This window comes from Oncorhynchus mykiss, chromosome 13 (genome assembly GCF_013265735.2).
Source record: "Oncorhynchus mykiss isolate Arlee chromosome 13, USDA_OmykA_1.1, whole genome shotgun sequence".
NCBI classification, from domain to species: Eukaryota; Metazoa; Chordata; class Actinopteri; order Salmoniformes; family Salmonidae; genus Oncorhynchus; species Oncorhynchus mykiss.
In genome coordinates, this window is record NC_048577.1 from 32,615,759 (window position 1) to 32,676,706 (window position 60,948).

The 60,948-nt window shown below is 38.4% G+C and overlaps 10 protein-coding genes and 1 pseudogene across 15 annotated transcripts in view; all 11 read right to left on the bottom strand.

The window, feature by feature from the left end:
• LOC118938268 (interferon beta-like) overlaps positions 1-1,169 on the bottom strand; it is a 2,105-nt gene extending 936 nt beyond the window's left edge. The window contains exons 1-4 of the mRNA XM_036940784.1: positions 731-1,169; positions 548-634; positions 267-416; positions 1-19 (exon numbers count right to left, since the gene is read on the bottom strand). The exon at positions 1-19 is cut by the window's left edge and continues 71 nt beyond it. Of these exons, the coding sequence (XP_036796679.1) occupies positions 1-19; positions 267-416; positions 548-634; positions 731-856 (382 nt within the window). The 5' untranslated portion in view covers positions 857-1,169. The remainder of the gene's footprint in view (positions 20-266; positions 417-547; positions 635-730) is intronic.
• Positions 1,170-6,726: 5,557 nt separating this feature from the next.
• LOC118936363 (interferon beta-like) lies at positions 6,727-8,450 on the bottom strand. Of its 2 annotated transcripts, XR_005035517.1 has the most exons (6): positions 8,145-8,450; positions 7,962-8,048; positions 7,681-7,830; positions 7,344-7,433; positions 7,002-7,250; positions 6,727-6,950 (listed from the first exon to the last, which is right to left on the bottom strand). XR_005035517.1 is itself a non-coding variant. In XM_036940785.1 (5 exons), exons 1-5 carry the CDS (start codon positions 8,268-8,270, stop codon positions 7,143-7,145), a joined length of 561 nt encoding a protein of 186 aa, XP_036796680.1. In that variant the 5' UTR covers positions 8,271-8,450; the 3' UTR covers positions 6,986-7,142. The 2 variants fall into 2 exon arrangements, 1 of the variants encoding a protein (XP_036796680.1); XM_036940785.1 differs by lacking the exon at positions 6,727-6,950 and having other exon boundaries at positions 6,986-7,250.
• Positions 8,451-11,497: 3,047 nt separating this feature from the next.
• LOC110485147 lies at positions 11,498-19,367 on the bottom strand (annotated as a pseudogene).
• LOC118938269 (interferon beta-like) lies at positions 14,080-16,102 on the bottom strand. Of its 2 annotated transcripts, XR_005035518.1 has the most exons (6): positions 15,772-16,102; positions 15,589-15,675; positions 15,308-15,457; positions 14,971-15,060; positions 14,628-14,876; positions 14,080-14,576 (listed from the first exon to the last, which is right to left on the bottom strand). XR_005035518.1 is itself a non-coding variant. In XM_036940786.1 (5 exons), exons 1-5 carry the CDS (start codon positions 15,895-15,897, stop codon positions 14,769-14,771), a joined length of 561 nt encoding a protein of 186 aa, XP_036796681.1. In that variant the 5' UTR covers positions 15,898-16,102; the 3' UTR covers positions 14,612-14,768. The 2 variants fall into 2 exon arrangements, 1 of the variants encoding a protein (XP_036796681.1); XM_036940786.1 differs by lacking the exon at positions 14,080-14,576 and having other exon boundaries at positions 14,612-14,876.
• A 2,087-nt stretch (positions 19,368-21,454) lies between the features above and the next one.
• Positions 21,455-23,477, bottom strand: LOC118938270 (interferon beta-like). Of its 2 annotated transcripts, XR_005035519.1 has the most exons (6): positions 23,172-23,477; positions 22,989-23,075; positions 22,708-22,857; positions 22,371-22,460; positions 22,028-22,276; positions 21,455-21,976 (listed from the first exon to the last, which is right to left on the bottom strand). XR_005035519.1 is itself a non-coding variant. In XM_036940787.1 (5 exons), the coding sequence occupies exons 1-5, from the start codon at positions 23,295-23,297 to the stop codon at positions 22,169-22,171; spliced, it is 561 nt and encodes a 186-aa protein (XP_036796682.1). In that variant the 5' UTR covers positions 23,298-23,477; the 3' UTR covers positions 22,012-22,168. The 2 variants fall into 2 exon arrangements, 1 of the variants encoding a protein (XP_036796682.1); XM_036940787.1 differs by lacking the exon at positions 21,455-21,976 and having other exon boundaries at positions 22,012-22,276.
• Positions 23,478-26,643: 3,166 nt separating this feature from the next.
• Positions 26,644-34,144, bottom strand: LOC118938067 (interferon alpha-1-like). Its single transcript, XM_036939740.1, is given in 5 exon segments — positions 26,644-26,792; positions 32,573-32,680; positions 32,843-32,989; positions 33,138-33,183; positions 34,050-34,144. Coding segments are annotated over 5 exon segments (492 nt in total). The 3' UTR covers positions 26,644-26,696.
• LOC118938271 (interferon beta-like) lies at positions 29,434-30,962 on the bottom strand. The gene is made up of 5 exons (XM_036940788.1): positions 30,537-30,962; positions 30,354-30,440; positions 30,073-30,222; positions 29,736-29,825; positions 29,434-29,641 (listed from the first exon to the last, which is right to left on the bottom strand). Exons 1-5 carry the CDS (start codon positions 30,660-30,662, stop codon positions 29,534-29,536), a joined length of 561 nt encoding a protein of 186 aa, XP_036796683.1. The 5' UTR covers positions 30,663-30,962; the 3' UTR covers positions 29,434-29,533.
• A 2,089-nt stretch (positions 34,145-36,233) lies between the features above and the next one.
• Positions 36,234-38,428, bottom strand: LOC118938272 (interferon beta-like). The gene is made up of 5 exons (XM_036940789.1): positions 37,900-38,428; positions 37,717-37,803; positions 37,436-37,585; positions 37,099-37,188; positions 36,234-37,004 (listed from the first exon to the last, which is right to left on the bottom strand). Exons 1-5 carry the CDS (start codon positions 38,023-38,025, stop codon positions 36,897-36,899), a joined length of 561 nt encoding a protein of 186 aa, XP_036796684.1. The 5' UTR covers positions 38,026-38,428; the 3' UTR covers positions 36,234-36,896.
• Positions 38,429-43,898: 5,470 nt separating this feature from the next.
• Positions 43,899-45,742, bottom strand: LOC118936417 (interferon beta-like). Of its 2 annotated transcripts, XR_005035762.1 has the most exons (6): positions 45,317-45,742; positions 45,134-45,220; positions 44,853-45,002; positions 44,516-44,605; positions 44,173-44,421; positions 43,899-44,121 (listed from the first exon to the last, which is right to left on the bottom strand). XR_005035762.1 is itself a non-coding variant. In XM_036942618.1 (5 exons), exons 1-5 carry the CDS (start codon positions 45,440-45,442, stop codon positions 44,314-44,316), a joined length of 561 nt encoding a protein of 186 aa, XP_036798513.1. In that variant the 5' UTR covers positions 45,443-45,742; the 3' UTR covers positions 44,157-44,313. The 2 variants fall into 2 exon arrangements, 1 of the variants encoding a protein (XP_036798513.1); XM_036942618.1 differs by lacking the exon at positions 43,899-44,121 and having other exon boundaries at positions 44,157-44,421.
• Positions 45,743-51,384: 5,642 nt separating this feature from the next.
• Positions 51,385-52,865, bottom strand: LOC118938273 (interferon beta-like). The gene is made up of 5 exons (XM_036940791.1): positions 52,657-52,865; positions 52,474-52,560; positions 52,193-52,342; positions 51,856-51,945; positions 51,385-51,761 (listed from the first exon to the last, which is right to left on the bottom strand). The coding sequence occupies exons 1-5, from the start codon at positions 52,780-52,782 to the stop codon at positions 51,654-51,656; spliced, it is 561 nt and encodes a 186-aa protein (XP_036796686.1). The 5' UTR covers positions 52,783-52,865; the 3' UTR covers positions 51,385-51,653.
• A 5,876-nt stretch (positions 52,866-58,741) lies between these two features.
• LOC118938274 (interferon beta-like) lies at positions 58,742-60,495 on the bottom strand. 2 transcript variants are annotated; one of them, XR_005035520.1, is made up of 6 exons: positions 60,070-60,495; positions 59,887-59,973; positions 59,606-59,755; positions 59,269-59,358; positions 58,925-59,173; positions 58,742-58,869 (listed from the first exon to the last, which is right to left on the bottom strand). XR_005035520.1 is itself a non-coding variant. In XM_036940793.1 (5 exons), the coding sequence occupies exons 1-5, from the start codon at positions 60,193-60,195 to the stop codon at positions 59,066-59,068; spliced, it is 561 nt and encodes a 186-aa protein (XP_036796688.1). In that variant the 5' UTR covers positions 60,196-60,495; the 3' UTR covers positions 58,908-59,065. The 2 variants fall into 2 exon arrangements, 1 of the variants encoding a protein (XP_036796688.1); XM_036940793.1 differs by lacking the exon at positions 58,742-58,869 and having other exon boundaries at positions 58,908-59,173.
• Between the last annotated feature and the right edge of the window lie 453 nt (positions 60,496-60,948).

Below are 60,948 nucleotides of genomic sequence, written 5' to 3' on the forward strand. Positions count from 1 at the left end.
TTGTATCCACACTGCTCATCTGCCAGAAAGGAGGAAAGAGGCAGGCGATGAATAATAATTAAAATGCATCCATTATAGTGCATTTGCTTGTACCCTACTTTTTATTTTATGACTGCCGCGATGTTCCTAAAGTAGGTATTCAGCATCTTTGCCCTGACTAGATAACCACACTCCCCATCATCTGACACAAGAATAAAATAATTCAAATGTCACCATACCACACTTAAACAGTTAAGCTATCTGTATTGGCCTAGGTAGGTACTCACACACTCGCTCTCTTCAATCTGACGGTAGATAATGTTCTGAAAATACTCCAACTTCTGTTGGTCCCACATTGTCGGCAGTTCGTCAGTTCCGAACAATGTGTCGATGTTCTTCAATGTCTCATAAATAGCCTTAGCAGCACTGCTGCTCAACTGAAACGGACAACAACAATAATTTCAATTAACATAAATGGCCGTGTAAAGTGTTCTACTTTCTAATCCTAACGGTTGCAAATACTCTTTCATGCTGTAAAGAACTCTTGAATATGCTCGCTTGCCCTTACCTGTGGCGCCCCGGAGGTTGCAAATGAGGTGGCTGGGAATGCCATGAAGACATTCTCCTGCAGGCACTCCAGAGGAAAATGACCGCCCTGAAAGAAGGAGAAAACACATTTTTCATGTTGAGCTATTCAGTTAAACATAGTTGGATAATACATCTCAAGTCAAAAGTAATTTATAAAATCTACCATGTCTCTCAGTAGGTTGTGGGTTGTTCGCACCAGCTGTCCTTGTAGCTGGCAAGGCATGGGCATCGAGAAAACCTGCGCGAGGCAGAGGAAGGCGCTCATCCAAGTGATAGTCTGAATTGCCATTCTTATGGTAGTTAGATGATCTGCAACAGATGGTCATTGTTAGTTGAATATAATCCTGAAAATAATTAATTAATTGAAGCCCGAAGCAATGATCAAATGATAGCATGTTGTTGACTTACCTGTTGCCAGTATATTGCAAATTTCCTCCAGTCAGAATTTGGTTTGTGTTCTGATCCCATATCTGCGGATTATCTTAAATAGTGAGGATTGAATGGATGTACAAAAAGTGAAAGGGTGTCTCGCTAAATTAAGAGTTGAAATGAATGAATTTGGGAAAGTTTTGCCAAGTGAACCGCAAGACCGGATTTCTCTTTTCGTGTGCTCCACTTCCCTCTCATCATGTTTCGAGTTTTCCTTCATAGGAGGAACATTTTCCTAAGTAGGTTAAAAAAAGAACTCATAGAGAGAGAGAGAGAGAGAGCGAGAGAGAGAGAGAATAGAGAGAGAGAGAGAGAGAGATAATCGATCCCTTAATTTTACAATGCGTGCAGTAGACCTCTTTATGTCTTTATAAACACCAATATTTATCTAATAGCACTTTTATGAACTAAGGGAAGACCTACTACAATGTTTGTTTTTTAATCACAAACCTGCTATTAGCATGTTTGTGTGTTTCTCACTCTATGTGACACGCGTTCGTGCGTGTGAATGTGACAGAGGGAGTGAGAGATGATGATTTAAAATGGATCTCGTTCTGTTTGCATCTTCTGTCGTTAATCCCATTCATGTCGATACATTCGAATGAAACTGTTGATAATAACTGATGATTAAATAGAAATCATCCAGCATTTGATGACGTCTGTATCTGAATAATCAGGCTAACATTACCATTTGACTATTTATTACTTACGAGAGACTAAATAAACCAATGTGCTAATTAATGTGTTTTGATAACATTGTCGTGGGTTTAGTAGAAAAATACCTAATTCCTAATAACACTATTTTTCATCGTCTTGGATATGCTTAGTTAAAGGGGCAATTTCTGCGAATGCTACATTTAATGTAGGACTTTTAACTGAATGATACACAGGCTACCCATTGACTCTTGGATAATATATAACTTTTAAAGGCACAATGAGCTCAGTTCACGTGTCTTATCCTCAACAGAACCCAAAATGTACTTTTTTATTACATTGTTTGAGACAATATACATCTAAACAAACACTGTATAGCTTAAAAATGTATTTGAAACTATAATGTTGATCTTTTGGATGGTCATTACTTGAATCAATAGCTCTCTGACAGCGGTTACTTTTCTCGACCCACATCCCTCATTTCCCAGAATAGTGGTTGAGTGACCACTATGGTGTTTAATTTAACTGTAGATTGCCTATAAACAAATGAATGCATGAGACTGAATGGATGAATAAATGGATGACTGAATATATAAATGAATGGAAAAAAACTATATGATAATAGATGCATGTATTATGTCATTTAATAGTGTTATAATACATAAATACAAAGCCTTCACATATAAACATATCAGTCAGTCAGTAAAAATATCATCCATCTATCTATTAGCCAGCCTCAAGGACATGTCACATGTCTCCAATGATGATTATGAGGTTGTCTAACAGACCGCTTCTTCCTCACCGCTTGACTCTGCAGTCGACTTCGTCACAGTTTGACCATGGTGTCAAGGAATTTTTAAAACTGCACCAGTTTGTAGCGAAGCTCCTCTCCCACGATCTCACCTGCTCATGCGCTTTTTTACTGGAGCGCATACAAGACATGCATTTTTTTCAGTCAACTCAACCACAGCAGGTGCTGCGCCAACGCATCCGACGACACACAAAAAAACGGCGCTTGGAAGTTCCAAGTTTCAGCGAAATTCCTCCGATTTGTGGTGATCTAGAACTTTTCCTCTGATTAATTTAGCCTATTTTCGAGTGCATTTGATATTGGAAACCTTCTGTATCAAGATTGTGTTCAGCTTGTTGAAATACGTTTTCAGAGACCCTTTGCCTGAAGTCACTGACACTCCATCTCCAGAGGATGCTCCAACACCAAACCCGACCTGAAGACAATAGAAAATGGTTGTGAGTGAATTAGTTCCCTCTTAAGAAAAGTACATAAAAAAATATATCGCTTAGATTAAATCACAAAATAAAGACCTGTGCTAATTATTGTCTGCCCCCCAAATATAACTTAGGCTACAAGATGCGGGATCATACTTACGCATCCCTCCAATTTCTTAACTTAACTAGGTCATCTGTTTTTGAACAGGTTCAGTGTTTCTTTGTTCCATGTGACAAGAGTCAGGCTGTTAAATAATTGGGCCATATACTCCAAAGCCTCTAATGCATTCACAGAGACGTCCTCGCCCTGTATGAAAGAAAACAACGTTTTAGGCATTAGGATGTCTCATAAATTCCATGGTTAAACTTCCAATTTATCATTTTGAAATGGAAAAACATCAAACTCTCTAGTTGATTCTATCCAAATCTTGCTACATGATACACTTCAGTATCTTACCTGTGTGTTCTTGTAAACATGCTCTGGAAACAAGCGCTCGACTTTTCTTTACGGAAACAGAACTGGAAATTGTCCACCCTGAAATAAAGTCATATCAATATAAAAAACTGAACTGTATTGGAATAGTATCCATAAATGAAACATTGTGGTACAGAGAGTGAAGGCATTGGTTATATAAAACGTCCTATAATAAAATAAAATAAATTGAGGTCTAATAATGAGATATATTGAGTATCAAATTTTGCACATCAAATAGTGGACAGGTGCAAAAATAACGCACTAGTGCATGAATTGCGTCCACATGCACAGTTCAGATGCTGCCGTGTATAAGCAGAACAGAACAGAGTCAGGTAGATACTCAACCATTTAAAGGCTAGCATGAATATTTGAATTTTTCGTCGTTCGGGGAGACTAGCAGACCTGCAAGAATAAACCACTTTACCAATGTGTTGTGATAACATTATCGTAGGTAAAACACGTAGGTAAAACAAGGTACAGCTTCCAAATGTAGTTCAAACTAGCCCATAACTTTAATCTCGTAGATGGACATTCCTTTCATCCTTAGTTCTTTGACAATGATTACTTTTCTCCAATCCACAGCTATTGAGAAAAATAGTGGTTCATTGACCGTTTTGGTATTGTTTGAACAGCAGACTGCTCCTTTAAAAATTCAGTCTATAAACAAATGAATGCATGAAACAATGAAAGGATGAATGACTGAATATATAAACGAATAAATAAAAATGATGAGAGAATAATTATTTGATTTCATTATAAAGGAACAACTTCATAGCCTTCACATGTTTATAAATAAATAATTCAGTCAGTAAATATATCAGCTGTCAATCTATTAGCCGGGATCAGAAACATGTCACATGTCTCCAATGATGATTATGTGGTTTTCCAACAGACCTCTTCTTCCTCATGGCTTGACTCTGCTGTCGAGGAATTTCTTGAACTGCACCAGGTTGTCGCGAACCTCCACTCGCGTGATCTCCCATGCGCATGCGCTATGTTCCTGGAGAGCACACAATATATATATATATTTTATGTCTTCACTCAACTCAACCACAGCAGGTGCGCTGCCAAGGCGTCCTATGACACCACAAAGGCGCTTGGAAGTTCCCAGTTTCATATGTGATTTGTGGCAGCAAAATGCATCCTATTTGTGGTGATTTAGAATTAGCTCAGCTTCATTTAGCCTCTATTCCAGAGCATTTGATATTGGACCCACCCAGTGGCGACCGGTTTTCCAACCGTACCCCACCTGTTTTGAGCCCCATATGTTTAACTACAACAAAAAAAGTTTAGCCACAACAGCAGAAAAATTACATTTGTTTAACTTTTTTTTGTTGTTGCCTGTTTTACTTGCTATTTTGGCATCAATAAGTTTCACATATCAGTTTGTAAACAATGTAGAAAAACAACAACAATCATTGAGTTAATAAAGCTGCATACAAAAATGGTCTCTTTTTTGCTTTCTTGAGTAATCAAATATTTTTAGATCGTTCATTGTCTGCTTATATGCCCCGTTTTTTAATCCTTCGGTTCTGACTTGGTGTACAGGGAAAACACTGTGAAGAAGGTTGAATGATTCCCTTGATAAGCCCCAATTTTCAACGGGTGACTCTTAATTATGCTATTGTGAAATGAATCATGAAAAACGTAAAGACAGTGAACAGTTTTCGTACATGTCTATGCAAAGAATTACATTGGAGCAATGCATTTCATGATAACAGAATACACTGTGCACTTTTGCATTCTATTCGGCGAATATTACTCCTAATACGTTATTGATTGTGGAACACAATTTCATAGATGGGTTGGAAGCGTAGAATTAGCAATTCTAATAATGTAATAGTATCTCCATGGTTGGAACGGAAGTTGTATAGGTGCTCAAAGTACACTGTTCAAAACAGGCCAGCCCTGTCCAAACCAGGCCAGCCCTGTCCAGTGATAAAACACACTTAATTGAAAAAAAGCATTTGAATATATCTACATTTTGAGAAGATACATTTGACTTGTTTTAATGGCTTTCCTTTATGGATTAGTAGGCTGGCTATAGGACTAATTGTACTGCCATCCGTGCATATGTCCTGAGCATGTTTAATACAAATCTTAATGTCCGCTATGGGGGTGCCACAAGGTTAAATTCTTGGGCTGACTCTTTTCTATGAATATATCAATGATGTAGCTCTTGCTGCTGATGATTCTCTGATCCACCTCTACGCAGACGACACCATTCTGTAGACATCTAGTCCTTGTTTGGACACTGTGCTAACAAACCTCCAAACGAGCTTCAACGCCATACAACACTCATTCCGTGGCCTCCAACTGCTTTTAATTGCTAGTAAAACTAAGTGCATGCTCTTCCATCGATTGCTGCCGCACCCTCTTGCATTAATAGCAACACGACTCTGGACGGTTTTGACTTAGAATATGTGAAACAACTACAAATACCTAGGTGTCTGGTTAGCCTGTAAACTCTCCTTCCAGACTCACCTTAAGCATCTCCAACCCCAAATTAAATCTAGAATCGGCGTCCTACTTCACAACAAAGCCTCCATCACCCATGCTACCAAACATACCCTCGTAAAACTGACAATCCTACCAATCCTTGACTTCGGCGATGTCATTTACTAAATATCCTCCTACACTCTACTTAGCAAACTGGATGTAGTCTATCATCGCGCCATCCGTTTTGTCACCAAAGCCCCATATACTACCCACCGCTGCGACCTGTATGCTCTCTCTGGCTGGCCCTCACTACATATTCGTTGCCAAACCCACTGGCTCCAGGTTATCTATACGTTTTTGCTAGGTAAAGTCCCGCCTTATTCCAAATCAGTGGTCACCATAGCAACACCTACCCTTAGCACGCCCTCCAGCAGGTATATGCAGGTATATTTCACTGGCCATCCGCAAAGCCAACACTTGCTTTAGCCGCCATTCCTTCCAGTTCTCTGCTGCCAATGACTGGAATTAATTGCACAAATCACTGAAGCTGGAGACACATGTCTCCCTCTCTAACTTTAAGCATCAGCTGTCAGAGCAGCTTACCGATCACTGCAGCTGTACACAGCCAATCTGTAAGTAGCAAACCAAACTACCTCATCCCCATATTATTATTTACCCTCTTGCTCTTTTGCACCCCAGTATGTCCACTTGCACATCATCATCTGCATGTCTATCACTCCATTGTTAATGCTAAATTGTAATAATTTTGCCTCTATGGCCTGTTTATTGTCTTATCTCCCATACTCTTCTACATTTGCACACACTGCACATAGATTTTTCTATTGTGTTATTGACTGTACGTTTGTTTATGTGTAACTCTGTGTTGTTGCTTTTGTCGCACTGCTTTGCTTTATCTTGGCAGTGTCGCAGTTGTAAATGATCATTTGTTCTGAACTGGCCTACCTGGTTAAATAAAGGTGAAATAGAAAATAACTACATAAAATCACACCTTGGACTTGGATACAGAATGAGCACTGAGATTACCAATATTTAAAAGTATTTTTTATTTTATTAACTTAACATTTGATGAAGAGCAACAAAAGGCACGATTTTCAAATAGATAAATAGATTCATAAATAGGCCTACATCAATAAATAACCTTGACAAATAAATAAATAAATATAGAAGTAGGCCTACATCAATAAATAACCTTGATAAATAAATACATAAATAAATACATGTATGATATTGCTGTTTGACATTGCACATTGCATGATTGTAGAATAGAAGGCTTTAAAAATCAAGCACAATTGTAAAACACATTAGTAAAAAAAGATCTGCAAGTTCAAATTCATGTTCTGTTGGACCACAGAAGGCTGTCAGAGTTGTGTTTCAGAATGAATTCTAGGGTGTACAGGAGTTCTTTTCGAACCACTTCCCAGGCGCAGTAACTGAAATTCTGTGAAAATAAAAATAAATTGTTAGGGCAATATTATCCTATGTAGAGATATTATCAAAACAAAGTGTCTATTTTTTTCAACCTATATCCTACCTTTTCTTTTAAAACTGCTGCAATGTTCCCAAAGTATGTCTTCAGGCCCTCTGCCCTGATGGGATAATCACTTGTATCCACACTGCTCATCTGCCAGAAAGGAGGAAAGAGGCAGGCGATGAATAATAATTAAAATGCATCCATTATAGTGCATTTGCTTGTACCCTACTTTTTATTTTATGACTGCCGCGATGTTCCTAAAGTAGGTATTCAGCATCTTTGCCCTGACTAGATAACCACACTCCCCATCATCTGACACAAGAATAAAATAATTCAAATGTCACCATACCACACTTAAACAGTTAAGCTATCTGTATTGGCCTAGGTAGGTACTCACACACTCGCTCTCTTCAATCTGACGGTAGATAATGTTCTGAAAATACTCCAACTTCTGTTGGTCCCACATTGTCGGCAGTTCGTCAGTTCCGAACAATGTGTCGATGTTCTTCAATGTCTCATAAATAGCCTTAGCAGCACTGCTGCTCAACTGAAACGGACAACAACAATAATTTCAATTAACATAAATGGCCGTGTAAAGTGTTCTACTTTCTAATCCTAACGGTTGCAAATACTCTTTCATGCTGTAAAGAACTCTTGAATATGCTCGCTTGCCCTTACCTGTGGCGCCCCGGAGGTTGCAAATGAGGTGGCTGGGAATGCCATGAAGACATTCTCCTGCAGGCACTCCAGAGGAAAATGACCGCCCTGAAAGAAGGAGAAAACACATTTTTCATGTTGAGCTATTCAGTTAAACATAGTTGGATAATACATCTCAAGTCAAAAGTAATTTATAAAATCTACCATGTCTCTCAGTAGGTTGTGGGTTGTTCGCACCAGCTGTCCTTGTAGCTGGCAAGGCATGGGCATCGAGAAAACCTGCGCGAGGCAGAGGAAGGCGCTCATCCAAGTGATAGTCTGAATTGCCATTCTTATGGTAGTTAGATGATCTGCAACAGATGGTCATTGTTAGTTGAATATAATCCTGAAAATAATTAATTAATTGAAGCCCGAAGCAATGATCAAATGATAGCATGTTGTTGACTTACCTGTTGCCAGTATATTGCAAATTTCCTCCAGTCAGAATTTGGTTTGTGTTCTGATCCCATATCTGCGGATTATCTTAAATAGTGAGGATTGAATGGATGTACAAAAAGTGAAAGGGTGTCTCGCTAAATGAAGAGTTGAAATGAATGAATTTGGGAAAGTTTTGCCAAGTGAACCGCAAGACCGGATTTCTCTTTTCGTGTTCCCTCTCATCATGTTTCGAGTTTTCCTTCATAGGAGGAACATTTTCCTAAGTAGGTTAAAAAAAGAACTCATAGAGAGAGAGAGAGAGAATAGAGAGAGAGAGAAGAGAGAGAGAGAGAGAGAGATAATCGACCCCTTAATTTTACAATGCGTGCAGTAGACCTCTTTATGTCTTTATAAACACCAATATTTATCTAATAGCACTTTTATGAACTAAGGGAAGACCTACTACAATGTTTGTTTTTTAATCACAATGTGTGTTTCTCACTCTAGGTGACACGCGTTCGTGCGTGTGAATGTGACAGAGGGAATGAGAGATGATGATTTAAAATGGATCTCGTTCTGTTTGCATCTTCTGTCGTTAATCCCATTCATGTCGATACATTCGAATGAAACTGTTGATAATAACTGATGATTAAATAGAAATCATCCAGCATTTGATGACGTCTGTATCTGAATAATCAGGCTAACATTACCATTTGACTATTTATTACTTACTAGAGACTAAATAAACCAATGTGCTAATGTGTTTTGATAACATTGTCGTGGGTTTAGTAGAAAAATACCTAATTCCTAATAACACTATTTTTCATCGTCTTGGATATGCTTAGTTAAAGGGGCAATTTCTGCGAATGCTACATTTAATTTAGGACTTTTAACTGAATGATACACAGGCTACCTATTGACTCTTGGATAATATATAACTTTTAAAGGCACAATGAGCTCAGTTCACGTGTCTTATCCTCAACAGAACCCAAAAAGTACTTTTGTATTACATTGTTTGAAACAATATACATCTAAACAAACACTGTATAGCTTAAAAATGTATTTGAAACTATAAAGTTGATCTTTTGGATGGTCATTACTTGAATCAATAGCTCTCTGACAGCGGTTACTTTTCTCGACCCACATCCCTCATTTACCAGAATAGTGGTTGAGTGACCACTATGGTGTTTAATTTAACTGTAGATTGCCTATAAACAAATGAATGCATGAGACTGAATGGATGAATAAATGGGTGACTGAATATATAAATGAATGGAAAAACACTATATGATAATAGATGCATGTATTATGTCATTTAATAGTGTTATAATACATAAATACAAAGCCTTCACATATAAACATATCAGTCAGTCAGTAAAAATATCATCCATCTATCTATTAGCCAGCCTCAAGGACATGTCACATGTCTCCAATGATGATTATGAGGTTGTCTAACAGACCGCTTCTTCCTCACCGCTTGACTCTGCAGTCGACTTCGTCACAGTTTGACCATGGTGTCAAGGAATTTTTAAAACTGCACCAGTTTGTAGCGAAGCTCCTCTCCCACGATCTCACATGCTCATGCGCTGTGTTCCTGGAGCGCATACAAGACATGCATTTTTTTCAGTCAACTCAACCACAGCAGGTACTGCGCCAACGCATCCGACGACACACAAAAAAACGGCGCTTGGAAGTTCCAAGTTTCAGCGAAATTCCTCCGATTTGTGGTGATCTAGAACTTTTCCTCTGATTAATTTAGCCTATTTTCGAGTGCATTTGATATTGGAAACCTTCTGTATCAAGATTGTGTTCAGCTTGTTGAAATACGTTTTCAGAGACCCTTTGCCTGAAGTCACTGACCCTCCATCTCCAGAGGATGCTCCAACTCCAAACCCGACCTGAAGACAATAGAAAATGGTTGTGAGTGAATTAGTTCCCTCTTAAGAAAAGTACATAAAAAAATATATCGCTTAGATTAAATCACAAAATAAAGACCTGTGCCAATTATTGTCTGCCCCCCAAATATAACTTAGGCTACAAGATGCGGGATCATACTTACGCATCCCTCCAATTTCTTAACTTAACTAGGTCATCTGTTTTTGAACAGGTTCAGTGTTTCTTTGTTCCATGTGACAAGAGTCAGGCTGTTAAATAATTGGGCCATATACTCCAAAGCCTCTAATGCATTCACAGAGACGTCCTCGCCCTGTATGAAAGAAAACAACGTTTTAGGCATTAGGATGTCTCATAAATTCCATGGTTAAACTTCCAATTTATCATTTTGAAATGGAAAAACATCAAACTCTCTAGTTGATTCTATCCAAATCTTGCTACATGATACACTTCAGTATCTTACCTGTGTGTTCTTGTAAACATGCTCTGGAAACATGCGCTCGACTTTTCTTTACGGAAACAGAACTGGAAATTGTCCACCCTGAAATAAAGTCATATCAATATCAAAAACTGAACTGTATTGGAATAGTATCCATAAATGAAACATTGTGGTACAGAGAGTGAAGGCATTGGTTATATAAAACGTCCTATAATAAAATAAAATAAATTGAGGTCTAATAATGAGATATACTGAGTATCAAATTTTGCACATCAAATAGTGGACAGGTGCAAAAATAACGCACTAGTGCATGAATTGCGTCCACATGCACAGTTCAGATGCTGCCGTGTATAAGCAGAACAGAACAGAGTCAGGTAGATACTCAACCATTTAAAGGCTAGCATGAATATTTGAATTTTTCGTCGTTCGGGGAGACTAGCAGACCTGCAAGAATAAACCACTTTACCAATGTGTTGTGATAACATTATCGTAGGTAAAACACGTAGGTAAAACAAGGTACAGCTTCCAAATGTAGTTCAAACTAGCCCATAACTTTAATCTCGTAGATGGACATTCCTTTCATCCTTAGTTCTTTGACAATGATTACTTTTCTCCAATCCACAGCTATTGAGAAAAATAGTGGTTCATTGACCGTTTTGGTATTGTTTAAAGAGCAGACTGCTCCTTTAAAAAGTCAGTCTATAAACAAATGAATGCATGAAACAATGAAAGGATGAATGACTGAATATATAAACGAATAAATAAAAATGATGAGAGAATAATTATTTGATTTTATTATAAAGGAACAACTTCATAGCCTTCACATGTTTATAAATAAATCATTCAGTCAGTAAATATATCAGCTGTCAATCTATTAGCCGGGATCAGAAACATGTCACATGTCTCCAATGATGATTATGTGGTTTTCCAACAGACCTCTTCTTCCTCATGGCTTGACTCTGCTGTCGAGGAATTTCTTGAACTGCACCAGGTTGTCGCGAACCTCCACTCGCGTGATCTCCCATGCGCATGCGCTATGTTCCTGGAGAGCACACAATATATATATATATTTTATGTCTTCACTCAACTCAACCACAGCAGGTGCGCTGCCAAGGCGTCCTATGACACCACAAAGGCGCTTGGAAGTTCCCAGTTTCATATGTGATTTGTGGCAGCAAAATGCATCCTATTTGTGGTGATTTCAAGTGGTTAGAGCGTTGGACTAGTAACCGGAAGGTTGTGAGTTCAAACCCCCGAGCTGACAAGGTACAAATCTGTCGTTCTGCCCCTGAACAGGCAGTTAACCCACTGTTCCCAGGCCGTCATTGAAAATAAGAATTTGTTCTTAACTGACTTGCCTGGTTAAATAAAGGTAAAAAAAAATAAATAAATAAAAAAAATAAATAAATAAAAAAAAAAAAAAAAAAAAAAAAAAATTTTTTTTACAATTTGCTCAGATTCATTTAGCCTCTATTCGAGAGCATTTGATATTGGACCCACCCAGTGGCGACCGGTTTTCCAACCGTACCCCACCTGTTTTGAGCCCCATATGTTTAACTACAACAAAAAAAGTTTAGCCACAACAGCAGAAAAATTACATTTGTTTAACTTTTTTTTGTTGTTGCCTGTTTTACTTGCTATTTTGGCATCAATAAGTTTCACATATCAGTTTGTAAACAATGTAGAAAAACAACAACAATCATTGAGTTAATAAAGCTGCATACAAAAATGGTCTCTTTTTTGCTTTCTTGAGTAATCGAATATTTTTAGATCGTTCATTGTCTGCTTATATGCCCCGTGTTTTAATCCTTCGGTTCTGACTTGGTGTACAGGGAAAACACTGTGAAGAAGGTTGAATGATTCCCTTGATAAGCCCCAATTTTCAACGGGTGACTCTTAATTATGCTATTGTGAAATGAATCATGAAAAACGTAAAGACAGTGAACAGTTTTCGTACATGTCTATGCAAAGAATTACATTGGAGCAATGCATTTCATGATAACAGAATACACTGTGCACTTTTGCATTCTATTCGGCAAATATTACTCCTAATACGTTATTGATCGTGGAACACAATTTCATAGATGGGTTGGAAGCGTAGAATTAGCAATTCTAATAATGTAATAGTATCTCCATGGTTGGAACGGAAGTTGTATAGGTGCTCAAAGTACACTGTTCAAAACAGGCCAGCCCTGTCCAAACCAGGCCAGCCCTGTCCAGTGATAAAACACACTTAATTGAAAAAAAGCATTTGAATATATCTACATTTTGAGAAGATACATTTGACTTGTTTTAATGGCTTTCCTTTATGGATTAGTAGGCTGGCTATAGGACTAATTGTACTGCCATCCGTGCATATGTCCTGAGCATGTTTAATACAAATCTTAATGTCCACTATTGGGGTGCCACAAGGTTAAATTCTCAAGCTGACTCTTTTCTATGAATATATCAATGATGTAGCTCTTGCTGCTGATGATTCTCTGATCCACCTCTACGCAGACGACACCATTCTGTAGACATCTAGTCCTTGTTTGGACACTGTGCTAACAAACCTCCAAACGAGCTTCAACGCCATACAACACTCATTCCGTGGCCTCCAACTGCTTTTAATTGCTAGTAAAACTAAGTGCATGCTCTTCCATTGATTGCTGCCGCACCCTCTTGCATTAATAGCAACACGACTCTGGACGGTTTTGACTTAGAATTATGTGAAACAACTACAAATACCTAGGTGTCTGGTTAGCCTGTAAACTCTCCTTCCAGACTCACATTAAGCATCTCCAACCCAAAACTAAATCTAGAATCGGCGTCCTACTTCACAACAAAGCCTCCATCACCCATGCCACCAAACATACCCTCGTAAAACTGACTATCCTACCAATCCTTGACTTCGGCGATGTCATTTACTAAATATCCTCTTACACTCTACTTAGCAAACTGAATATAGTCTATCACAGCGCCATCCGTTTTGTCACCAAAGCCCCATATACTACCCACCGCTGCGACCTGTATGCTCTCGCTGGCTGGCCCTCACTACATATTCGTTGCCAAACCCACTGGCTCCAGGTTTTCTATACGTTTTTGCTAGGTAAAGTCCCGCCTTATCCCAGATCACTGGTCACCATAGCAACACCCACCCTTAGCACGCCCTCCAGCAGGTATATGCAGGTATATTTGGTCATCTGGTCATCCCCAAAGCCAACACTTGCTTTAGCCGCCATTCCTTCCAGTTCTCTGCTGCCAATGACTGGAATTAATTGCAAAAATCACTGAAGCTGGAGACACATGTCTCCCTCTCTAACTTTAAGCATCAGCTGTCAGAGCAGCTTACCGATCACTGCAGCTGAACACAGCCAATCTGTAAATAGCAAACCAAACTACCTCATCCCCATATTATTACTTACCCTCTTGCTCTTTTGCACCCCAGTATGTCCACTTGCACATCATCATCTGCACGTCTATCACTCCATTGTTAATGCTAAATTGTAATAATTTTGCCTCTATGGCCTGTTTATTGTCTTATCTCCCATACTCTTCTACATTTTCACACACTGCACATAGATTTTTCTATTGTGTTATTGACTGTACGTTTGTTTATGTGTAACTCTGTGTTGTTGCTTTTGTCGCACTGCTTTGCTTTATCTTGGCAGTGTCGCAGTTGTAAATGATAATTTGTTCTGAACTGGCCTACCTGGTTAAATAAAGGTGAAATAGAAAATAACTACATAAAATCACACCTTGGACTTGGATACAGAATGAGCACTGAGATTACCAATATTTAAAAGTATTTTTTATTTTATTAACTTAACATTTGATGAAGAGCAACAAAAGGCACGATTTTCAAATAGATAAATAGATTCATAAATAGGCCTACATCAATAAATAACCTTGACAAATAAATAAATAAATATAGAAGTAGGCCTACATCAATAAATAACCTTGATAAATAAATACATAAATAAATACATGTATGATATTGCTGTTTGACATTGCACATTGCATGATTGTAGAATAGAAGGCTTTAAAAATCAAGCACAATTGTAAAACACATTAGTAAAAAAAGATCTGCAAGTTCAAATTCATGTTCTGTTGGACCACAGAAGGCTGTCAGAGTTGTGTTTCAGAATGAATTCTAGGGTGTACAGGAGTTCTTTTCGAACCACTTCCCAGGCGCAGTAACTGAAATTCTGTGAAAATAAAAATAAATTGTTAGGGCAATATTATCCTATGTAGAGATATTATCAAAACAAAGTGTCTATTTGTTTTCAACCTATATCCTACCTTTTCTTTTAAAACTGCTGCAATGTTCCCAAAGTATGTCTTCAGGCCCTCTGCCCTGATGGGATAATCACTTGTATCCACACTGCTCATCTGCCAGAAAGGAGGAAAGAGGCAGGCGATGAATAATAATTAAAATGCATCCATTATAGTGCATTTGCTTGTACCCTACTTTTTATTTTATGACTGCCGCGATGTTCCTAAAGTAGGTATTCAGCATCTTTGCCCTGACTAGATAACCACACTCCCCATCATCTGACACAAGAATAAAATAATTCAAATGTCACCATACCACACTTAAACAGTTAAGCTATCTGTATTGGCCTAGGTAGGTACTCACACACTCGCTCTCTTCAATCTGACGGTAGATAATGTTCTGAAAATACTCCAACTTCTGTTGGTCCCACATTGTCGGCAGTTCGTCAGTTCCGAACAATGTGTCGATGTTCTTCAATGTCTCATAAATAGCCTTAGCAGCACTGCTGCTCAACTGAAACGGACAACAACAATAATTCCAATTAACATAAATGGCCGTGTAAAGTGTTCTACTTTCTAATCCTAACGGTTGCAAATACTCTTTCATGCTGTAAAGAACTCTTGAATATGCTCGCTTGCCCTTACCTGTGGCGCCCCGGAGGTTGCAAATGAGGTGGCTGGGAATGCCATGAAGACATTCTCCTGCAGGCACTCCAGAGGAAAATGACCGCCCTGAAAGAAGGAGAAAACACATTTTTCATGTTGAGCTATTCAGTTAAACATAGTTGGATAATACATCTCAAGTCAAAAGTAATTTATAAAATCTACCATGTCTCTCAGTAGGTTGTGGGTTGTTCGCACCAGCTGTCCTTGTAGCTGGCAAGGCATGGGCATCGAGAAAACCTGCGCGAGGCAGAGGAAGGCGCTCATCCAAGTGATAGTCTGAATTGCCATTCTTATGGTAGTTAGATGATCTGCAACAGATGGTCATTGTTAGTTGAATATAATCCTGAAAATAATTAATTAATTGAAGCCCGAAGCAATGATCAAATGATAGCATGTTGTTGACTTACCTGTTGCCAGTATATTGCAAATTTCCTCCAGTCAGAATTTGGTTTGTGTTCTGATCCCATATCTGCGGATTATCTTAAATAGTGAGGATTGAATGGATGTACAAAAAGTGAAAGGGTGTCTCGCTAAATTAAGAGTTGAAATGAATGAATTTGGGAAAGTTTTGCCAAGTGAACCGCAAGATCGGATTTCTCTTTTCGTGTGCTCCACTTCCCTCTCATCATGTTTCGAGTTTTCCTTCATAGGAGGAACATTTTCCTAAGTAGGTTAAAAAAAGAACTCATAGAGAGAGAGAGAGAGAGAGAGAGAGAGAGAGAGAATAGAGAGAGAGAGAGAGAGAGAGAGAGATAATCGACCCCTTAATTTTACAATGCGTGCAGTAGACCTCTTTATGTCTTTATAAACACCAATATTTATCTAATAGCACTTTTATGAACTAAGGGAAGACCTACTACAATGTTTGTTTTTTAATCACAATGTGTGTTTCTCACTCTAGGTGACACGCGTTCGTGCGTGTGAATGTGACAGAGGGAATGAGAGATGATGATTTAAAATGGATCTCGTTCTGTTTGCATCTTCTGTCGTTAATCCCATTCATGTCGATACATTCGAATGAAACTGTTGATAATAACTGATGATTAAATAGAAATCATCCAGCATTTGATGACGTCTGTATCTGAATAATCAGGCTAACATTACCATTTGACTATTTATTACTTACTAGAGACTAAATAAACCAATGTGCTAATGTGTTTTGATAACATTGTCGTGGGTTTAGTAGAAAAATACCTAATTCCTAATAACACTATTTTTCATCGTCTTGGATATGCTTAGTTAAAGGGGCAATTTCTGCGAATGCTACATTTAATTTAGGACTTTTAACTGAATGATACACAGGCTACCCATTGACTCTTGGATAATATATAACTTTTAAAGGCACAATGAGCTCAGTTCACGTGTCTTATCCTCAACAGAACCCAAAATGTACTTTTTTATTACATTGTTTGAAACAATATACATCTAAACAAACACTGTATAGCTTAAAAATGTATTTGAAACTATAAAGTTGATCTTTTGGATGGTCATTACTTGAATCAATAGCTCTCTGACAGCGGTTACTTTTCTCGACCCACATCCCTCATTTACCAGAATAGTGGTTGAGTGACCACTATGGTGTTTAATTTAACTGTAGATTGCCTATAAACAAATGAATGCATGAGACTGAATGGATGAATAAATGGGTGACTGAATATATAAATGAATGGAAAAACACTATATGATAATAGATGCATGTATTATGTCATTTAATAGTGTTATAATACATAAACACAAAGCCTTCACATATAAACATATCAGTCAGTCAGTAAAAATATCATCCATCTATCTATTAGCCAGCCTCAAGGACATGTCACATGTCTCCAATGATGATTATGAGGTTGTCTAACAGACCGCTTCTTCCTCACCGCTTGACTCTGCAGTCGACTTCGTCACAGTTTGACCATGGTGTCAAGGAATTTTTAAAACTGCACCAGTTTGTAGCGAAGCTCCTCTCCCACGATCTCACATGCTCATGCGCTGTGTTCCTGGAGCGCATACAAGACATGCATTTTTTTCAGTCAACTCAACCGCAGCAGGTGCTGCGCCAACGCATCCGACGACACACAAAAAAACGGCGCTTGGAAGTTCCAAGTTTCAGCGAAATTCCTCCGATTTGTGGTGATCTAGAACTTTTCCTCTGATTAATTTAGCCTATTTTCGAGTGCATTTGATATTGGAAACCTTCTGTATCAAGATTGTGTTCAGCTTGTTGAAATACGTTTTCAGAGACCCTTTGCCTGAAGTCACTGACCCTCCATCTCCAGAGGATGCTCCAACTCCAAACCCGACCTGAAGACAATAGAAAATGGTTGTGAGTGAATTAGTTCCCTCTTAAGAAAAGTACATAAAAAAAATATATCGCTTAGATTAAATCACAAAATAAAGACCTGTGCCAATTATTGTCTGCCCCCCAAATATAACTTAGGCTACAAGATGCGGGATCATACTTACGCATCCCTCCAATTTCTTAACTTAACTAGGTCATCTGTTTTTGAACAGGTTCAGTGTTTCTTTGTTCCATGTGACAAGAGTCAGGCTGTTAAATAATTGGGCCATATACTCCAAAGCCTCTAATGCATTCGCAGAGACGTCCTCGCCCTGTATGAAAGAAAACAACGTTTTAGGCATTAGGATGACTCATAAATTCCATGGTTAAACTTCCAATTTATCATTTTGAAATGGAAAAACATCAAACTCTCTAGTTGATTCTATCCAAATCTTGCTACATGACACACTTCAGTATCTTACCTGTGTGTTCTTGTAAACATGCTCTGGAAACATGCGCTCGACTTTTCTTTACGGAAACAGAACTGGAAATTGTCCACCCTGAAATAAAGTCATATCAATATCAAACACTGAACTGTATTGGAATAGTATCCATAAATGAAACATTGTGGTACAGAGAGTGAAGGCATTGGTTATATAAAACGTCCTATAATAAAATAAAATAAATTGAGGTCTAATAATGAGATATATTGAGTATCAAATTTTGCACATCAAATAGTGGACAGGTGCAAAAATAACGCACTAGTGCATGAATTGCGTCCACATGCACAGTTCAGATGCTGCCGTGTATAAGCAGAACAGAACAGAGTCAGGTAGATACTCAACCATTTAAAGGCTAGCATGAATATTTGAATTTTTCGTCGTTCGGGGAGACTAGCAGACCTGCAAGAATAAACCACTTTACCAATGTGTTGTGATAACATTATCGTAGGTAAAACACGTAGGTAAAACAAGGTACAGCTTCCAAATGTAGTTCAAACTAGCCCATAACTTTAATCTCGTAGATGGACATTCCTTTCATCCTTAGTTCTTTGACAATGATTACTTTTCTCCAATCCACAGCTATTGAGAAAAATAGTGGTTCATTGACCGTTTTGGTATTGTTTAAAGAGCAGACTGCTCCTTTAAAAAGTCAGTCTATAAACAAATGAATGCATGAAACAATGAAAGGATGAATGACTGAATATATAAACGAATTAATAAAAATGATGAGAGAATAATTATTTGATTTTATTATAAAGGAACAACTTCATAGCCTTCACATGTTTATAAATAAATAATTCAGTCAGTAAATATATCAGCTGTCAATCTATTAGCCGGGATCAGAAACATGTCACATGTCTCCAATGATGATTATGTGGTTTTCCAACAGACCTCTTCTTCCTCATGGCTTGACTCTGCTGTCGAGGAATTTCTTGAACTGCACCAGGTTGTCGCGAACCTCCACTCGCGTGATCTCCCATGCGCATGCGCTATGTTCCTGGAGAGCACACAATATATATATATATTTTATGTCTTCACTCAACTCAACCACAGCAGGTGCGCTGCCAAGGCGTCCTATGACACCACAAAGGCGCTTGGACGTTCCCAGTTTCATATGTGATTTGTGGCAGCAAAATGCATCCTATTTGTGGTGATTTAGAATTTGCTCAGATTCATTTAGCCTCTATTCGAGAGCATTTGATATTGGACCCACCCAGTGGCGACCGGTTTTCCAACCGTACCCCACCTGTTTTGAGCCCCATATGTTTAACTACAACAAAAAAAGTTTAGCCACAACAGCAGAAAAATTACATTTGTTTAACTTTTTTTTGTTGTTGCCTGTTTTACTTGCTATTTTGGCATCAATAAGTTTCACATATCAGTTTGTAAACAATGTAGAAAAACAACAACAATCATTGAGTTAATAAAGCTGCATACAAAAATGGTCTCTTTTTTGCTTTCTTGAGTAATCGAATATTTTTAGATCGTTCATTGTCTGCTTATATGCCCCGTTTTTTAATCCTTCGGTTCTGACTTGGTGTACAGGGAAAACACTGTGAAGAAGGTTGAATGATTCCCTTGATAAGCCCCAATTTTCAACGGGTGACTCTTAATTATGCTATTGTGAAATGAATCATGAAAAACGTAAAGACAGTGAACAGTTTTCGTACATGTCTATGCAAATAATTACATTGGAGCAATGCATTTCATGATAACAGAATACACTGTGCACTTTTGCATTCTATTCGTCGAATATTACTCCTAATACGTTATTGATTGTGGAACACAATTTCATAGATGGGTTGGAAGCGTAGAATTAGCAATTCTAATAATGTAATAGTATCTCCATGGTTGGAACGGAAGTTGTATAGGTGCTCAAAGTACACTGTTCAAAACAGGCCAGCCCTGTCCAAACCAGGCCAGCCCTGTCCAGTGATAAAACACACTTAATTGAAAAAAAGCATTTGAATATATCTACATTTTGAGAAGATACATTTGACTTGTTTTAATGGCTTTCCTTTATGGATTAGTAGGCTGGCTATAGGACTAATTGTACTGCCATCCGTGCATATGTCCTGAGCATGTTTAATACAAATCTTAATGTCCGCTATGGGGGTGCCACAAGGTTAAATTCTTGGGCTGACTGTTTTCTATGAATATATCAATGATGTAGCTCTTGCTGCTGATGATTCTCTGATCCACCTCTACGCAGACGACACCATTCTGTAGACATCTAGTCCTTGTTTGGATACTGTGCTAACAAACCTCCAAACGAGCTTCAACGCCATACAACACTCATTCCGTGGCCTCCAACTGCTTTTAATTGCTAGTAAAACTAAGTGCATGCTCTTCCATCGATTGCTGCCGCACCCTCTTGCATTAATAGCAACACGACTCTGGACGGTTTTGACTTAGAATATGTGAAACAACTACAAATACCTAGGTGTCTGGTTAGCCTGTAAACTCTCCTTCCAGACTCACATTAAGCATCTCCAACCCCAAATTAAATCTAGAATCGGCGTCCTACTTCACAACAAAGCCTCCATCACCCATGCTACCAAACATACCCTCGTAAAACTGACAATCCTACCAATCCTTGACTTCGGCGATGTCATTTACTAAATATCCTCCTACACTCTACTTAGCAAACTGGATGTAGTCTATCATCGCGCCATCCGTTTTGTCACCAAAGCCCCATATACTACCCACCGCTGCGACCTGTATGCTCTCTCTGGCTGGCCCTCACTACATATTCGTTGCCAAACCCACTGGCTCCAGGTTATCTATACGTTTTTGCTAGGTAAAGTCCCGCCTTATTCCAAATCAGTGGTCACCATAGCAACACCCACCCTTAGCACGCCCTCCAGCAGGTATATGCAGGTATATTTCACTGGTCATCCGCAAAGCCAACACTTGCTTTAGCCGCCATTCCTTCCAGTTCTCTGCTGCCAATGACTGGAATTAATTGCACAAATCACTGAAGCTGGAGACACATGTCTCCCTCTCTAACTTTAAGCATCAGCTGTCAGAGCAGCTTACCGATCACTGCAGCTGTACACAGCCAATCTGTAAATTGCAAACCAAACTACCTCATCCCCATATTATTACTTACCCTCTTGCTCTTTTGCACCCCAGTATGTCCACTTGCACATCATCATCTGCACGTCTATCACTCCATTGTTAATGCTAAATTGTAATAATTTTGCCTCTATGGCCTGTTTATTGTCTTATCTCCCATACTCTTCTACATTTGCACACACTGCACATAGATTTTTCTATTGTGTTATTGACTGTACGTTTGTTTATGTGTAACTCTGTGTTGTTGCTTTTGTCGCACTGCTTTGCTTTATCTTGGCAGTGTCGCAGTTGTAAATGATAATTTGTTCTGAACTGGCCTACCTGGTTAAATAAAGGTGAAATAGAAAATAACTACATAAAATCACACCTTGGACTTGGATACAGAATGAGCACTGAGATTACCAATATTTAAAAGTATTTTTTATTTTATTAACTTAACATTTGATGAAGAGCAACAAAAGGCACGATTTTCAAATAGATAAATAGATTCATAAATAGGCCTACATCAATAAATAACCTTGACAAATAAATAAATAAATATAGAAGTAGGCCTACATCAATAAATAACCTTGATAAATAAATACATAAATAAATACATGTATGATATTGCTGTTTGACATTGCACATTGCATGATTGTAGAATAGAAGGCTTTAAAAATCAAGCACAATTGTAAAACACATTAGTAAAAAAAGATCTGCAAGTTCAAATTCATGTTCTGTTGGACCACAGAAGGCTGTCAGAGTTGTGTTTCAGAATGAATTCTAGGGTGTACAGGAGTTCTTTTCGAACCACTTCCCAGGCGCAGTAACTGAAATTCTGTGAAAATAAAAATAAATTGTTAGGGCAATATTATCCTATGTAGAGATATTATCAAAACAAAGTGTCTATTTGTTTTCAACCTATATCCTACCTTTTCTTTTAAAACTGCTGCAATGTTCCCAAAGTATGTCTTCAGGCCCTCTGCCCTGATGGGATAATCACTTGTATCCACACTGCTCATCTGCCAGAAAGGAGGAAAGAGGCAGGCGATGAATAATAATTAAAATGCATCCATTATAGTGCATTTGCTTGTACCCTACTTTTTATTTTATGACTGCCGCGATGTTCCTAAAGTAGGTATTCAGCATCTTTGCCCTGACTAGATAACCACACTCCCCATCATCTGACACAAGAATAAAATAATTCAAATGTCACCATACCACACTTAAACAGTTAAGCTATCTGTATTGGCCTAGGTAGGTACTCACACACTCGCTCTCTTCAATCTGACGGTAGATAATGTTCTGAAAATACTCCAACTTCTGTTGGTCCCACATTGTCGGCAGTTCGTCAGTTCCGAACAATGTGTCGATGTTCTTCAATGTCTCATAAATAGCCTTAGCAGCACTGCTGCTCAACTGAAACGGACAACAACAATAATTCCAATTAACATAAATGGCCGTGTAAAGTGTTCTACTTTCTAATCCTAACGGTTGCAAATACTCTTTCATGCTGTAAAGAACTCTTGAATATGCTCGCTTGCCCTTACCTGTGGCGCCCCGGAGGTTGCAAATGAGGTGGCTGGGAATGCCATGAAGACATTCTCCTGCAGGCACTCCAGAGGAAAATGACCGCCCTGAAAGAAGGAGAAAACACATTTTTCATGTTGAGCTATTCAGTTAAACATAGTTGGATAATACATCTCAAGTCAAAAGTAATTTATAAAATCTACCATGTCTCTCAGTAGGTTGTGGGTTGTTCGCACCAGCTGTCCTTGTAGCTGGCAAGGCATGGGCATCGAGAAAACCTGCGCGAGGCAGAGGAAGGCGCTCATCCAAGTGATAGTCTGAATTGCCATTCTTATGGTAGTTAGATGATCTGCAACAGATGGTCATTGTTAGTTGAATATAATCCTGAAAATAATTAATTAATTGAAGCCCGAAGCAATGATCAAATGATAGCATGTTGTTGACTTACCTGTTGCCAGTATATTGCAAATTTCCTCCAGTCAGAATTTGGTTTGTGTTCTGATCCCATATCTGCGGATTATCTTAAATAGTGAGGATTGAATGGATGTACAAAAAGTGAAAGGGTGTCTCGCTAAATGAAGAGTTGAAATGAATGAATTTGGGAAAGTTTTGCCAAGTGAACCGCAAGACCGGATTTCTCTTTTCGTGTGCTCCACTTCCCTCTCATCATGTTTCGAGTTTTCCTTCATAGGAGGAACATTTTCCTAAGTAGGTTAAAAAAAGAACTCATAGAGAGAGAGAGAGAGAGAGCGAGAGAGAGAGAGAATAGAGAGAGAGAGAGAGAGAGAGATAATCGACCCCTTAACTTTACAATGCGTGCAGTAGACCTCTTTATGTCTTTATAAACACCAATATTTATCTAATAGCACTTTTATGAACTAAGGGAAGACCTACTACAATGTTTGTTTTTTAATCACAAACCTGCTATTAGCATGTTTGTGTGTTTCTCACTCTATGTGACACGCGTTCGTGCGTGTGAATGTGACAGAGGGAGTGAGAGATGATGATTTAAAATGGATCTCGTTCTGTTTGCATCTTCTGTCGTTAATCCCATTCATGTCGATACATTCGAATGAAACTGTTGATAATAACTGATGATTAAATAGAAATCATCCAGCATTTGATGACGTCTGTATCTGAATAATCAGGCTAACATTACCATTTGACTATTTATTACTTACGAGAGACTAAATAAACCAATGTGCTAATTAATGTGTTTTGATAACATTGTCGTGGGTTTAGTAGAAAAATACCTAATTCCTAATAACACTATTTTTCATCGTCTTGGATATGCTTAGTTAAAGGGGCAATTTCTGCGAATGCTACATTTAATTTAGGACTTTTAACTGAATGATACACAGGCTACCCATTGACTCTTGGATAATATATAACTTTTAAAGGCACAATGAGCTCAGTTCACGTGTCTTATCCTCAACAGAACCCAAAATGTACTTTTTTATTACATTGTTTGAGACAATATACATCTAAACAAACACTGTATAGCTTAAAAATGTATTTGAAACTATAATGTTGATCTTTTGGATGGTCATTACTTGAATCAATAGCTCTCTGACAGCGGTTACTTTTCTCGACCCACATCCCTCATTTCCCAGAATAGTGGTTGAGTGACCACTATGGTGTTTAATTTAACTGTAGATTGCCTATAAACAAATGAATGCATGAGACTGAATGGATGAATAAATGGATGACTGAATATATAAATGAATGGAAAAAAACTATATGATAATAGATGCATGTATTATGTCATTTAATAGTGTTATAATACATAAATACAAAGCCTTCACATATAAACATATCAGTCAGTCAGTAAAAATATCATCCATCTATCTATTAGCCAGCCTCAAGGACATGTCACATGTCTCCAATGATGATTATGAGGTTGTCTAACAGACCGCTTCTTCCTCACCGCTTGACTCTGCAGTCGACTTCGTCACAGTTTGACCATGGTGTCAAGGAATTTTTAAAACTGCACCAGTTTGTAGCGAAGCTCCTCTCCCACGATCTCACATGCTCATGCGCTTTTTTACTGGAGCGCATACAAGACATGCATTTTTTTCAGTCAACTCAACCACAGCAGGTGCTGCGCCAACGCATCCGACGACACACAAAAAAACGGCGCTTGGAAGTTCCAAGTTTCAGCGAAATTCCTCCGATTTGTGGTGATCTAGAACTTTTCCTCTGATTAATTTAGCCTATTTTCGAGTGCATTTGATATTGGAAACCTTCTGTATCAAGATTGTGTTCAGCTTGTTGAAATACGTTTTCAGAGACCCTTTGCCTGAAGTCACTGACACTCCATCTCCAGAGGATGCTCCAACACCAAACCCGACCTGAAGACAATAGAAAATGGTTGTGAGTGAATTAGTTCCGTCTTAAGAAAAGTACATAAAAAAATATATCGCTTAGATTAAATCACAAAATAAAGACCTGTGCCAATTATTGTCTGCCCCCCAAATATAACTTAGGCTACAAGATGCGGGATCATACTTACGCATCCCTCCAATTTCTTAACTTAACTAGGTCATCTGTTTTTGAACAGGTTCAGTGTTTCTTTGTTCCATGTGACAAGAGTCAGGCTGTTAAATAATTGGGCCATATACTCCAAAGCCTCTAATGCATTCACAGAGACGTCCTCGCCCTGTATGAAAGAAAACGTTTTAGGCATTAGGATGTCTCATAAATTCCATGGTTAAACTTCCAATTTATCATTTTGAAATGGAAAAACATCAAACTCTCTAGTTGATTCTATCCAAATCTTGCTACATGATACACTTCAGTATCTTACCTGTGTGTTCTTGTAAACATGCTCTGGAAACATGCGCTCGACTTTTTTTTACGGAAACAGAACTGGAAATTGTCCACCCTGAAATAAAGTCATATCAATATCAAAAACTGAACTGTATTGGAATAGTATCCATAAATGAAACATTGTGGTACAGAGAGTGAAGGCATTGGTTATATAAAACGTCCTATAATAAAATAAAATAAATTGAGGTCTAATAATGAGATATATTGAGTATCAAATTTTGCACATCAAATAGTGGACAGGTGCAAAAATAACGCACTAGTGCATGAATTGCGTCCACATGCACAGTTCAGATGCTGCCGTGTATAAGCAGAACAGAACAGAGTCAGGTAGATACTCAACCATTTAAAGGCTAGCATGAATATTTGAATTTTTCGTCGTTCGGGGAGACTAGCAGACCTGCAAGAATAAACCACTTTACCAATGTGTTGTGATAACATTATCGTAGGTAAAACACGTAGGTAAAACAAGGTACAGCTTCCAAATGTAGTTCAAACTAGCCCATAACTTTAATCTCGTAGATGGACATTCCTTTCATCCTTAGTTCTTTGACAATGATTACTTTTCTCCAATCCACAGCTATTGAGAAAAATAGTGGTTCATTGACCGTTTTGGTATTGTTTGAACAGCAGACTGCTCCTTTAAAAATTCAGTCTATAAACAAATGAATGCATGAAACAATGAAAGGATGAATGACTGAATATATAAACGAATAAATAAAAATGATGAGAGAATAATTATTTGATTTCATTATAAAGGAACAACTTCATAGCCTTCACATGCTTATAAATAAATAATTCAGTCAGTAAATATATCAGCTGTCAATCTACTAGCCGGGATCAGAAACATGTCACATGTCTCCAATGATGATTATGTGGTTTTCCAACAGACCTCTTCTTCCTCATGGCTTGACTCTGCTGTCGAGGAATTTCTTGAACTGCACCAGGTTGTCGCGAACCTCCACTCGCGTGATCTCCCATGCGCATGCGCTATGTTCCTGGAGAGCACACAATATATATATATATATATTTTATGTCTTCACTCAACTCAACCACAGCAGGTGCGCTGCCAAGGCGTCCTATGACACCACAAAGGCGCTTGGAAGTTCCCAGTTTCATATGTGATTTGTGGCAGCAAAATGCATCCTATTTGTGGTGATTTAGAATTTGCTCAGATTCATTTAGCCTCTATTTGAGAGCATTTGATATTGGACCCACCCAGTGGCGACCGGTTTTCCAACCGTACCCCACCTGTTTTGAGCCCCATATGTTTAACTACAACAAAAAAAGTTTAGCCACAACAGCAGAAAAATGACATTTGTTTAACTTTTTTTTGTTGTTGCCTGTTTTACTTGCTATTTTGGCATCAATAAGTTTCACATATCAGTTTGTAAACAATGTAGAAAAACAACAACAATCATTGAGTTAATAAAGCTGCATACAAAAATGGTCTCTTTTTTGCTTTCTTGAGTAATCGAATATTTTTAGATCGTTCATTGTCTGCTTATATGCCCCGTTTTTTAATCCTTCGGTTCTGACTTGGTGTACAGGGAAAACACTGTGAAGAAGGTTGAATGATTCCCTTGATAAGCCCCAATTTTCAACGGGTGACTCTTAATTATGCTATTGTGAAATGAATCATGAAAAACGTAAAGACAGTGAACAGTTTTCGTACATGTCTATGCAAAGAATTACATTGGAGCAATGCATTTCATGATAACAGAATACACTGTGCACTTTTGCATTCTATTCGGCGAATATTACTCCTAATACGTTATTGATTGTGGAACACAATTTCATAGATGGGTTGGAAGCGTAGAATTAGCAATTCTAATAATGTAATAGTATCTCCATGGTTGGAACGGAAGTTGTATAGGTGCTCAAAGTACACTGTTCAAAACAGGCCAGCCCTGTCCAAACCAGGCCAGCCCTGTCCAGTGATAAAACACACTTAATTGAAAAAAAGCATTTGAATATATCTACATTTTGAGAAGATACATTTGACTTGTTTTAATGGCTTTCCTTTATGGATTAGTAGGCTGGCTATAGGACTAATTGTACTGCCATCCGTGCATATGTCCTGAGCATGTTTAATACAAATCTTAATGTCCGCTATGGGGGTGCCACAAGGTTAAATTCTTGGGCTGACTGTTTTCTATGAATATATCAATGATGTAGCTCTTGCTGCTGATGATTCTCTGATCCACCTCTACGCAGACGACACCATTCTGTAGACATCTAGTCCTTGTTTGGATACTGTGCTAACAAACCTCCAAACGAGCTTCAACGCCATACAACACTCATTCCGTGGCCTCCAACTGCTTTTAATTGCTAGTAAAACTAAGTGCATGCTCTTCCATCGATTGCTGCCGCACCCTCTTGCATTAATAGCAACACGACTCTGGACGGTTTTGACTTAGAATATGTGAAACAACTACAAATACCTAGGTGTCTGGTTAGCCTGTAAACTCTCCTTCCAGACTCCTTCCAGCATCTCCAACCCCAAATTAAATCTAGAATCGGCGTCCTACTTCACAACAAAGCCTCCATCACCCATGCTACCAAACATACCCTCGTAAAACTGACAATCCTACCAATCCTTGACTTCGGCGATGTCATTTACTAAATATCCTCCTACACTCTACTTAGCAAACTGGATGTAGTCTATCATCGCGCCATCCGTTTTGTCACCAAAGCCCCATATACTACCCACCGCTGCGACCTGTATGCTCTCTCTGGCTGGCCCTCACTACATATTCGTTGCCAAACCCACTGGCTCCAGGTTATCTATACGTTTTTGCTAGGTAAAGTCCCGCCTTATTCCAAATCAGTGGTCACCATAGCAACACCCACCCTTAGCACGCCCTCCAGCAGGTATATGCAGGTATATTTCACTGGTCATCCGCAAAGCCAACACTTGCTTTAGCCGCCATTCCTTCCAGTTCTCTGCTGCCAATGACTGGAATTAATTGCACAAATCACTGAAGCTGGAGACACATGTCTCCCTCTCTAACTTTAAGCATCAGCTGTCAGAGCAGCTTTACATCACTGCAGCTGTACACAGCCAATCTGTAAATTGCAAACCAAACTACCTCATCCCCATATTATTACTTACCCTCTTGCTCTTTTGCACCCCAGTATGTCCACTTGCACATCATCATCTGCACATCTATCACTCCATTGTTAATGCTAAATTGTAATAATTTTGCCTCTATGGCCTGTTTATTGTCTTATCTCCCATACTCTTCTACATTTGCACACACTGCACATAGATTTTTCTATTGTGTTATTGACTGTACGTTTGTTTATGTGTAACTCTGTGTTGTTGCTTTTGTCGCACTGCTTTGCTTTATCTTGGCAGTGTCGCAGTTGTAAATGATAATTTGTTCTGAACTGGCCTACCTGGTTAAATAAAGGTGAAATAGAAAATAACTACATAAAATCACACCTTGGACTTGGATACAGAATGAGCACTGAGATTACCAATATTTAAAAGTATTTTTTATTTTATTAACTTAACATTTGATGAAGAGCAACAAAAGGCACGATTTTCAAATAGATAAATAGATTCATAAATAGGCCTACATCAATAAATAACCTTGATAAATAAATACATAAATAAATACATGTATCATATTGCTGTTTGACATTGCACATTGCATGATTGTAGAATAGAAGGCTTTAAAAATCAAGCACAATTGTAAAACACATTAGTAAAAAAAGATCTGCAAGTTCAAATTCATGTTCTGTTGGACCACAGAAGGCTGTCAGAGTTGTGTTTCAGAATGAATTCTAGGGTGTACAGGAGTTCTTTTCGAACCACTTCCCAGGCGCAGTAACTGAAATTCTGTGAAAATAAAAATAAATTGTTAGGGCAATATTATCCTATGTAGAGATATTATCAAAACAAAGTGTCTATTTGTTTTCAACCTATATCCTACCTTTTCTTTTAAAACTGCTGCAATGTTCCCAAAGTATGTCTTCAGGCCCTCTGCCCTGATGGGATAATCACTTGTATCCACACTGCTCATCTGCCAGAAAGGAGGAAAGAGGCAGGCGATGAATAATAATTAAAATGCATCCATTATAGTGCATTTGCTTGTACCCTACTTTTTATTTTATGACTGCCGCGATGTTCCTAAAGTAGGTATTCAGCATCTTTGCCCTGACTAGATAACCACACTCCCCATCATCTGACACAAGAATAAAATAATTCAAATGTCACCATACCACACTTAAACAGTTAAGCTATCTGTATTGGCCTAGGTAGGTACTCACACACTCGCTCTCTTCAATCTGACGGTAGATAATGTTCTGAAAATACTCCAACTTCTGTTGGTCCCACATTGTCGGCAGTTCGTCAGTTCCGAACAATGTGTCGATGTTCTTCAATGTCTCATAAATAGCCTTAGCAGCACTGCTGCTCAACTGAAACGGACAACAACAATAATTTCAATTAACATAAATGGCCGTGTAAAGTGTTCTACTTTCTAATCCTAACGGTTGCAAATACTCTTTCATGCTGTAAAGAACTCTTGAATATGCTCGCTTGCCCTTACCTGTGGCGCCCCGGAGGTTGCAAATGAGGTGGCTGGGAATGCCATGAAGACATTCTCCTGCAGGCACTCCAGAGGAAAATGACCGCCCTGAAAGAAGGAGAAAACACATTTTTCATGTTGAGCTATTCAGTTAAACATAGTTGGATAATACATCTCAAGTCAAAAGTAATTTATAAAATCTACCATGTCTCTCAGTAGGTTGTGGGTTGTTCGCACCAGCTGTCCTTGTAGCTGGCAAGGCATGGGCATCGAGAAAACCTGCGCGAGGCAGAGGAAGGCGCTCATCCAAGTGATAGTCTGAATTGCCATTCTTATGGTAGTTAGATGATCTGCAACAGATGGTCATTGTTAGTTGAATATAATCCTGAAAATAATTAATTAATTGAAGCCCGAAGCAATGATCAAATGATAGCATGTTGTTGACTTACCTGTTGCCAGTATATTGCAAATTTCCTCCAGTCAGAATTTGGTTTGTGTTCTGATCCCATATCTGCGGATTATCTTAAATAGTGAGGATTGAATGGATGTACAAAAAGTGAAAGGGTGTCTCGCTAAATTAAGAGTTGAAATGAATGAATTTGGGAAAGTTTTGCCAAGTGAACCGCAAGACCGGATTTCTCTTTTCGTGTGCTCCACTTCCCTCTCATCATGTTTCGAGTTTTCCTTCATAGGAGGAACATTTTCCTAAGTAGGTTAAAAAAAGAACTCATAGAGAGAGAGAGAGAGAGCGAGAGAGAGAGAGAATAGAGAGAGAGAGAGAGAGAGATAATCGACCCCTTAACTTTACAATGCGTGCAGTAGACCTCTTTATGTCTTTATAAACACCAATATTTATCTAATAGCACTTTTATGAACTAAGGGAAGACCTACTACAATGTTTGTTTTTTAATCACAAACCTGCTATTAGCATGTTTGTGTGTTTCTCACTCTATGTGACACGCGTTCGTGCGTGTGAATGTGACAGAGGGAGTGAGAGATGATGATTTAAAATGGATCTCGTTCTGTTTGCATCTTCTGTCGTTAATCCCATTCATGTCGATACATTCGAATGAAACTGTTGATAATAACTGATGATTAAATAGAAATCATCCAGCATTTGATGACGTCTGTATCTGAATAATCAGGCTAACATTACCATTTGACTATTTATTACTTACTAGAGACTAAATAAACCAATGTGCTAATTAATGTGTTTTGATAACATTGTCGTGGGTTTAGTAGAAAAATACCTAATTCCTAATAACACTATTTTTCATCGTCTTGGATATGCTTAGTTAAAGGGGCAATTTCTGCGAATGCTACATTTAATTTAGGACTTTTAACTGAATGATACACAGGCTACCCATTGACTCTTGGATAATATATAACTTTTAAAGGCACAATGAGCTCAGTTCACGTGTCTTATCCTCAACAGAACCCAAAATGTACTTTTTTATTACATTGTTTGAGACAATATACATCTAAACAAACACTGTATAGCTTAAAAATGTATTTGAAACTATAATGTTGATCTTTTGGATGGTCATTACTTGAATCAATAGCTCTCTGACAGCGGTTACTTTTCTCGACCCACATCCCTCATTTCCCAGAATAGTGGTTGAGTGACCACTATGGTGTTTAATTTAACTGTAGATTGCCTATAAACAAATGAATGCATGAGACTGAATGGATGAATAAATGGATGACTGAATATATAAATGAATGGAAAAAAACTATATGATAATAGATGCATGTATTATGTCATTTAATAGTGTTATAATACATAAATACAAAGCCTTCACATATAAACATATCAGTCAGTCAGTAAAAATATCATCCATCTATCTATTAGCCAGCCTCAAGGACATGTCACATGTCTCCAATGATGATTATGAGGTTGTCTAACAGACCGCTTCTTCCTCACCGCTTGACTCTGCAGTCGACTTCGTCACAGTTTGACCATGGTGTCAAGGAATTTTTAAAACTGCACCAGTTTGTAGCGAAGCTCCTCTCCCACGATCTCACATGCTCATGCGCTTTTTTACTGGAGCGCATACAAGACATGCATTTTTTTCAGTCAACTCAACCACAGCAGGTGCTGCGCCAACGCATCCGACGACACACAAAAAAACGGCGCTTGGAAGTTCCAAGTTTCAGCGAAATTCCTCCGATTTGTGGTGATCTAGAACTTTTCCTCTGATTAATTTAGCCTATTTTCGAGTGCATTTGATATTGGAAACCTTCTGTATCAAGATTGTGTTCAGCTTGTTGAAATACGTTTTCAGAGACCCTTTGCCTGAAGTCACTGACACTCCATCTCCAGAGGATGCTCCAGCACCAAACCCGACCTGAAGACAATAGAAAATGGTTGTGAGTGAATTAGTTCCGTCTTAAGAAAAGTACATAAAAAAAATATATCGCTTAGATTAAATCACAAAATAAAGACCTGTGCTAATTATTGTCTGCCCCCCAAATATAACTTAGGCTACAAGATGCGGGATCATACTTACGCATCCCTCCAATTTCTTAACTTAACTAGGTCATCTGTTTTTGAACAGGTTCAGTGTTTCTTTGTTCCATGTGACAAGAGTCAGGCTGTTAAATAATTGGGCCATATACTCCAAAGCCTCTAATGCATTCACAGAGACGTCCTCGCCCTGTATGAAAGAAAAACGTTTTAGGCATTAGGATGTCTCATAAATTCCATGGTTAAACTTCCAATTTATCATTTTGAAATGGAAAAACATCAAACTCTCTAGTTGATTCTATCCAAATCTTGCTACATGATACACTTCAGTATCTTACCTGTGTGTTCTTGTAAACATGCTCTGGAAACATGCGCTCGACTTTTCTTTACGGAAACAGAACTGGAAATTGTCCACCCTGAAATAAAGTCATATCAATATCAAAAACTGAACTGTATTGGAATAGTATCCATAAATGAAACATTGTGGTACAGAGAGTGAAGGCATTGGTTATATAAAACGTCCTATAATAAAATAAAATAAATTGAGGTCTAATAATGAGATATATTGAGTATCAAATTTTGCACATCAAATAGTGGACAGGTGCAAAAATAACGCACTAGTGCATGAATTGCGTCCACATGCACAGTTCAGATGCTGCCGTGTATAAGCAGAACAGAACAGAGTCAGGTAGATACTCAACCATTTAAAGGCTAACATGAATATTTGAATTTTTCGTCATTCGGGGAGACTAGCAGACCTGCAAGAATAAACCACTTTACCAATGTGTTGTGATAACATTATCGTAGGTAAAACACGTAGGTAAAACAAGGTACAGCTTCCAAATGTAGTTCAAACTAGCCCATAACTTTAATCTCGTAGATGGACATTCCTTTCATCCTTAGTTCTTTGACAATGATTACTTTTCTCCAATCCACAGCTATTGAGAAAAATAGTGGTTCATTGACCGTTTTGGTATTGTTTGAACAGCAGACTGCTCCTTTAAAAATTCAGTCTATAAACAAATGAATGCATGAAACAATGAAAGGATGAATGACTGAATATATAAACGAATAAATAAAAATGATGAGAGAATAATTATTTGATTTCATTATAAAGGAACAACTTCATAGCCTTCACATGCTTATAAATAAATAATTCAGTCAGTAAATATATCAGCTGTCAATCTATTAGCCGGGATCAGAAACATGTCACATGTCTCCAATGATGATTATGTGGTTTTCCAACAGACCTCTTCTTCCTCATGGCTTGACTCTGCTGTCGAGGAATTTCTTGAACTGCACCAGGTTGTCGCGAACCTCCACTCGCGTGATCTCCCATGCGCATGCGCTATGTTCCTGGAGAGCACACAATATATATATATATATTTTATGTCTTCACTCAACTCAACCACAGCAGGTGCGCTGCCAAGGCGTCCTATGACACCACAAAGGCGCTTGGAAGTTCCCAGTTTCATATGTGATTTGTGGCAGCAAAATGCATCCTATTTGTGGTGATTTACAATTTGCTCAGATTCATTTAGCCTCTATTTGAGAGCATTTGATATTGGACCCACCCAGTGGCGACCGGTTTTCCAACCGTACCCCACCTGTTTTGAGCCCCATATGTTTAACTACAACAAAAAAAGTTTAGCCACAACAGCAGAAAAATTACATTTGTTTAACTTTTTTTTGTTGTTGCCTGTTTTACTTGCTATTTTGGCATCAATAAGTTTCACATATCAGTTTGTAAACAATGTAGAAAAACAACAACAATCATTGAGTTAATAAAGCTGCATACAAAAATGGTCTCTTTTTTGCTTTCTTGAGTAATCGAATATTTTTAGATCGTTCATTGTCTGCTTATATGCCCCGTTTTTTAATCCTTCGGTTCTGACTTGGTGTACAGGGAAAACACTGTGAAGAAGGTTGAATGATTCCCTTGATAAGCCCCAATTTTCAACGGGTGACTCTTAATTATGCTATTGTGAAATGAATCATGAAAAACGTAAAGACAGTGAACAGTTTTCGTACATGTCTATGCAAATAATTACATTGGAGCAATGCATTTCATGATAACAGAATACACTGTGCACTTTTGCATTCTATTCGGCGAATATTACTCCTAATACGTTATTGATTGTGGAACACAATTTCATAGATGGGTTGGAAGCGTAGAATTAGCAATTCTAATAATGTAATAGTATCTCCATGGTTGGAACGGAAGTTGTATAGGTGCTCAAAGTACACTGTTCAAAACAGGCCAGCCCTGTCCAAACCAGGCCAGCCCTGTCCAGTGATAAAACACACTTAATTGAAAAAAAGCATTTGAATATATCTACATTTTGAGAAGATACATTTGACTTGTTTTAATGGCTTTCCTTTATGGATTAGTAGGCTGGCTATAGGACTAATTGTACTGCCATCCGTGCATATGTCCTGAGCATGTTTAATACAAATCTTAATGTCCGCTATGGGGGTGCCACAAGGTTAAATTCTTGGGCTGACTGTTTTCTATGAATATATCAATGATGTAGCTCTTGCTGCTGATGATTCTCTGATCCACCTCTACGCAGACGACACCATTCTGTAGACATCTAGTCCTTGTTTGGATACTGTGCTAACAAACCTCCAAACGAGCTTCAACGCCATACAACACTCATTCCGTGGCCTCCAACTGCTTTTAATTGCTAGTAAAACTAAGTGCATGCTCTTCCATCGATTGCTGCCGCACCCTCTTGCATTAATAGCAACACGACTCTGGACGGTTTTGACTTAGAATATGTGAAACAACTACAAATACCTAGGTGTCTGGTTAGCCTGTAAACTCTCCTTCCAGACTCACATTAAGCATCTCCAACCCCAAATTAAATCTAGAATCGGCGTCCTACTTCACAACAAAGCCTCCATCACCCATGCTACCAAACATACCCTCGTAAAACTGACAATCCTACCAATCCTTGACTTCGGCGATGTCATTTACTAAATATCCTCCTACACTCTACTTAGCAAACTGGATGTAGTCTATCATCGCGCCATCCGTTTTGTCACCAAAGCCCCATATACTACCCACCGCTGCGACCTGTATGCTCTCTCTGGCTGGCCCTCACTACATATTCGTTGCCAAACCCACTGGCTCCAGGTTATCTATACGTTTTTGCTAGGTAAAGTCCCGCCTTATTCCAAATCAGTGGTCACCATAGCAACACCCACCCTTAGCACGCCCTCCAGCAGGTATATGCAGGTATATTTCACTGGTCATCCGCAAAGCCAACACTTGCTTTAGCCGCCATTCCTTCCAGTTCTCTGCTGCCAATGACTGGAATTAATTGCACAAATCACTGAAGCTGGAGACACATGTCTCCCTCTCTAACTTTAAGCATCAGCTGTCAGAGCAGCTTACCGATCACTGCAGCTGTACACAGCCAATCTGTAAATTGCAAACCAAACTACCTCATCCCCATATTATTACTTACCCTCTTGCTCTTTTGCACCCCAGTATGTCCACTTGCACATCATCATCTGCACGTCTATCACTCCATTGTTAATGCTAAATTGTAATAATTTTGCCTCTATGGCCTGTTTATTGTCTTATCTCCCATACTCTTCTACATTTGCACACACTGCACATAGATTTTTCTATTGTGTTATTGACTGTACGTTTGTTTATGTGTAACTCTGTGTTGTTGCTTTTGTCGCACTGCTTTGCTTTATCTTGGCAGTGTCGCAGTTGTAAATGATAATTTGTTCTGAACTGGCCTACCTGGTTAAATAAAGGTGAAATAGAAAATAACTACATAAAATCACACCTTGGACTTGGATACAGAATGAGCACTGAGATTACCAATATTTAAAAGTATTTTTTATTTTATTAACTTAACATTTGATGAAGAGCAACAAAAGGCACGATTTTCAAATAGATAAATAGATTCATAAATAGGCCTACATCAATAAATAACCTTGATAAATAAATACATAAATAAATACATGTATGATATTGCTGTTTGACATTGCACATTGCATGATTGTAGAATAGAAGGCTTTAAAAATCAAGCACAATTGTAAAACACATTAGTAAAAAAAGATCTGCAAGTTCAAATTCATGTTCTGTTGGACCACAGAAGGCTGTCAGAGTTGTGTTTCAGAATGAATTCTAGGGTGTACAGGAGTTCTTTTCGAACCACTTCCCAGGCGCAGTAACTGAAATTCTGTGAAAATAAAAATAAATTGTTAGGGCAATATTATCCTATGTAGAGATATTATCAAAACAAAGTGTCTATTTGTTTTCAACCTATATCCTACCTTTTCTTTTAAAACTGCTGCAATGTTCCCAAAGTATGTCTTCAGGCCCTCTGCCCTGATGGGATAATCACTTGTATCCACACTGCTCATCTGCCAGAAAGGAGGAAAGAGGCAGGCGATGAATAATAATTAAAATGCATCCATTATAGTGCATTTGCTTGTACCCTACTTTTTATTTTATGACTGCCGCGATGTTCCTAAAGTAGGTATTCAGCATCTTTGCCCTGACTAGATAACCACACTCCCCATCATCTGACACAAGAATAAAATAATTCAAATGTCACCATACCACACTTAAACAGTTAAGCTATCTGTATTGGCCTAGGTAGGTACTCACACACTCGCTCTCTTCAATCTGACGGTAGATAATGTTCTGAAAATACTCCAACTTCTGTTGGTCCCACATTGTCGGCAGTTCGTCAGTTCCGAACAATGTGTCGATGTTCTTCAATGTCTCATAAATAGCCTTAGCAGCACTGCTGCTCAACTGAAACGGACAACAACAATAATTTCAATTAACATAAATGGCCGTGTAAAGTGTTCTACTTTCTAATCCTAACGGTTGCAAATACTCTTTCATGCTGTAAAGAACTCTTGAATATGCTCGCTTGCCCTTACCTGTGGCGCCCCGGAGGTTGCAAATGAGGTGGCTGGGAATGCCATGAAGACATTCTCCTGCAGGCACTCCAGAGGAAAATGACCGCCCTGAAAGAAGGAGAAAACACATTTTTCATGTTGAGCTATTCAGTTAAACATAGTTGGATAATACATCTCAAGTCAAAAGTAATTTATAAAATCTACCATGTCTCTCAGTAGGTTGTGGGTTGTTCGCACCAGCTGTCCTTGTAGCTGGCAAGGCATGGGCATCGAGAAAACCTGCGCGAGGCAGAGGAAGGCGCTCATCCAAGTGATAGTCTGAATTGCCATTCTTATGGTAGTTAGATGATCTGCAACAGATGGTCATTGTTAGTTGAATATAATCCTGAAAATAATTAATTAATTGAAGCCCGAAGCAATGATCAAATGATAGCATGTTGTTGACTTACCTGTTGCCAGTATATTGCAAATTTCCTCCAGTCAGAATTTGGTTTGTGTTCTGATCCCATATCTGCGGATTATCTTAAATAGTGAGGATTGAATGGATGTACAAAAAGTGAAAGGGTGTCTCGCTAAATTAAGAGTTGAAATGAATGAATTTGGGAAAGTTTTGCCAAGTGAACCGCAAGACCGGATTTCTCTTTTCGTGTGCTCCACTTCCCTCTCATCATGTTTCGAGTTTTCCTTCATAGGAGGAACATTTTCCGAAGTAGGTTAAAAAAAGAACTCATAGAGAGAGAGAGAGAGAGAGCGAGAGAGAGAGAGAATAGAGAGAGAGAGAGAGAGAGAGAGAGATAATCGACCCCTTAATTTTACAATGCGTGCAGTAGACCTCTTTATGTCTTTATAAACACCAATATTTATCTAATAGCACTTTTATGAACTAAGGGAAGACCTACTACAATGTTTGTTTTTTAATCACAAACCTGCTATTAGCATGTTTGTGTGTTTCTCACTCTATGTGACACGCGTTCGTGCGTGTGAATGTGACAGAGGGAGTGAGAGATGATGATTTAAAATGGATCTCGTTCTGTTTGCATCTTCTGTCGTTAATCCCATTCATGTCGATACATTCGAATGAAACTGTTGATAATAACTGATGATTAAATAGAAATCATCCAGCATTTGATGACGTCTGTATCTGAATAATCAGGCTAACATTACCATTTGACTATTTATTACTTACGAGAGACTAAATAAACCAATGTGCTAATTAATGTGTTTTGATAACATTGTCGTGGGTTTAGTAGAAAAATACCTAATTCCTAATAACACTATTTTTCATCGTCTTGGATATGCTTAGTTAAAGGGGCAATTTCTGCGAATGCTACATTTAATGTAGGACTTTTAACTGAATGATACACAGGCTACCCATTGACTCTTGGATAATATATAACTTTTAAAGGCACAATGAGCTCAGTTCACGTGTCTTATCCTCAACAGAACCCAAAATGTACTTTTTTATTACATTGTTTGAGACAATATACATCTAAACAAACACTGTATAGCTTAAAAATGTATTTGAAACTATAATGTTGATCTTTTGGATGGTCATTACTTGAATCAATAGCTCTCTGACAGCGGTTACTTTTCTCGACCCACATCCCTCATTTCCCAGAATAGTGGTTGAGTGAATTTTGAGTTTAATTTAACTGTAGATTGCCTATAAACAAATGAATGCATGAGACTGAATGGATGAATAAATGGATGACTGAATATATAAATGAATGGAAAAAAACTATATGATAATAGATGCATGTATTATGTCATTTAATAGTGTTATAATACATAAATACAAAGCCTTCACATATAAACATATCAGTCAGTCAGTAAAAATATCATCCATCTATCTATTAGCCAGCCTCAAGGACATGTCACATGTTTCCAATGATGATTATGAGGTTGTCTAACAGACCGCTTCTTCCTCACCGCTTGACTCTGCAGTCGACTTCGTCACAGTTTGACCATGGTGTCAAGGAATTTTTAAAACTGCACCAGTTTGTAGCGAAGCTCCTCTCCCACGATCTCACATGCTCATGCGCTTTTTTACTGGAGCGCATACAAGACATGCATTTTTTTCAGTCAACTCAACCACAGCAGGTGCTGCGCAACGCATCCGACGACACACAAAAAAACGGCGCTTGGAAGTTCCAAGTTTCAGCGAAATTCCTCCGATTTGTGGTGATCTAGAACTTTTCCTCTGATTAATTTAGCCTATTTTCGAGTGCATTTGATATTGGAAACCTTCTGTATCAAGATTGTGTTCAGCTTGTTGAAATACGTTTTCAGAGACCCTTTGCCTGAAGTCACTGACACTCCATCTCCAGAGGATGCTCCAACACCAAACCCGACCTGAAGACAATAGAAAATGGTTGTGAGTGAATTAGTTCCCTCTTAAGAAAAGTACATAAAAAAATATATCGCTTAGATTAAATCACAAAATAAAGACCTGTGCTAATTATTGTCTGCCCCCCAAATATAACTTAGGCTACAAGATGCGGGATCATACTTACGCATCCCTCCAATTTCTTAACTTAACTAGGTCATCTGTTTTTGAACAGGTTCAGTGTTTCTTTGTTCCATGTGACAAGAGTCAGGCTGTTAAATAATTGGGCCATATACTCCAAAGCCTCTAATGCATTCACAGAGACGTCCTCGCCCTGTATGAAAGAAAACAACGTTTTAGGCATTAGGATGTCTCATAAATTCCATGGTTAAACTTCCAATTTATCATTTTGAAATGGAAAAACATCAAACTCTCTAGTTGATTCTATCCAAATCTTGCTACATGATACACTTCAGTATCTTACCTGTGTGTTCTTGTAAACATGCTCTGGAAACAAGCGCTCGACTTTTCTTTACGGAAACAGAACTGGAAATTGTCCACCCTGAAATAAAGTCATATCAATATCAAAAACTGAACTGTATTGGAATAGTATCCATAAATGAAACATTGTGGTACAGAGAGTGAAGGCATTGGTTATATAAAACGTCCTATAATAAAATAAAATAAATTGAGGTCTAATAATGAGATATATTGAGTATCAAATTTTGCACATCAAATAGTGGACAGGTGCAAAAATAACGCACTAGTGCATGAATTGCGTCCACATGCACAGTTCAGATGCTGCCGTGTATAAGCAGAACAGAACAGAGTCAGGTAGATACTCAACCATTTAAAGGCTAGCATGAATATTTGAATTTTTCGTCGTTCGGGGAGACTAGCAGACCTGCAAGAATAAACCACTTTACCAATGTGTTGTGATAACATTATCGTAGGTAAAACACGTAGGTAAAACAGGGTACAGCTTCCAAATGTAGTTCAAACTAGCCCATAACTTTAATCTCGTAGATGGACATTCCTTTCATCCTTAGTTCTTTGACAATGATTACTTTTCTCCAATCCACAGCTATTGAGAAAAATAGTGGTTCATTGACCGTTTTGGTATTGTTTGAACAGCAGACTGCTCCTTTAAAAAGTCAGTCTATAAACAAATGAATGCATGAAACAATGAAAGGATGAATGACTGAATATATAAACGAATAAATAAAAATGATGAGAGAATAATTATTTGATTTCATTATAAAGGAACAACTTCATAGCCTTCACATGTTTATAAATAAATAATTCAGTCAGTAAATATATCAGCTGTCAATCTATTAGCCGGGATCAGAAACATGTCACATGTCTCCAATGATGATTATGTGGTTTTCCAACAGACCTCTTCTTCCTCATGGCTTGACTCTGCTGTCGAGGAATTTCTTGAACTGCACCAGGTTGTCGCGAACCTCCACTCGCGTGATCTCCCATGCGCATGCGCTATGTTCCTGGAGAGCACACAATATATATATATATTTTATGTCTTCACTCAACTCAACCACAGCAGGTGCGCTGCCAAGGCGTCCTATGACACCACAAAGGCGCTTGGAAGTTCCCAGTTTCATATGTGATTTGTGGCAGCAAAATGCATCCTATTTGTGGTGATTTAGAATTAGCTCAGCTTCATTTAGCCTCTATTCCAGAGCATTTGATATTGGACCCACCCAGTGGCGACCGGTTTTCCAACCGTACCCCACCTGTTTTGAGCCCCATATGTTTAACTACAACAAAAAAAGTTTAGCCACAACAGCAGAAAAATTACATTTGTTTAACTTTTTTTTGTTGTTGCCTGTTTTACTTGCTATTTTGGCATCAATAAGTTTCACATATCAGTTTGTAAACAATGTAGAAAAACAACAACAATCATTGAGTTAATAAAGCTGCATACAAAAATGGTCTCTTTTTTGCTTTCTTGAGTAATCGAATATTTTTAGATCGTTCATTGTCTGCTTATATGCCCCGTTTTTTAATCCTTCGGTTCTGACTTGGTGTACAGGGAAAACACTGTGAAGAAGGTTGAATGATTCCCTTGATAAGCCCCAATTTTCAACGGGTGACTCTTAATTATGCTATTGTGAAATGAATCATGAAAAACGTAAAGACAGTGAACAGTTTTCGTACATGTCTATGCAAAGAATTACATTGGAGCAAAGCATTTCATGATAACAGAATACACTGTGCACTTTTGCATTCTATTCGGCGAATATTACTCCTAATACGTTATTGATTGTGGAACACAATTTCATAGATGGGTTGGAAGCGTAGAATTAGCAATTCTAATAATGTAATAGTATCTCCATGGTTGGAACGGAAGTTGTATAGGTGCTCAAAGTACACTGTTCAAAACAGGCCAGCCCTGTCCAAACCAGGCCAGCCCTGTCCAGTGATAAAACACACTTAATTGAAAAAAAGCATTTGAATATATCTACATTTTGAGAAGATACATTTGACTTGTTTTAATGGCTTTCCTTTATGGATTAGTAGGCTGGCTATAGGACTAATTGTACTGCCATCCGTGCATATGTCCTGAGCATGTTTAATACAAATCTTAATGTCCGCTATGGGGGTGCCACAAGGTTAAATTCTTGGGCTGACTCTTTTCTATGAATATATCAATGATGTAGCTCTTGCTGCTGATGATTCTCTGATCCACCTCTACGCAGACGACACCATTCTGTAGACATCTAGTCCTTGTTTGGACACTGTGCTAACAAACCTCCAAACGAGCTTCAACGCCATACAACACTCATTCCGTGGCCTCCAACTGCTTTTAATTGCTAGTAAAACTAAGTGCATGCTCTTCCATCGATTGCTGCCGCACCCTCTTGCATTAATAGCAACACGACTCTGGACGGTTTTGACTTAGAATATGTGAAACAACTACAAATACCTAGGTGTCTGGTTAGCCTGTAAACTCTCCTTCCAGACTCACATTAAGCATCTCCAACCCCAAATTAAATCTAGAATCGGCGTCCTACTTCACAACAAAGCCTCCATCACCCATGCTACCAAACATACCCTCGTAAAACTGACAATCCTACCAATCCTTGACTTCGGCGATGTCATTTACTAAATATCCTCCTACACTCTACTTAGCAAACTGGATGTAGTCTATCATCGCGCCATCCGTTTTGTCACCAAAGCCCCATATACTACCCACCGCTGCGACCTGTATGCTCTCTCTGGCTGGCCCTCACTACATATTCGTTGCCAAACCCACTGGCTCCAGGTTATCTATACGTTTTTGCTAGGTAAAGTCCCGCCTTATTCCAAATCAGTGGTCACCATAGCAACACCCACCCTTAGCACGCCCTCCAGCAGGTATATGCAGGTATATTTCACTGGCCATCCGCAAAGCCAACACTTGCTTTAGCCGCCATTCCTTCCAGTTCTCTGCTGCCAATGACTGGAATTAATTGCACAAATCACTGAAGCTGGAGACACATGTCTCCCTCTCTAACTTTAAGCATCAGCTGTCAGAGCAGCTTACCGATCACTGCAGCTGTACACAGCCAATCTGTAAATAGCAAACCAAACTACCTCATCCCCATATTATTACTTACCCTCTTGCTCTTTTGCACCCCAGTATGTCCACTTGCACATCATCATCTGCATGTCTATCACTCCATTGTTAATGCTAAATTGTAATAATTTTGCCTCTATGGCCTGTTTATTGTCTTATCTCCCATACTCTTCTACATTTGCACACACTGCACATAGATTTTTCTATTGTGTTATTGACTGTACGTTTGTTTATGTGTAACTCTGTGTTGTTGCTTTTGTCGCACTGCTTTGCTTTATCTTGGCAGTGTCGCAGTTGTAAATGATCATTTGTTCTGAACTGGCCTACCTGGTTAAATAAAGGTGAAATAGAAAATAACTACATAAAATCACACCTTGGACTTGGATACAGAATGAGCACTGAGATTACCAATATTTAAAAGTATTTTTTATTTTATTAACTTAACATTTGATGAAGAGCAACAAAAGGCACGATTTTCAAATAGATAAATAGATTCATAAATAGGCCTACATCAATAAATAACCTTGACAAATAAATAAATAAATATAGAAGTAGGCCTACATCAATAAATAACCTTGATAAATAAATACATAAATAAATACATGTATGATATTGCTGTTTGACATTGCACATTGCATGATTGTAGAATAGAAGGCTTTAAAAATCAAGCACAATTGTAAAACACATTAGTAAAAAAAGATCTGCAAGTTCAAATTCATGTTCTGTTGGACCACAGAAGGCTGTCAGAGTTGTGTTTCAGAATGAATTCTAGGGTGTACAGGAGTTCTTTTCGAACCACTTCCCAGGCGCAGTAACTGAAATTCTGTGAAAATAAAAATAAATTGTTAGGGCAATATTATCCTATGTAGAGATATTATCAAAACAAAGTGTCTATTTGTTTTCAACCTATATCCTACCTTTTCTTTTAAAACTGCTGCAATGTTCCCAAAGTATGTCTTCAGGCCCTCTGCCCTGATGGGATAATCACTTGTATCCACACTGCTCATCTGCCAGAAAGGAGGAAAGAGGCAGGCGATGAATAATAATTAAAATGCATCCATTATAGTGCATTTGCTTGTACCCTACTTTTTATTTTATGACTGCCGCGATGTTCCTAAAGTAGGTATTCAGCATCTTTGCCCTGACTAGATAACCACACTCCCCATCATCTGACACAAGAATAAAATAATTCAAATGTCACCATACCACACTTAAACAGTTAAGCTATCTGTATTGGCCTAGGTAGGTACTCACACACTCGCTCTCTTCAATCTGACGGTAGATAATGTTCTGAAAATACTCCAACTTCTGTTGGTCCCACATTGTCGGCAGTTCGTCAGTTCCGAACAATGTGTCGATGTTCTTCAATGTCTCATAAATAGCCTTAGCAGCACTGCTGCTCAACTGAAACGGACAACAACAATAATTCCAATTAACATAAATGGCCGTGTAAAGTGTTCTACTTTCTAATCCTAACGGTTGCAAATACTCTTTCATGCTGTAAAGAACTCTTGAATATGCTCGCTTGCCCTTACCTGTGGCGCCCCGGAGGTTGCAAATGAGGTGGCTGGGAATGCCATGAAGACATTCTCCTGCAGGCACTCCAGAGGAAAATGACCGCCCTGAAAGAAGGAGAAAACACATTTTTCATGTTGAGCTATTCAGTTAAACATAGTTGGATAATACATCTCAAGTCAAAAGTAATTTATAAAATCTACCATGTCTCTCAGTAGGTTGTGGGTTGTTCGCAGCAGCTGTCCTTGTAGCTGGCAAGGCATGGGCATCGAGAAAACCTGCGCGAGGCAGAGGAAGGCGCTCATCCAAGTGATAGTCTGAATTGCCATTCTTATGGTAGTTAGATGATCTGCAACAGATGGTCATTGTTAGTTGAATATAATCCTGAAAATAATTAATTAATTGAAGCCCGAAGCAATGATCAAATGATAGCATGTTGTTGACTTACCTGTTGCCAGTATATTGCAAATTTCCTCCAGTCAGAATTTGGTTTGTGTTCTGATCCCATATCTGCGGATTATCTTAAATAGTGAGGATTGAATGGATGTACAAAAAGTGAAAGGGTGTCTCGCTAAATTAAGAGTTGAAATGAATGAATTTGGGAAAGTTTTGCCAAGTGAACCGCAAGACCGGATTTCTCTTTTCGTGTGCTCCACTTCCCTCTCATCATGTTTCGAGTTTTCCTTCATAGGAGGAACATTTTCCTAAGTAGGTTAAAAAAAGAACTCATAGAGAGAGAGAGAGCGAGAGAGAGAGAGAATAGAGAGAGAGAGAGAGAGAGATAATCGACCCCTTAACTTTACAATGCGTGCAGTAGACCTCTTTATGTCTTTATAAACACCAATATTTATCTAATAGCACTTTTATGAACTAAGGGAAGACCTACTACAATGTTTGTTTTTTAATCACAAACCTGCTATTAGCATGTTTGTGTGTTTCTCACTCTATGTGACACGCGTTCGTGCGTGTGAATGTGACAGAGGGAGTGAGAGATGATGATTTAAAATGGATCTCGTTCTGTTTGCATCTTCTGTCGTTAATCCCATTCATGTCGATACATTCGAATGAAACTGTTGATAATAACTGATGATTAAATAGAAATCATCCAGCATTTGATGACGTCTGTATCTGAATAATCAGGCTAACATTACCATTTGACTATTTATTACTTACGAGAGACTAAATAAACCAATGTGCTAATTAATGTGTTTTGATAACATTGTCGTGGGTTTAGTAGTACCTAATTCCTAATAACACTATTTTTCATCGTCTTGGATATGCTTAGTTAAAGGGGCAATTTCTGCGAATGCTACATTTAATTTAGGACTTTTAACTGAATGATACACAGGCTACCCATTGACTCTTGGATAATATATAACTTTTAAAGGCACAATGAGCTCAGTTCACGTGTCTTATCCTCAACAGAACCCAAAATGTACTTTTTTATTACATTGTTTGAGACAATATACATCTAAACAAACACTGTATAGCTTAAAAATGTATTTGAAACTATAATGTTGATCTTTTGGATGGTCATTACTTGAATCAATAGCTCTCTGACAGCGGTTACTTTTCTCGACCCACATCCCTCATTTCCCAGAATAGTGGTTGAGTGACCACTATGGTGTTTAATTTAACTGTAGATTGCCTATAAACAAATGAATGCATGAGACTGAATGGATGAATAAATGGATGACTGAATATATAAATGAATGGAAAAAAACTATATGATAATAGATGCATGTATTATGTCATTTAATAGTGTTATAATACATAAATACAAAGCCTTCACATATAAACATATCAGTCAGTCAGTAAAAATATCATCCATCTATCTATTAGCCAGCCTCAAGGACATGTCACATGTCTCCAATGATGATTATGAGGTTGTCTAACAGACCGCTTCTTCCTCACCGCTTGACTCTGCAGTCGACTTCGTCACAGTTTGACCATGGTGTCAAGGAATTTTTAAAACTGCACCAGTTTGTAGCGAAGCTCCTCTCCCACGATCTCACATGCTCATGCGCTTTTTTACTGGAGCGCATACAAGACATGCATTTTTTTCAGTCAACTCAACCACAGCAGGTGCTGCGCCAACGCATCCGACGACACACAAAAAAACGGCGCTTGGAAGTTCCAAGTTTCAGCGAAATTCCTCCGATTTGTGGTGATCTAGAACTTTTCCTCTGATTAATTTAGCCTATTTTCGAGTGCATTTGATATTGGAAACCTTCTGTATCAAGATTGTGTTCAGCTTGTTGAAATACGTTTTCAGAGACCCTTTGCCTGAAGTCACTGACACTCCATCTCCAGAGGATGCTCCAACACCAAACCCGACCTGAAGACAATAGAAAATGGTTGTGAGTGAATTAGTTCCGTCTTAAGAAAAGTACATAAAAAAAATATATCGCTTAGATTAAATCACAAAATAAAGACCTGTGCTAATTATTGTCTGCCCCCCAAATATAACTTAGGCTACAAGATGCGGGATCATACTTACGCATCCCTCCAATTTCTTAACTTAACTAGGTCATCTGTTTTTGAACAGGTTCAGTGTTTCTTTGTTCCATGTGACAAGAGTCAGGCCATATACTCCAAAGCCTCTAATGCATTCACAGAGACGTCCTCGCCCTGTATGAAAGAAAACAACGTTTTAGGCATTAGGATGTCTCATAAATTCCATGGTTAAACTTCCAATTTATCATTTTGAAATGGAAAAACATCAAACTCTCTAGTTGATTCTATCCAAATCTTGCTACATGATACACTTCAGTATCTTACCTGTGTGTTCTTGTAAACATGCTCTGGAAACATGCGCTCGACTTTTTTTTACGGAAACAGAACTGGAAATTGTCCACCCTGAAATAAAGTCATATCAATATCAAAAACTGAACTGTATTGGAATAGTATCCATAAATGAAACATTGTGGTACAGAGAGTGAAGGCATTGGTTATATAAAACGTCCTATAATAAAATAAAATAAATTGAGGTCTAATAATGAGATATATTGAGTATCAAATTTTGCACATCAAATAGTGGACAGGTGCAAAAATAACGCACTAGTGCATGAATTGCGTCCACATGCACAGTTCAGATGCTGCCGTGTATAAGCAGAACAGAACAGAGTCAGGTAGATACTCAACCATTTAAAGGCTAGCATGAATATTTGAATTTTTCGTCGTTCGGGGAGACTAGCAGACCTGCAAGAATAAACCACTTTACCAATGTGTTGTGATAACATTATCGTAGGTAAAACACGTAGGTAAAACAAGGTACAGCTTCCAAATGTAGTTCAAACTAGCCCATAACTTTAATCTCGTAGATGGACATTCCTTTCATCCTTAGTTCTTTGACAATGATTACTTTTCTCCAATCCACAGCTATTGAGAAAAATAGTGGTTCATTGACCGTTTTGGTATTGTTTGAACAGCAGACTGCTCCTTTAAAAATTCAGTCTATAAACAAATGAATGCATGAAACAATGAAAGGATGAATGACTGAATATATAAACGAATAAATAAAAATGATGAGAGAATAATTATTTGATTTCATTATAAAGGAACAACTTCATAGCCTTCACATGTTTATAAATAAATAATTCAGTCAGTAAATATATCAGCTGTCAATCTATTAGCCGGGATCAGAAACATGTCACATGTCTCCAATGATGATTATGTGGTTTTCCAACAGACCTCTTCTTCCTCATGGCTTGACTCTGCTGTCGAGGAATTTCTTGAACTGCACCAGGTTGTCGCGAACCTCCACTCGCGTGATCTCCCATGCGCATGCGCTATGTTCCTGGAGAGCACACAATATATATATATATATTTTATGTCTTCACTCAACTCAACCACAGCAGGTGCGCTGCCAAGGCGTCCTATGACACCACAAAGGCGCTTGGAAGTTCCCAGTTTCATATGTGATTTGTGGCAGCAAAATGCATCCTATTTGTGGTGATTTAGAATTTGCTCAGATTCATTTAGCCTCTATTTGAGAGCATTTGATATTGGACCCACCCAGTGGCGACCGGTTTTCCAACCGTACCCCACCTGTTTTGAGCCCCATATGTTTAACTACAACAAAAAAAGTTTAGCCACAACAGCAGAAAAATTACATTTGTTTAACTTTTTTTTGTTGTTGCCTGTTTTACTTGCTATTTTGGCATCAATAAGTTTCACATATCAGTTTGTAAACAATGTAGAAAAACAACAACAATCATTGAGTTAATAAAGCTGCATACAAAAATGGTCTCTTTTTTGCTTTCTTGAGTAATCGAATATTTTTAGATCGTTCATTGTCTGCTTATATGCCCCGTTTTTTAATCCTTCGGTTCTGACTTGGTGTACAGGGAAAACACTGTGAAGAAGGTTGAATGATTCCCTTGATAAGCCCCAATTTTCAACGGGTGACTCTTAATTATGCTATTGTGAAATGAATCATGAAAAACGTAAAGACAGTGAACAGTTTTCGTACATGTCTATGCAAATAATTACATTGGAGCAATGCATTTCATGATAACAGAATACACTGTGCACTTTTGCATTCTATTCGGCGAATATTACTCCTAATACGTTATTGATTGTGGAACACAATTTCATAGATGGGTTGGAAGCGTAGAATTAGCAATTCTAATAATGTAATAGTATCTCCATGGTTGGAACGGAAGTTGTATAGGTGCTCAAAGTACACTGTTCAAAACAGGCCAGCCCTGTCCAAACCAGGCCAGCCCTGTCCAGTGATAAAACACACTTAATTGAAAAAAAGCATTTGAATATATCTACATTTTGAGAAGATACATTTGACTTGTTTTAATGGCTTTCCTTTATGGATTAGTAGGCTGGCTATAGGACTAATTGTACTGCCATCCGTGCATATGTCCTGAGCATGTTTAATACAAATCTTAATGTCCGCTATGGGGGTGCCACAAGGTTAAATTCTTGGGCTGACTGTTTTCTATGAATATATCAATGATGTAGCTCTTGCTGCTGATGATTCTCTGATCCACCTCTACGCAGACGACACCATTCTGTAGACATCTAGTCCTTGTTTGGACACTGTGCTAACAAACCTCCAAACGAGCTTCAACGCCATACAACACTCATTCCGTGGCCTCCAACTGCTTTTAATTGCTAGTAAAACTAAGTGCATGCTCTTCCATCGATTGCTGCCGCACCCTCTTGCATTAATAGCAACACGACTCTGGACGGTTTTGACTTAGAATATGTGAAACAACTACAAATACCTAGGTGTCTGGTTAGCCTGTAAACTCTCCTTCCAGACTCACATTAAGCATCTCCAACCCCAAATTAAATCTAGAATCGGCGTCCTACTTCACAACAAAGCCTCCATCACCCATGCTACCAAACATACCCTCGTAAAACTGACAATCCTACCAATCCTTGACTTCGGCGATGTCATTTACTAAATATCCTCCTACACTCTACTTAGCAAACTGGATGTAGTCTATCATCGCGCCATCCGTTTTGTCACCAAAGCCCCATATACTACCCACCGCTGCGACCTGTATGCTCTCTCTGGCTGGCCCTCACTACATATTCGTTGCCAAACCCACTGGCTCCAGGTTATCTATACGTTTTTGCTAGGTAAAGTCCCGCCTTATTCCAAATCAGTGGTCACCATAGCAACACCCACCCTTAGCACGCCCTCCAGCAGGTATATGCAGGTATATTTCACTGGTCATCCGCAAAGCCAACACTTGCTTTAGCCGCCATTCCTTCCAGTTCTCTGCTGCCAATGACTGGAATTAATTGCACAAATCACTGAAGCTGGAGACACATGTCTCCCTCTCTAACTTTAAGCATCAGCTGTCAGAGCAGCTTACCGATCACTGCAGCTGTACACAGCCAATCTGTAAATTGCAAACCAAACTACCTCATCCCCATATTATTACTTACCCTCTTGCTCTTTTGCACCCCAGTATGTCCACTTGCACATCATCATCTGCACGTCTATCACTCCATTGTTAATGCTAAATTGTAATAATTTTGCCTCTATGGCCTGTTTATTGTCTTATCTCCCATACTCTTCTACATTTGCACACACTGCACATAGATTTTTCTATTGTGTTATTGACTGTACGTTTGTTTATGTGTAACTCTGTGTTGTTGCTTTTGTCGCACTGCTTTGCTTTATCTTGGCAGTGTCGCAGTTGTAAATGATAATTTGTTCTGAACTGGCCTACCTGGTTAAATAAAGGTGAAATAGAAAATAACTACATAAAATCACACCTTGGAATTGGATACAGAATGAGCACTGAGATTACCAATATTTAAAAGTATTTTTTATTTTATTAACTTAACATTTGATGAAGAGCAACAAAAGGCACGATTTTCAAATAGATAAATAGATTCATAAATAGGCCTACATCAATAAATAACCTTGATAAATAAATACATAAATAAATACATGTATGATATTGCTGTTTGACATTGCACATTGCATGATTGTAGAATAGAAGGCTTTAAAAATCAAGCACAATTGTAAAACACATTAGTAAAAAAAGATCTGCAAGTTCAAATTCATGTTCTGTTGGACCACAGAAGGCTGTCAGAGTTGTGTTTCAGAATGAATTCTAGGGTGTACAGGAGTTCTTTTCGAACCACTTCCCAGGCGCAGTAACTGAAATTCTGTGAAAATAAAAATAAATTGTTAGGGCAATATTATCCTATGTAGAGATATTATCAAAACAAAGTGTCTATTTGTTTTCAACCTATATCCTACCTTTTCTTTTAAAACTGCTGCAATGTTCCCAAAGTATGTCTTCAGGCCCTCTGCCCTGATGGGATAATCACTTGTATCCACACTGCTCATCTGCCAGAAAGGAGGAAAGAGGCAGGCGATGAATAATAATTAAAATGCATCCATTATAGTGCATTTGCTTGTACCCTACTTTTTATTTTATGACTGCCGCGATGTTCCTAAAGTAGGTATTCAGCATCTTTGCCCTGACTAGATAACCACACTCCCCATCATCTGACACAAGAATAAAATAATTCAAATGTCACCATACCACACTTAAACAGTTAAGCTATCTGTATTGGCCTAGGTAGGTACTCACACACTCGCTCTCTTCAATCTGACGGTAGATAATGTTCTGAAAATACTCCAACTTCTGTTGGTCCCACATTGTCGGCAGTTCGTCAGTTCCGAACAATGTGTCGATGTTCTTCAATGTCTCATAAATAGCCTTAGCAGCACTGCTGCTCAACTGAAACGGACAACAACAATAATTTCAATTAACATAAATGGCCGTGTAAAGTGTTCTACTTTCTAATCCTAACGGTTGCAAATACTCTTTCATGCTGTAAAGAACTCTTGAATATGCTCGCTTGCCCTTACCTGTGGCGCCCCGGAGGTTGCAAATGAGGTGGCTGGGAATGCCATGAAGACATTCTCCTGCAGGCACTCCAGAGGAAAATGACCGCCCTGAAAGAAGGAGAAAACACATTTTTCATGTTGAGCTATTCAGTTAAACATAGTTGGATAATACATCTCAAGTCAAAAGTAATTTATAAAATCTACCATGTCTCTCAGTAGGTTGTGGGTTGTTCGCAGCAGCTGTCCTTGTAGCTGGCAAGGCATGGGCATCGAGAAAACCTGCGCGAGGCAGAGGAAGGCGCTCATCCAAGTGATAGTCTGAATTGCCATTCTTATGGTAGTTAGATGATCTGCAACAGATGGTCATTGTTAGTTGAATATAATCCTGAAAATAATTAATTAATTGAAGCCCGAAGCAATGATGAAATGATAGCATGTTGTTGACTTACCTGTTGCCAGTATATTGCAAATTTCCTCCAGTCAGAATTTGGTTTGTGTTCTGATCCCATATCTGCGGATTATCTTAAATAGTGAGGATTGAATGGATGTACAAAAAGTGAAAGGGTGTCTCGCTAAATTAAGAGTTGAAATGAATGAATTTGGGAAAGTTTTGCCAAGTGAACCGCAAGACCGGATTTCTCTTTTCGTGTGCTCCACTTCCCTCTCATCATGTTTCGAGTTTTCCTTCATAGGAGGAACATTTTCCTAAGTAGGTTAAAAAAAGAACTCATAGAGAGAGAGAGAGCGAGAGAGAGAGAGAATAGAGAGAGAGAGAGAGAGAGATAATCGACCCCTTAACTTTACAATGCGTGCAGTAGACCTCTTTATGTCTTTATAAACACCAATATTTATCTAATAGCACTTTTATGAACTAAGGGAAGACCTACTACAATGTTTGTTTTTTAATCACAAACCTGCTATTAGCATGTTTGAGTGTTTCTCACTCTATGTGACACGCGTTCGTGCGTGTGAATGTGACAGAGGGAGTGAGAGATGATGATTTAAAATGGATCTCGTTCTGTTTGCATCTTCTGTCGTTAATCCCATTCATGTCGATACATTCGAATGAAACTGTTGATAATAACTGATGATTAAATAGAAATCATCCAGCATTTGATGACGTCTGTATCTGAATAATCAGGCTAACATTACCATTTGACTATTTATTACTTACGAGAGACTAAATAAACCAATGTGCTAATTAATGTGTTTTGATAACATTGTCGTGGGTTTAGTAGAAAAATACCTAATTCCTAATAACACTATTTTTCATCGTCTTGGATATGCTTAGTTAAAGGGGCAATTTCTGCGAATGCTACATTTAATGTAGGACTTTTAACTGAATGATACACAGGCTACCCATTGACTCTTGGATAATATATAACTTTTAAAGGCACAATGAGCTCAGTTCACGTGTCTTATCCTCAACAGAACCCAAAATGTACTTTTTCATTACATTGTTTGAGACAATATACATCTAAACAAACACTGTATAGCTTACAAATGTATTTGAAACTATAATGTTGATCTTTTGGATGGTCATTACTTGAATCAATAGCTCTCTGACAGCGGTTACTTTTCTCGACCCACATCCCTCATTTCCCAGAATAGTGGTTGAGTGACCACTATGGTGTTTAATTTAACTGTAGATTGCCTATAAACAAATGAATGCATGAGACTGAATGGATGAATAAATGGATGACTGAATATATAAATGAATGGAAAAAAACTATATGATAATAGATGCATGTATTATGTCATTTAATAGTGTTATAATACATAAATACAAAGCCTTCACATATAAACATATCAGTCAGTCAGTAAAAATATCATCCATCTATCTATTAGCCAGCCTCAAGGACATGTCACATGTCTCCAATGATGATTATGAGGTTGTCTAACAGACCGCTTCTTCCTCACCGCTTGACTCTGCAGTCGACTTCGTCACAGTTTGACCATGGTGTCAAGGAATTTTTAAAACTGCACCAGTTTGTAGCGAAGCTCCTCTCCCACGATCTCACATGCTCATGCGCTTTTTTACTGGAGCGCATACAAGACATGCATTTTTTTCAGTCAACTCAACCACAGCAGGTGCTGCGCCAACGCATCCGACGACACACAAAAAAACGGCGCTTGGAAGTTCCAAGTTTCAGCGAAATTCCTCCGATTTGTGGTGATCTAGAACTTTTCCTCTGATTAATTTAGCCTATTTTCGAGTGCATTTGATATTGGAAACCTTCTGTATCAAGATTGTGTTCAGCTTGTTGAAATACGTTTTCAGAGACCCTTTGCCTGAAGTCACTGACACTCCATCTCCAGAGGATGCTCCAACACCAAACCCGACCTGAAGACAATAGAAAATGGTTGTGAGTGAATTAGTTCCCTCTTAAGAAAAGTACATAAAAAAATATATCGCTTAGATTAAATCACAAAATAAAGACCTGTGCTAATTATTGTCTGCCCCCCAAATATAACTTAGGCTACAAGATGCGGGATCATACTTACGCATCCCTCCAATTTCTTAACTTAACTAGGTCATCTGTTTTTGAACAGGTTCAGTGTTTCTTTGTTCCATGTGACAAGAGTCAGGCTGTTAAATAATTGGGCCATATACTCCAAAGCCTCTAATGCATTCACAGAGACGTCCTCGCCCTGTATGAAAGAAAACAACGTTTTAGGCATTAGGATGTCTCATAAATTCCATGGTTAAACTTCCAATTTATCATTTTGAAATGGAAAAACATCAAACTCTCTAGTTGATTCTATCCAAATCTTGCTACATGATACACTTCAGTATCTTACCTGTGTGTTCTTGTAAACATGCTCTGGAAACATGCGCTCGACTTTTTTTTACGGAAACAGAACTGGAAATTGTCCACCCTGAAATAAAGTCATATCAATATCAAAAACTGAACTGTATTGGAATAGTATCCATAAATGAAACATTGTGGTACAGAGAGTGAAGGCATTGGTTATATAAAACGTCCTATAATAAAATAAAATAAATTGAGGTCTAATAATGAGATATATTGAGTATCAAATTTTGCACATCAAATAGTGGACAGGTGCAAAAATAACGCACTAGTGCATGAATTGCGTCCACATGCACAGTTCAGATGCTGCCGTGTATAAGCAGAACAGAACAGAGTCAGGTAGATACTCAACCATTTAAAGGCTAGCATGAATATTAGAATTTTTCGTCGTTCGGGGAGACTAGCAGACCTGCAAGAATAAACCACTTTACCAATGTGTTGTGATAACATTATCGTAGGTAAAACACGTAGGTAAAACAAGGTACAGCTTCCAAATGTAGTTCAAACTAGCCCATAACTTTAATCTCGTAGATGGACATTCCTTTCATCCTTAGTTCTTTGACAATGATTACTTTTCTCCAATCCACAGCTATTGAGAAAAATAGTGGTTCATTGACCGTTTTGGTATTGTTTGAACAGCAGACTGCTCCTTTAAAAAGTCAGTCTATAAACAAATGAATGCATGAAACAATGAAAGGATGAATGACTGAATATATAAACGAATAAATAAAAATGATGAGAGAATAATTATTTGATTTCATTATAAAGGAACAACTTCATAGCCTTCACATGTTTATAAATAAATAATTCAGTCAGTAAATATATCAGCTGTCAATCTATTAGCCGGGATCAGAAACATGTCACATGTCTCCAATGATGATTATGTGGTTTTCCAACAGACCTCTTCTTCCTCATGGCTTGACTCTGCTGTCGAGGAATTTCTTGAACTGCACCAGGTTGTCGCGAACCTCCACTCGCGTGATCTCCCATGCGCATGCGCTATGTTCCTGGAGAGCACACAATATATATATATATTTTATGTCTTCACTCAACTCAACCACAGCAGGTGCGCTGCCAAGGCGTCCTATGACACCACAAAGGCGCTTGGAAGTTCCCAGTTTCATATGTGATTTGTGGCAGCAAAATGCATCCTATTTGTGGTGATTTAGAATTAGCTCAGCTTCATTTAGCCTCTATTCCAGAGCATTTGATATTGGACCCACCCAGTGGCGACCGGTTTTCCAACCGTACCCCACCTGTTTTGAGCCCCATATGTTTAACTACAACAAAAAAAGTTTAGCCACAACAGCAGAAAAATTACATTTGTTTAACTTTTTTTTGTTGTTGCCTGTTTTACTTGCTATTTTGGCATCAATAAGTTTCACATATCAGTTTGTAAACAATGTAGAAAAACAACAACAATCATTGAGTTAATAAAGCTGCATACAAAAATGGTCTCTTTTTTGCTTTCTTGAGTAATCGAATATTTTTAGATCGTTCATTGTCTGCTTATATGCCCCGTTTTTTAATCCTTCGGTTCTGACTTGGTGTACAGGGAAAACACTGTGAAGAAGGTTGAATGATTCCCTTGATAAGCCCCAATTTTCAACGGGTGACTCTTAATTATGCTATTGTGAAATGAATCATGAAAAACGTAAAGACAGTGAACAGTTTTCGTACATGTCTATGCAAAGAATTACATTGGAGCAATGCATTTCATGATAACAGAATACACTGTGCACTTTTGCATTCTATTCGGCGAATATTACTCCTAATACGTTATTGATTGTGGAACACAATTTCATAGATGGGTTGGAAGCGTAGAATTAGCAATTCTAATAATGTAATAGTATCTCCATGGTTGGAACGGAAGTTGTATAGGTGCTCAAAGTACACTGTTCAAAACAGGCCAGCCCTGTCCAAACCAGGCCAGCCCTGTCCAGTGATAAAACACACTTAATTGAAAAAAAGCATTTGAATATATCTACATTTTGAGAAGATACATTTGACTTGTTTTAATGGCTTTCCTTTATGGATTAGTAGGCTGGCTATAGGACTAATTGTACTGCCATCCGTGCATATGTCCTGAGCATGTTTAATACAAATCTTAATGTCCGCTATGGGGGTGCCTCAAGGTTAAATTCTCGGGCTGACTCTTTTCTATGAATATATCAATGATGTAGCTCTTGCTGCTGATGATTCTCTGATCCACCTCTACGCAGACGACACCATTCTGTAGACATCTAGTCCTTGTTTGGACACTGTGCTAACAAACCTCCAAACGAGCTTCAACGCCATACAACACTCATTCCGTGGCCTCCAACTGCTTTTAATTGCTAGTAAAACTAAGTGCATGCTCTTCCATCGATTGCTGCCGCACCCTCTTGCATTAATAGCAACACGACTCTGGACGGTTTTGACTTAGAATATGTGAAACAACTACAAATACCTAGGTGTCTGGTTAGCCTGTAAACTCTCCTTCCAGACTCACATTAAGCATCTCCAACCCCAAATTAAATCTAGAATCGGCGTCCTACTTCACAACAAAGCCTCCATCACCCATGCTACCAAACATACCCTCGTAAAACTGACAATCCTACCAATCCTTGACTTCGGCGATGTCATTTACTAAATATCCTCCTACACTCTACTTAGCAAACTGGATGTAGTCTATCATCGCGCCATCCGTTTTGTCACCAAAGCCCCATATACTACCCACCGCTGCGACCTGTATGCTCTCTCTGGCTGGCCCTCACTACATATTCGTTGCCAAACCCACTGGCTCCAGGTTATCTATACGTTTTTGCTAGGTAAAGTCCCGCCTTATTCCAAATCAGTGGTCACCATAGCAACACCCACCCTTAGCACGCCCTCCAGCAGGTATATGCAGGTATATTTCACTGGCCATCCGCAAAGCCAACACTTGCTTTAGCCGCCATTCCTTCCAGTTCTCTGCTGCCAATGACTGGAATTAATTGCACAAATCACTGAAGCTGGAGACACATGTCTCCCTCTCTAACTTTAAGCATCAGCTGTCAGAGCAGCTTACCGATCACTGCAGCTGTACACAGCCAATCTGTAAATAGCAAACCAAACTACCTCATCCCCATATTATTACTTACCCTCTTGCTCTTTTGCACCCCAGTATGTCCACTTGCACATCATCATCTGCACTTCTATCACTCCATTGTTAATGCTAAATTGTAATAATTTTGCCTCTATGGCCTGTTTATTGCCTTACCTCCCTACTCTTCTACATTTGCACACACTGCACATAGATTTTTCTATTGTGTTATTGACTGTACGTTTGTTTATGTGTAACTCTGTGTTGTTGCTTTTGTCGCACTGCTTTGCTTTATCTTGGCAGTGTCGCAGTTGTAAATGATAATTTGTTCTGAACTGGCCTACCTGGTTAAATAAAGGTGAAATAGAAAATAACTACATAAAATCACACCTTGGAATTGGATACAGAATGAGCACTGAGATTACCAATATTTAAAAGTATTTTTTATTTTATTAACTTAACATTTGATGAAGAGCAACAAAAGGCACGATTTTCAAATAGATAAATAGATTCATAAATAGGCCTACATCAATAAATAACCTTGACAAATAAATAAATAAATATAGAAGTAAATAGGCCTACATCAATAAATAACCTTGATAAATAAATACATAAATAAATACATGTATGATATTGCTGTTTGACATTGCACATTGCATGATTGTAGAATAGAAGGCTTTAAAAATCAAGCACAATTGTAAAACACATTAGTAAAAAAAGATCTGCAAGTTCAAATTCATGTTCTGTTGGACCACAGAAGGCTGTCAGAGTTGTGTTTCAGAATGAATTCTAGGGTGTACAGGAGTTCTTTTCGAACCACTTCCCAGGCGCAGTAACTGAAATTCTGTGTAAAAAATAAATAAATTGTTAGGGCAATATTATCCTATGTAGAGATATGATCAAAACAAAGTGTCTATTTGTTTTCAACCTATATCCTACCTTTTCTTTTAAAACTGCTGCAATGTTCCCAAAGTATGTCTTCAGGCCCTCTGCCCTGATGGGATAATCACTTGTATCCACACTGCTCATCTGCCAGAAAGGAGGAAAGAGGCAGGCGATGAATAATAATTAAAATGCATCCATTATAGTGCATTTGCTTGTACCCTACTTTTTATTTTATGACTGCCGCGATGTTCCTAAAGTAGGTATTCAGCATCTTTGCCCTGACTAGATAACCACACTCCCCATCATCTGACACAAGAATAAAATAATTCAAATGTCACCATACCACACTTAAACAGTTAAGCTATCTGTATTGGCCTAGGTAGGTACTCACACACTCGCTCTCTTCAATCTGACGGTAGATAATGTTCTGAAAATACTCCAACTTCTGTTGGTCCCACATTGTCGGCAGTTCGTCAGTTCCGAACAATGTGTCGATGTTCTTCAATGTCTCATAAATAGCCTTAGCAGCACTGCTGCTCAACTGAAACGGACAACAACAATAATTCCAATTAACATAAATGGCCGTGTAAAGTGTTCTACTTTCTAATCCTAACGGTTGCAAATACTCTTTCATGCTGTAAAGAACTCTTGAATATGCTCGCTTGCCCTTACCTGTGGCGCCCCGGAGGTTGCAAATGAGGTGGCTGGGAATGCCATGAAGACATTCTCCTGCAGGCACTCCAGAGGAAAATGACCGCCCTGAAAGAAGGAGAAAACACATTTTTCATGTTGAGCTATTCAGTTAAACATAGTTGGATAATACATCTCAAGTCAAAAGTAATTTATAAAATCTACCATGTCTCTCAGTAGGTTGTGGGTTGTTCGCACCAGCTGTCCTTGTAGCTGGCAAGGCATGGGCATCGAGAAAACCTGCGCGAGGCAGAGGAAGGCGCTCATCCAAGTGATAGTCTGAATTGCCATTCTTATGGTAGTTAGATGATCTGCAACAGATGGTCATTGTTAGTTGAATATAATCCTGAAAATAATTAATTAATTGAAGCCCGAAGCAATGATCAAATGATAGCATGTTGTTGACTTACCTGTTGCCAGTATATTGCAAATTTCCTCCAGTCAGAATTTGGTTTGTGTTCTGATCCCATATCTGCGGATTATCTTAAATAGTGAGGATTGAATGGATGTACAAAAAGTGAAAGGGTGTCTCGCTAAATTAAGAGTTGAAATGAATGAATTTGGGAAAGTTTTGCCAAGTGAACCGCAAGACCGGATTTCTCTTTTCGTGTGCTCCACTTCCCTCTCATCATGTTTCGAGTTTTCCTTCATAGGAGGAACATTTTCCTAAGTAGGTTAAAAAAAGAACTCATAGAGAGAGAGAGAGAGAGAGAGAGCGAGAGAGAGAGAGAATAGAGAGAGAGAGAGAGAGATAATCGACCCCTTAATTTTACAATGCGTGCAGTAGACCTCTTTATGTCTTTATAAACACCAATATTTATCTAATAGCACTTTTATGAACTAAGGGAAGACCTACTACAATGTTTGTTTTTTAATCACAATGTGTGTTTCTCACTCTAGGTGACACGCGTTCGTGCGTGTGAATGTGACAGAGGGAATGAGAGATGATGATTTAAAATGGATCTCGTTCTGTTTGCATCTTCTGTCGTTAATCCCATTCATGTCGATACATTCGAATGAAACTGTTGATAATAACTGATGATT

Coding starts and splice junctions, on each gene's coding strand:
- LOC118938273 (XM_036940791.1), bottom strand. CDS start 52,782: ATGGCAATTCAGACTATCACTTGGATGAGCGCCTTCCTCTGCCTCGCG. Junction 52,343..52,473: donor CAACCTCCGGGGCGCCACAG/GTAAGGGCAAGC, acceptor TGTCCGTTTCAG/TTGAGCAGCAGTGCTGCTAA. Junction 51,946..52,192: donor AGATTGAAGAGAGCGAGTGT/GTGAGTACCTAC, acceptor CCTTTCTGGCAG/ATGAGCAGTGTGGATACAAG.
- LOC118938270 (XM_036940787.1), bottom strand. CDS start 23,297: ATGGCAATTCAGACTATCACTTGGATGAGCGCCTTCCTCTGCCTCGCG. Junction 23,076..23,171: donor ACAACCTACTGAGAGACATG/GTAGATTTTATA, acceptor TCCTTCTTTCAG/GGCGGTCATTTTCCTCTGGA. Junction 22,277..22,370: donor CAGCAGTTTTAAAAGAAAAG/GTAGGATATAGG, acceptor TTATTTTCACAG/AATTTCAGTTACTGCGCCTG.
- LOC118938272 (XM_036940789.1), bottom strand. CDS start 38,025: ATGGCAATTCAGACTATCACTTGGATGAGCGCCTTCCTCTGCCTCGCG. Junction 37,189..37,435: donor AGATTGAAGAGAGCGAGTGT/GTGAGTACCTAC, acceptor CCTTTCTGGCAG/ATGAGCAGTGTGGATACAAG. Junction 37,005..37,098: donor CAGCAGTTTTAAAAGAAAAG/GTAGGATATAGG, acceptor TTATTTTCACAG/AATTTCAGTTACTGCGCCTG.
- LOC118936417 (XM_036942618.1), bottom strand. CDS start 45,442: ATGGCAATTCAGACTATCACTTGGATGAGCGCCTTCCTCTGCCTCGCG. Junction 45,221..45,316: donor ACAACCTACTGAGAGACATG/GTAGATTTTATA, acceptor TCCTTCTTTCAG/GGCGGTCATTTTCCTCTGGA. Junction 44,422..44,515: donor CAGCAGTTTTAAAAGAAAAG/GTAGGATATAGG, acceptor TTATTTTCACAG/AATTTCAGTTACTGCGCCTG.
- LOC118938269 (XM_036940786.1), bottom strand. CDS start 15,897: ATGGCAATTCAGACTATCACTTGGATGAGCGCCTTCCTCTGCCTCGCG. Junction 15,676..15,771: donor ACAACCTACTGAGAGACATG/GTAGATTTTATA, acceptor TCCTTCTTTCAG/GGCGGTCATTTTCCTCTGGA. Junction 15,458..15,588: donor CAACCTCCGGGGCGCCACAG/GTAAGGGCAAGC, acceptor TGTCCGTTTCAG/TTGAGCAGCAGTGCTGCTAA.
- LOC118936363 (XM_036940785.1), bottom strand. CDS start 8,270: ATGGCAATTCAGACTATCACTTGGATGAGCGCCTTCCTCTGCCTCGCG. Junction 8,049..8,144: donor ACAACCTACTGAGAGACATG/GTAGATTTTATA, acceptor TCCTTCTTTCAG/GGCGGTCATTTTCCTCTGGA. Junction 7,434..7,680: donor AGATTGAAGAGAGCGAGTGT/GTGAGTACCTAC, acceptor CCTTTCTGGCAG/ATGAGCAGTGTGGATACAAG.
- LOC118938271 (XM_036940788.1), bottom strand. CDS start 30,662: ATGGCAATTCAGACTATCACTTGGATGAGCGCCTTCCTCTGCCTCGCG. Junction 29,826..30,072: donor AGATTGAAGAGAGCGAGTGT/GTGAGTACCTAC, acceptor CCTTTCTGGCAG/ATGAGCAGTGTGGATACAAG. Junction 29,642..29,735: donor CAGCAGTTTTAAAAGAAAAG/GTAGGATATAGG, acceptor TTATTTTCACAG/AATTTCAGTTACTGCGCCTG.
- LOC118938274 (XM_036940793.1), bottom strand. CDS start 60,195: ATGGCAATTCAGACTATCACTTGGATGAGCGCCTTCCTCTGCCTCGCG. Junction 59,974..60,069: donor ACAACCTACTGAGAGACATG/GTAGATTTTATA, acceptor TCCTTCTTTCAG/GGCGGTCATTTTCCTCTGGA. Junction 59,756..59,886: donor CAACCTCCGGGGCGCCACAG/GTAAGGGCAAGC, acceptor TGTCCGTTTCAG/TTGAGCAGCAGTGCTGCTAA.